Here is a 72,089-nt window from a genome sequence, read left to right on the forward strand (position 1 = left end):
TTTTGGGGACTGTTCTAGATCGAACTAGAACTCGAGCTTTTTGCTAAAGCTCGATAGTTCTAGATACGTTCGAGAACGGTTCTAGCAGCAAAAATACCAGCTAATTCCTAGCTGGCTTTCCGTTGTAATAGTGTAAGTCACTCTGTGACTCACACTATTATGAAATTTCAGTGTATAGTGTGCGGGAACAGCGCATTCAGATCACTGGTGTATGGATAATGGCGATCGCCATTTTTTTTTTTTCCTTGTCTTCCTTCCCTAAGCGCGCGCGTGTAGTGGGGCGGGCCAGCATGTCAGCCAATCCCAGACACACACACAGCTAAGTGGACTTTCAGCCAGAGAAGCAACGGCATGTGTGATAGGATGTCCATGTCACATGTCCCTGCATTATAAAAACGAGTATCTGCCCGTCCGGACGCCATTATCTATTCTGCGTCCTTGGTGTCAGTCACCGCTGGCGCAGCGCCTATCTCAGATACTGCTGTGTACTCTCTATACACAGCGCTGTACAGCATAGAGATAGCACTTTCTATCAGTCATTTTAAGGGCTAATACCGGCAGGGTCAGAGCCATAGGTAACAGGTCCGTGAAAACAGAGTTTAACAGCTACACAAGATGACAGCGTCTGTGTAGCTAAGGTCAGGGATTTCCTTGCTGCATTTCCCAATTAGGAGGGATAGAAAGGCAGGCTTCCTTTCCTCTACCCAGAGACCCACAACCCTGCCACTGTACCCTCCTGCCCTTTGCACACTTAAACTCATTGTTACAAAGCCATTACTAAGCCATTATACTAGCAAACACTGAGTGAACTTAGTGGCATCCAAAACGTGGCTGTTGGACTTCTGTATTGTCCCACTAGTGCAAAGATATTTGCAGCACGTCTGCCTGCATTGCACACTCAAACTCATTGTTTCTAAGCCATTATACTAGCAAACACTGATTGAACTTAGTGGCATCCTACACGTGGCTGTTGGACTTCTGTATTGTCCCACTAGTGCAAAGATATTTGCAGCACGTCTGCCTGCATTGCACACTCAAACTCATTGTTACTAAGCCATTATACTAGCAAACACTAAGTGAACTTATTGGCATCCTAAAAGTGGCTGTTGGACTTCTGTATTGTCCCACTAGTGCAAAGATATTTGCAGCACGTCTGCCTGCATTGCACACTCAAACTCATTGTTACTGAGCCATTATACTAGCAAACACTGAGTGAACTTAGTGGCATCCTCAACGTGGCTGTTGGACTTCTGTATTGTCCCACTAGTGCAAAGATATTTTCAGCACGTCTGCCTGCATTGCACACTCAAACTCATTGTTACTAAGCCATTATACTAGCAATCACTAAGTCAACTTATTGGCATCCTAAAAGTGGCTGTTGGACTTCTGTATTGTCCCACAAGTGCAAAGATATTTGCAGCACGTCTGCCTGCATTGCACACTCAAACTCATTGTTACTGAGCCATTATACTAGCAAACACTGAGTGAACTTAGTGGCATCCTAAAAGTGACTGTTGGACTTCTGTATTGTCCCACTAGTGCAAAGATATTTGCAGCACGTCTGCCTGCATTGCACACTCAAACTCATTGTTACTAAGCCATTATACTAGCAAACACTGAGTGAACTTAGTGGCATCCTAAAAGTGGCTGTTGGACTTCTGTATTGTCCCACTAGTGCAAAGATATTTTCAGCACGTCTGCCTGCATTGCACACTCAAACTCATTGTTACTAAGCCATTATACTAGCAAACACTAAGTGAACTTATTGGCATCCTAAAAGTGGCTGTTGGACTTCTGTATTGTCCCACTAGTGCAAAGATATTTGCAGCACGTCTGCCTGCATTGCACACTCAAACTCATTGTTACTAAGCCATTATACTAGCAAACACTGAGTGAACTTAGTGGCATCCTAAAAGTGGCTGTTGGACTTCTGTATTGTCCCACTAGTGCAAAGATATTTGCAGCACGTCTGCCTGCATTGCACACTCAAACTCATTGTTACTAAGCCATTATACTAGCAAACACTGAGTGAACTTAGTGGCATCCTAAAAGTGGCTGTTGGACTTCTGTATTGTCCCACTAGTGCAAAGATATTTTCAGCACGTCTGCCTGCATTGCACACTCAAACTCATTGTTACTAAGCCATTATACTAGCAAACACTAAGTGAACTTATTGGCATCCTAAAAGTGGCTGTTGGACTTCTGTATTGTCCCACTAGTGCAAAGATATTTGCAGCACGTCTGCCTGCATTGCACACTCAAACTCATTGTTACTAAGCCATTATACTAGCAAACACTGAGTGAACTTAGTGGCATCCTAAAAGTGGCTGTTGGACTTCTGTATTGTCCCACTAGTGCAAAGATATTTGCAGCACGTCTGCCTTCATTGCACACTCAAACTCATTGTTACTAAGCCATTACACTAGCAAACACTGAGTGAACTTAGTGGCATCCTCAACGTGGCTGTTGGACTTCTGTATTGTCCCACTAGTGCAAAGATATTTGCAGCACGTCTGTCTGCATTGCACACTCAAACTCATTGTTACTAAGCCATTATACTAGCAAACACTGAGTGAACTTAGTGGCATCCTAAAAGTGGCTGTTGGACTTCTGTATTGTCCCACTAGTGCAAAGATATTTGCAGCACGTCTGCATTGAACATCCAAGCTCATTGTTACAAAGCTATTATACTAGCAATTTATGCTGCCAGTGTAAGGGCCGTAGTTGCATTTTCAGGGATAATTATTGTTGTTTATTCTGCTGTTAATAAAGCTAGACCACCGCTGCAATCTACACCACCTCTCAATTTTTACTACCACATTTTAAGTGCACAATCTTGTTGCAATCAACATGAGTGGCAAAATGACAGATGCTGGTGGAAAGGGGAAGAGGCGTATTGTAAAAGGAAAAAAAGGGTTTGTCCGTGGGGAAGGTGGCAAAGCTCCATTAACATCTGCTGAAGATAGACCATCTACCAGCAAAAGTAAGATGTCTACTACTTACCGTGGACAATCCGTTGTGCTCCCTTTTTTACGGACACGAACAACAGGAACAAAGGTAGATGATGGCTAAAAAAGGAAAATGCTTGAATGGATCTCAAGTGGTCCAACAAGTGCCCTCTCAGCCACCTCAACTACCGCATCCAAAAAATACCAGTCCTCTGAGTTGTCATCCCAATCAAACTTGCTTTCTCCAAGCTCTGAAGTCTCCATCAGCCTTGCACAGTATGGTGGAACTGAGATGGCTGAGTCTGCAGAGCTGTTCAGTCACACTATAGCCTGGGAATCAGAGGTCTGCTCCCAAGCTACAGTGAGTACAGACCAGGAAATGGTCTGCAGTGATGCCCAGAACCTTTGTGACTCTGATTCAGGCCGTGAGGACCAAGTTTTTGAGCATAATGTTGACCCTTTGTCACAAACTGTAACACCTGTGGTTATAGACAATGAGGAATATACTGATGACGATGAGACGCAAATACCATATTGTTATGACAACTTAAATATTCGGTCAGGGCAAGAAGAGGCTCGGTCTGAGGGTGAGGGGAGTGCAAACACAACAATTGATGATGAAGTTCTAGATCCCACCTACTGTCAACCCACAGTCAGGCACTTGAGGAGGTCAACAGAGGCGGTGGAGGAGGATGCAACCGACGACGAAGTTACCTTGAGCCTTCCTGGACAGAGTCGGAGCACTGGTAGCATGTCTACAACTGCATCATCAGCAACCACTCTGCCTCTGAACACTAGTCGGGGGGGCTCAGCAGGTCGCATGCCCTCTAAGCCTTGCCTAGCCTGGTCCTTTTTTGACATAGAAAAAGATCGCCCATATTATGTGATCTGTAAAATTTGTCATGATTCTGTTAGTAGAGGTCAAAACCTCAGCAGTTTGACAACTTCTTCCATGAATCGTCACATGAATAAATATCATATGTCCCAGTGGGAAGCTCACCGTGCTGCAATGCGGCCTAGCGGAGCAAACCATCCACCGCCTGCCCCTTCCAGTGCATCCGCGCGCTCTTCATCTTTTAGGACTGTGGGGACAGCTGTCACACCTGGTTTTCCACGCACAACTTCCACCACTGTAACCGCAAAAGGCAGTTTGCTTGGTAGGTCGTCAGTTGGTTTGGAAGGGGAAACAAGTGCGTGTGTACAGCTCTCTCAGACATCGATAGAACCAACGTTGAATGAAGGCAACATCATGTCTCCGCCTGCACTTTCCTCACAAACCTGCATTTTTCCACGGACACCCTACTCAACACCGTCTACACACAGCAGCCAGATCTCTGTCCCTCAAATGTGGACAAATAAAAGGTCATTTCCTGCGACCCATGACAAAGCTAAGAGGTTGACTTTATCCCTCTGTAAGCTCTTGGCTACCGAAATGCTGCCTTTCTGCCTGGTGGAAACACAGGATTTTAGAGACCTTATATCTGTCGCTGTGCCCCAGTACCAGATGCCCAGTCGCCACTACTTCTCTAAGAAAGGTGTGCCCGCGCTACACCAGCATGTCGCACACAACATCACCGCTTCCTTGAGAAACTCTGTGTGTGAACGGGTGCATTTCACCACCGATACTTGGACCAGTAAGCATGGACAGGGATGTTACATGTCGCTGACTGGGCACTGGGTAACTATGGTGATAGATGGTGAAGGGTCTGCTGCACAAGTCTTGCCGTCCCCACGACTTGTGTGTCAATCCTCTGTCTGTCCAAGTTCTGCCACTGCTTCTGCCTCCTCCACCTCATCTGTGTCCTCCACCTCCGCCCCAAACCTGCCTGGTCAGGCCACCAGCGTTCACACTGCGCAGAAGGAATCACGCACCCAACATTACTATGCTGGCAGAAGAGCGCAACGGCATCAGGCGGTCTTTATCTTTACATGTCTTGGGAATAAGAGTCACACAGCTGAGGAGTTGTGGTCAGCTCTGCGGTCCGAGTTTAATAAATGGTTGTCTCCACTCAACCTGCAGCCTGGTAAGGCCGTGTGCGACAATGCTGCAAACCTGGGTGCGGCCCTTCGCCTGGGCAAGGTGACACACGTGCCTTGTATGGCTCACATGTTGAACCTTGTTGTCCAGCAATTTTTAACACACTATCCCGGCCTAGATGGCCTTCTGACCAGGGCACGAAAACTGTCTGCTCACTTCCGCCGTTCAACCGCCGCAGCTGAGCAACTTGCATCGCTCCAGAAGTCTTTCGGCCTGCCGGTTCATCGCCTGAAATGCGATGTGCCGACACGCTGGAATTCGACTCTCCACATGTTACAGCGACTGTGGCAGCACCGCCGAGCCCTGGTGCAATACGGCATGACGTATAGCCTGGGCCAACAAGATGCAGAGGTGGGGAAGATCACCCTGATGGAGTGGTCTCAGATCAAGGACCTATGCACCCTTCTGCACAGTTTCGACATGGCGACGAATATGTTTAGCGCTAACAATGCCATTATCAGCATGACAATTCCAGTCATTTACATGCTGGAGCACACGCTAAACACTATTCGGAGTCAGGGGGTGGTGCAACAGGAAAGGGAGGAACTACAGGAGGATTCATATGCGCAAGACACAACAACATCACCAAGGTCCAGACGTTCATCATCACCAAGGCGGCAGGCATGGGACCATGGGGGACAGGGATCAACAAGGGCGCATGGTAGCAGGCGAAATGTTGAGGAAGGTGCAGGAGAACATGAAGAAATGGAGGACGAACTGTCCATGGACATGGAAGACTCAGCGGATGAGGGAGACCTTGGTCAAATTTCAGTTGAAAGAGGTTGGGGGGAGATGTCAGAGGAAGAAAGAACGGTTAGCACCTCTATGCCACAAACACAGCGTGGACTTGGTCCGCATGGCTGCGCAAGACACATGAGTGCTTTCTTGCTGCACTACCTCCAACATGACCCTTGTATTGTCAAAATTAGAAGTGATGATGACTACTGGCTTGCCACACTATTAGATCCCCGGTACAAGTCCAAATTTTGTGACATAATTCCAGCCATAGAAAGGGACGCACGTATGCAGGAGTATCAGCAGAAGCTGTTACTCGATCTTAGCTCGGCTTTTCCACCAAACAACCGTGCAGGTGCAGGGAGTGAATCTCCCAGTTGTAACTTGACAAACATGGGACGGTCTCGTCATCTTCAACAGTCTATCCATACCAGTAGCACCGTATCTGGTGCTGGTAACAGATATTTTATTGAATCTTTTCATAATTTTTTTAGACCATCCTTTGCAAGGCCACCAGAGACAACAAGTCTGACACATAGTCAACGGTTGGAGAGGATGATACAGGAGTATCTCCAAATGAACATCGATGCCATTACTTTGCAAATGGAGCCTTGCTCATTTTGGGCTTTAAATCTTGAAAAATGGCCAGAGCTCTTCACTTACGCCTTGGAGATTTTGTCGTGTCCAGCTGCCAGCGCTGTCTCTGAACGTGTCTTCAGTGCTGCTGGGTGTGTGCTGAAAGATAAGCGCACGCGTCTGTCCAGTGACAATGTGGACAGACTAACGTTCATGAAAATGAACAAGTCATGGATCCACAAGGAATTTACTACCCCTGTGTCATCCTGGGGAGAGTAAATTCTTGTGGATTTTGAATGTGCTTGATGCAAATATAGCTGTGAAGTGTACAACTGGGGCACAAGTGCTGCCACTGAAGGGGTGGGTGTGTGTGTGGCCCAATTTTTGGAAAAAAGAGAGATTCCGCTTGGAGTCACCTTGCAGTGTTTTACATGATTTTAGAAGGGCGTGCCATGCCTATATCTGTGTCTCGTCCTCTTTTTCCTCGTTACGCTCTTTTGTTTTCGCATGAGAATTTGTTCTTGTCACTTTCCCATGTGTTTTTGTTGTGTTGTGAGTTGTTTGTCACCTTTTGGACACCTTTGAGGGTGTTTTCTAGGTGTTTTTATGTGTTTGTGAATGCCTGCCATTGTTTTCTATGCAGTTCGAGTTCAGTTTGTCGAACGTTCGACGAACCGAACTCGATCGGGACCTTCGTTCGGCGAACCGAACTCGAGCCGAACCACGACCGGTTCGCTCATCTCTATTTCTAACCATACTGATTGATTTTCCATTTGTGATAGCTTGTACTCTCCAACTCTTGCAGCCTTACCTCCTATGACCTACGACTATTTTTGTTTATTATAATTACTGGGTATTTGTTTTTAATAACTGGTGGGCTGCATACATAGTGATTTCCTTGCCTTACCCTCGTGACCCATGACTACTATCTTTCAGCCATCTTGAATATTATACTGTCCGGGGTAACCCCATTCTTTTAACCTTTGCAGCCTCACCTCTGTGACCCACAACTACCATACACTCATCCCCCATCTTTTCCTCCACACGACTACGGGGCCCTTCTCTGACCTTGGATCATTGTTTAGGTGTTTTGCTCTACTGCAGCCATTCACAGGAGCCACCTACCTGGTTCATTTACAAACCCCTTTTTTCTACCTTGGCAGGGCTAACAGAGGTGTTGTTTTGGTTTTATTACATTTGTGTTCTTTATTGTACTCACCACTGTTATCGATCTACATCTCTTTTGACCTTGATTTTACTCTTTTTGCAAATCTTTTAACTGTTTTGATACTAATGATTAAATACCTTGATAATATTTTTCAATAAATTTTACCTTTGTTTGCAATTGCTTAAGTGCCAGTTCCTTCTTTGTTCTCTTTGTGTAAAATGCTCCGTTTTGAAGTTGGCACCTCCCCTGTGGGAACCTTTGGAGTGTTTCCCCCAGAGTATTAATTTATCCATGTATTTTTTGTTTACAATCTCATAAAGGGAAGTTTGTTACCTGTTTATATGCATAATCAAAAATTTCGGTACACTTTGTATTTTGTTTTGCAGCCCCGGAGTGCTGTGATTCGCTATGGGGGAATGTGGTGCCCCTGCGGCTTCAGTCGCCATAGAGTATTGCATTTGTTTTAAGTTGTAATTCTCTCCCATTTGAGAAGAGGTTAATCACTGGTTTCTACACTCACACAGAACAGATATCTAGCATGAGTCACCACACACAGGAAACCAGGCTGGGAAATTCTCCCAGCACTGCTAAGGCATTCCTGAGGTGGGGGCTGCTCTCAGAGAGTTAAAAGACAAGCTGTTTTCCTTTTAGTCAGATAACAGCCCAGGACAGAGAACAGAGCAGACAGCCTTGAGGGATCAGCGTTTAACAGGCTGGCCCTGGGATGGGAGACAGGTGGAGATAGTCCCAGGGCCAGAGGCCACAACACCACACTGAGTCTGCAGGAGTTAGACCGAAAGAGGACGAGAGACAGAGGCAGCCGGTGGAGATATTGGGACAAGAGGAGATGATAGCTGAGGTCGAGCCTAACCATTCCCACAGTGCCGGTGCAATTCGGGTGCAGGACCCTTGGTTGGGGACACTGTTAAGATCCGGAACCATGGAAGACCACCATAAACCATTGGTAAAAGGTGACAAGAGCATTGGCAACTAATCTGGCCGCCATCCCCTTACTAATCATCAACACTAGAAGTAGCCGAGGGGTGAACTAACATCCTGTGCACCGCGAACCCAGCCGGAGAACTAGCTATTATAAAGGAAGGAAAGATGAATAACTCTCTGCCTCAGACAATAAATAAAGAATAGCAAGCCCCCCACATTCAAAGACTGCGGTAATATAGGAAAACACAATACACAGATAGATGATAGGATTAGCAAAAGGTGAAGCCCTACTGACTAAGTAGGACAGGATAGGAAAGGGACTGATGGTGGCCAGAGAAAAACCCTACAAAAATCCAAAAACCTAATAGTACAAAAAGCCCTCAGATCACTAGATCTGAACTCTGTCCTATACCAGGCGCTCTTGTCATACCAATAAACTGAAAGCTGGAACAATTACAAAATCAAGAAGCAAAAAACCCATGGACTTATAGGAGCAATACTCCAAACATAGCTGCAGGGAGCTTCCCAGCTAAGCAACTGAGAGGGAAGATTCCTGCATGCAAATAAACTGACAATAACCACAGAAAATGACAAACTCAGATAAGAGCAAAAAGAACCAAACAACAAATAAAGAGCCGAGCACTTATCTGGGGTAGATGTGGTCTGGAGCAGGATGAAGCAGGCTGGTGAACAAAGAACAACTGACATCCAGCATAGCCTGCCAGCAGACCAGGGTTTAAATAGGCAGAGAGTTAGCAATGGAAACGCCCATTGCTCAACACACCTGGTCAACACACCTGGTCTCTGTCCAAACCATTCCTGGCCACAATAGGGAGCCTCACAGCAGCAAAAGCATAACTGACATTCACAACAGGACACCTTCACGGACTCCAACACATCTGCAGGAGATGGGGATTTCATGTCCCATCGTCCACTACCCACTTTCCCGGAGCACAGTGACATATAGGATCCGGTGTCATGGCTACGGTCGGACCCCATGGTGAGGACCCGCATCACCTGCATACGGGCCAGGACACTTAACACTGACAGCGGGGTCCCCAAATTTCTTCAGGCTACAGGGAACCGTGTGTCAGCGCAAGGAGGAAGGTCTCACACATTTCTACAGACACCGGTGATTGCCTCTGATTCACACGAGATAGGCTGGAGTCCATCCATGGAATCAGAGAGTGGCACCTCTGGGGCACCTTAAGAACTGTGAGTAAACAGAACTTTGAACTGCAGCCCCCTGAGTCGTCCTTGTCATTGCTGGCACCGCCGCCCTGCGCTTCGATGCCATTGACCCTCCCCATTGTCCTCATCCTGCCTGGGGCTTGCTTCCCCTGTGGGGAGCTGTACTATTTGGGCTGCATTAACATCAGTCCTGGAGGAGAGCAACATCTCGCAGCGGCGGCTAATCTCTGGCCACACACCACGGGTTGCACTGCAAAACATCCCTCCATTCCCATCCAACACTGCCCCTGGGAGAAGAAAAGTCGCAGGAGGGGTCGGCGGCCAGGACCCCAGTCAACACTATAACCAGTTACGCCTTCCAGGGACTTATCACCCTTCTTCCATCCCCCCATCCCCGTCTACAATGGACAACCTTGAACCCGCCTGTTTGTCTTTACATGTAGCAGAAGGGGCCACAGAGCTGGGTCAGGCCAGTCACAGCAGAACCCCACAAAACCACTGGCCCAGTGACGAGTAACCCTCTTAGGCCCGGTGGGGCACTACACAAGCAGTGTAGCTTCAGAGTGTAGTTAGCAGGCAACCCAACAGAGGGCAGTAGTCATTAAACCAGGTCAGCAGCAGCAGGTCTCGACAATAGTACAGAGATAATCAAATCGTGGTCAGGTGATAGCCGAGGATCTGAAGCCATCGATATAGTAGAAGGGAGAGACAGAGGCCGGAGTCAGGAATGTGGATACAGATCAGAGGCTGGGAAGTCCAAGTACAAACAAGGGAGGAGGACAAACAGGTCAGGACTGGGATAAGACAGATAGGGAAGGGTACACAGTAAACAGGAGCGGGTAGTCAGGGACCGGGACAGACGGACGGAGAGTTTGGGTCAGAACAAGGTAACTGGGAGGCAGAACAGATCAGATCAGGTATCTTACTAAAGCCAGTAACACACGCTGCAGAGCATAAACTATCACTGGCGCTGAACGGGAGGTGCAGCACCGGGATATAGTGTCCCAGAAACCAGAGTTAACCCCTGACATGATTAGGCCAGAGCTGGGTGAAATAATCAAACCACAGCGGCTGATACAGACCTGGATCATGACATCCTGCACACGCAGTTTGATGACCCTACATTATTCCCTACCCTGCAAATTATGATACCTCCACAGTGACCGAGACATAATATGATGGCCCCCATAGTCATCCACACACAGTATGATGACTAGAGATGAGTCACCTCCCTAGTGTTCGAGTTCGGTTCATCGAACGGTGGCTTAGTTCGGCGAACGTTCGATGAACGTTCGACGAACACCTTCGAACCCCATTGAAAACATTGGGAGGGAAACACATACAAACACATTATACATGTACACATACAGTTAATAAACATTGTCATTACACTTACAGGTCCCCATGACGCGTCCTGCATTCTGTCTCCCACCGCTTTCCTTCCGATCATCACTGCGCCCTCCCGGTAACCAGCACTAATGATAGGACCTTCCATGACGTCATCATAGCATGTGACCAGTCACGTGTGTATTATCTCATTTGCTACCGACTGGTCACATGGCTAGACGTCATGCTATTCCCTGTCAGTGCATCTCTCCGGTACGTGGTGCTCGTTTGAGCATCTCCGTGTACCGACGAGATGCTTGGGCACATGCTTGGCTCCTCAGTCCTGCATGTCAGTGATCTTTACAGAGTAAGCCCACATGCAAAGACTGGATGCCACAGCCAGTTACTATAACAACGGTGGCAGCGGTGACGTCACCGCTTACAACCCGCAGCCTCTGCTCCCTCACTGAGTGATTAGACTACACGGGAGCAGCAGCGTCTTCCTCCCATGCAGTGCTGTCTGATGCTGCATGGGTTGAAGGAAAAAGAAGACAGAAGAACAAGATTGTGGAGGGGTGAGAGGGAGTAATAAACATGGAGTCTTTAAGTGTGTCTGTGTAGTTAATTCTATTAAAGTATTTTTTCTCTGTGTGGTGTTTTTTTTTAACCCTTTATTGGAGATTCTTAATGGCCGGGTCAAATTTGCCTGACATTAAGAATATCTGGCTTAATACTAGCTAGTAAAACAAAGCTAGTATTAACCCATTATTACCCAGCGAGCCACCGTCACCAGGGCAGCTGGAAGAGTTGGATACAGCACCAGATGATGGCGCTTCTATGAAAGCGCCATTTTCTGGGGCGGCTGCGGACTGCAATTTGCAGCAGAGGGGCCCAGAAAGCTCGGGCCAACCTGTGCTGCGGATTCCAATCCCCAGCTGCCTAGTTGTACCTAGCTAGACACACATATGGGGCAAAGCCCATGTCGGGTTTTTTTTTAATTATTTCATGAAATTCATGAAATAATTAAAAAAAGGGCTTCCCTATATTTTTAGTTCCCAGCCAGGTACAAATAGGCAGCTGGTGGCTGGAGGCAGATGTACCTGCCTGCTGTACCTTGCTAGCATACAAATATATGGTGAAGCCCACGTCATTTTTTTGGTGGGCAAAAAACTCCTGCATACAGTCCTGGATGGAGTATGCTGAGCCTTGTAGTTCTGCAGCTGCTGTCTGCTCTCCTGCATACACTAGTGAATAGAGCATGCTGAGCCTTGTAGTTCTGAAGCTGCTGTCTGCACTCCTGCATACACTAGTGAATGGAGCATGCTGAGCCTTGTAGTTCTGCTCCCCCTGTCTCTCCCTCCAGCATACAGTCCTGGATGCAGCATGCTGAGCATTGTAGTTCTGCAGCTGTTGTCTGCTCTCCTGCATACACTAGTGGATAAAGTATGCTGAGCCTTGTAATTCTGCTCCCCCTGCCTCTCCCTCCAGCATACAGTCCTGGATGGAGGATGCTGAGCCTCGTAGTTCTGCAGCTGTTGTCTGCTCTCCTCCATTCAGACAGACAGCAGCTACAGAACTACAAGGCTCAGCATACTCCATCCAAAACTGTATGCAGGAGTTTTTGCCCCCCCAAAAAATTATGTGGGCTTCGCCATGTTTTTGTATGCTAGCCAGCTACAGCAGGAAGCTACGGGCTGCCCCCAGCCCCCAGCTGCCTATTTGTACCCGGCTGGGAATCAAAAATATAGGTAACCCCTTTTTTTTTTAATTATTTAATGAATTTCATGAAATAATTAAAAAAAAAATGACATGGGCTTCGCCCAGTTTTTTTTGTCCCGCCAGGTACAACTAGGCAGCTGGGAATTGGAATCCGCAGCGCAGGGTGCCCAAGCTTTCTGAGTACCTCTGCTGTGAATTGCAGTCTGCAGCTGCCCAAGAAAATGGCGCTTTCATAGAAGCACCATCTTCTGGCGCTGTATCCAACTCTTCCAGCTGCCCTGGTGACAGGTGGCTTGCTGGGTATTAATGGGGTTAGGGCTAGCTGTATATTATCAACTGGCCCTAAGCCCAAAATTCATGGTGTCATGCCAATATTAGACATGGCCACCATGAATTTCTAGTACAGATAAAAAAAACCACAACACACAAAAAAATATTTTTATTAGAAATAAAACACAACACAATTAGTGACTCCATCTTTATTGAAATAAAGAACCCCCCTCCGCAGTAATCCTGGGTCAAGGGTCCCGCGCCGTTCAATCCGGATCCAATATCATCTGATCGGTGTGCTGGAAGGCAAAGCGATCAGATGATGTGTCAGGTTCAAGGGCCAAAAAAAAGAAAACAAACTATACAGTTCTGTGCAGACTCCTGTCCGGCAGCAGCACCTGATAGTTTAGCTGGCAAAGCGATTAAAAGCCGGCCTCATCGCTCGATTTAGGGGTACTTTGCACACTACTACATCGCAAGCCGATGCTTGCGATGCCGATCGCGATAGTCCCTAGCTCCGTCGCAGCTGCGATTTTTTTGTGATAGCTGCCGTAGCAAACATTATCGCTACGGCAGCTTCACATGGACTTACCTGCCCTGCGACGTCGCTCTGGCCGGAGACCCGCTTCCTTCTTAAGGGGGCGGGTTGTGCGGCGTCACACGGCAGGCGGCCAATAGAAAGGGAGGGGCGGAGATGAGCGGGACGTAAATATCCCGCCCACCTCCTTGCTTCCACATAGCCCGCGTGAGCCGCAGGACGCAGGTAGGAGATGTTCCTCGCTCCTGCGGCTTCAAGCACAGCGATTTGTGCTGCCGCAGGAACGAGGAACAACATCGTAACATCGGTCCTCCCGAAATTATGAAAATGACCGACGCTATACCGATGATACGATTTCGACGCTTTTGCGCTTGTTAATCGTATCAAAAACGATTTACACACTCCGATATCGACAGTAACGCCGTATGTGCGGCACTTTCGATTTGACCCCACCGACATCGCACCTGCTATGTCGTAGTGGGCAAAGTACCCCTTAGTGTCAGCTGATTCCGTCAGGTGACCGCATCAGCTGATCATCGCCAGGTCTGAGAGAGAGAAAAGAGAGAGAAAGGAGAGAGAAAAGAGAGAGAAAAGAGAAAGAAAAGAGAGAAGAGAGAGAAAAGAGAGAGAAGAGAGAGAAGAGAGAAAGAGGGACAGATAGGGAGATTGAGAGGGGGAGAGAGAGAGTGAATGAGAGAGAGAAAAAAAGAGAAAAGAGAGAGAAAGAGCGAGAGAAAGAGAGAAAAAAGAGAGAGAGAAAGAGAGAGAAAAAGAAAGAGAAAGAGAGAGAGAAAGAGAGAGAGAAAGAGAGAGAAAGAGAGAGACAGAAAATGAGAGAAAAAGAGAGAGAAAAAGAGAAAAAGAGAGAGAGAGAGGAGAGAGAAGAGAGAGAGAGAAGAGAGAGAGGAAAGTGGAGAGAGAGAAAAGAGAGAGGAGAGAGAGGAAAGAGCAATGCAGCCTCATTCCGTAAACTGCTCCCATTTTAGAGGTGTGTCCCGCGGCTCACAGCTGATGTCTGGCTCCTCCCCTGAGTGGATAATTAAATTAAATTAAAGTATAATTATAAATAAATAATAATTATAATTTAAAATTATAAATAAATTAAATTATTTTTATTGACGGCCGGGACTCGAACTCATGAAGTAACTCTCCTTAGACGACAGCTCTATCAATTGAGCCACTGCATGTAATGAAAAATATATGAAGATTTGGTAATCTTGACCTCTGTATTGCAGTAGAGAATCCAGAAGTGGATTATTCAGCTACAAAGAGGAGAGAGAGGGAAAAAGAGAGTAAAAGAGAGAGAGAGAGAAAGAGAGAGAGAAAAAGATAGAGAGAAAGAAAGAGAGAGAGAAAGAGAGAAAAAGAGAGAGAGAGAAAGAGAGAGAGAAAAAGAGAGAGAAAGAGAGAGAGAAAGAGAGAGAGAAAAAGAGAGAGAGAAAAAAGGAGAGAGAGAAAAAGGGAGAGAAAGAAAGATGGAGAGAAAGAGAGAGAGAGAGAAAAAGAGAGAGAAAGAGAGAGAAAGATAGAGAGAGAGAGAAAGAGAGAGAGAAAGAAAAGAGAGAGAAGAGAGAGAGGAGAGAGAGAAGAAAGAGAGAGAAAACAGAGAGGAGAGAGAGGAGAGAGAGGAGAGGGAGATAGAGAGAGGAGAGATAGAGAAGAGAGAGGAGAGAGAGAAGAGAGAGAGAAGAGAGAGAGAAGAAAGAGAGAAGAGAGGAGAGAGAGAGAGGAGAGAAAAGAGAGAGGAGAAAGAGAGAAGAGAGAGAAGAGAGAGAGGAGAGATGGAGTGAGAAGAGAGAAAAGAGAGAAGAGAGAGAGGGGAGAAGAGAGAGAGGGGAGAAGAGAGAACAGAGAGAGAAGAGAGCAATGCAGCCTCATTCCGTGAACTGCTCCGATTTTAGAGGTGTGTCCCGCGGCTCACAGCTGATGTCCGGCTCCTCCCCTCAGAGCATAATTAAATTAAATTATAATTATAAATAAATAATAATTATAATTAAAAATAAAGTAAATTCTTTACCGAGACGGCCGGGACTCGAACTCGTGAACTAATTCTTCGTAGGCAGTTGCTCTATCCATTGAGCCACTGTCTGTAAAGAAAAGCATAGGAAGATTTGGTTAGATTAGCAGAGAATCCAGAAATAGATTATTCAGCTACAAGGATGGAGAGAGGGATGGATGGATGGAGGGAGGAATGAATGGATGGAGGGAGGGATGGAGGGAGGGATGAATGGATGGAGGGAGGGATGAATGAATGGATGGAGAGATGGAGGGAGGGATGGATGGAGGGATGAATGGATGGAGTGAGGGATGGATGGAGGGAGGCATGACTGGATGGAGGGAGGGATGGAGAAATGGATGGATGGAGGGAGGGATGAAGGGAGGGATGAATGGATGGAGAGATGGAGGGAGGAATAGAGGGAGGGATGAATGAATGGATGAAGGGAGGGATGAATGGATGGAGGGCGGGATGGAGAGATGGAGGCAGGGATGGAGGGAGGGATGAATGGATGGAGGGAGGGATGGATGGATGGAGGGAGGGATGGATGGCAGGGCAAACACCGGCACTACCGCACTCATCCTCGCACACACGTAGGTATTATGGCACTCATCATCCTCGCACACACGCGGGCATTACAATCCCCATCATCACCGCACACGCAGGCATTACCTAAGTGACATCCCCACTGACAGCGCGGCTCACGTCAGTTGCTGCATGGATCTGACACAGAGCACTCGTGTTCTACGGCGCTCCCTGTCAGCTTCATGTAGCAGGGCTGGATGTGTTGCGGGATCTCGTGGATTATCCCGGTATGGAGGGGTATTTAAGGATTTTAATAAAATGGTGAAACAGGGTGTTTTTTTGTCTTTTATTCCAAATAAAGGATTTTTCGTTGTGTGTGTTTATTTACTTTCACTTACAGGTTAATCATGGAAGGTATCTCGGGGAGACGCCCGCCATGATTAACCCCTTATTACCCCGATTGCCACCGCACCAGAGCAATTCAGGATGAGCTGGGCAGAGTCCCGGGACTGTCGCATTATAATGGATGTGGAAATTCCGGAAGGCTGCCTGCTGATATTGTTAGGGTGGTGGGCTCCCCATAACGTGGCGCTCTCCATCCTGACAATACCAGCCTCCAGTTGTGTGGCTTTATCCTGGCTGCTATCAAAATTGGGGGGAACCACAGTTTTTTTTTATTATTTATTTATTTATTTTACTGCACGATATAGACCCGCCCGCCGGCGGCTGTGATTGGTTGCAGTGAGACAGCTGTCACTCATTGTGGGGGCGTGTCTGACTGCAACCAATCATGGGCGCGAGTGGGCGGGGAAAGCAGGGAATACCAGATTGAATAATGAAGCGGCAGCCATTTTCAAAAGAGGAAAAGCCGCCGGAGCTGTGTGGCAGCCGTGCAGCACCATGCCCGTGATCGGTGAGTAGGAAAGAGAGAGGGATTGTGCTGGGGATGCAGAACGCATGCAAATACACAATGTGCACACATAGCCTTACTGTGAAAAGCCACGCTTTTGGTGATTGAACCGTTATCGAACGTAACTCGAACAGCCGAACTTGAAGCAAATCGTTCGAGTTCGTCGAATGACTCGAACACCGACCAAAATCACTCGAATTTGAAAGTGGCGAACCGTTCGAATCGAACATCGCTCAACTCTAATGATGACCCCTTCACCTTGTATAATGGCCCACACAAAGCCTAGTAAACTATATAATGGGCTTTACGTACCATTCCAAATAGGATGAAGTCCCTCACATACACTTTAAATTTTACAAAGGGCAAAACACAGGTCTCCAAATAGTATAATGGCCTAAAAAATAACCCTGCAAACTGTATAATGACCTCCACATACAGTGCCTACAAGTAGTATTCAATCCCCTGCAGATTTAGCAGGTTTGATAAGATGCAAATAAGTTAGAGCCTGCAAATGTCAAACAAGAGCAGGATTTATTAACAGATGCATAAATCTTACAAACCAACAAGTTATGTTGCTCAGTTAATTTTTAATACATTTTCAACATAAAAGTGTGGGTCAATTATTATTCAACCCCTAGGTTTAATATTTTGTGGCATAACCCTTGTTTGCAATTACAGCTAATAATCGTCTTTTATAAGACCTGATCAGGCCGGCACAGGTCTCTGGAGTTATCTTGGCCCACTCCTCCATGCAGATCTTCTCCAAGTTATCTAGGTTCTTTGGGTGTCTCATGTGGACTTTAATCTTGAGCTCCTTCCACAAGTTTTAAATTGGGTTAAGGTCAGGAGACTGACTAGGCCACTGCAACACCTTGATTTTTTCCCTCTTGAACCAGGCCTTGGTTTTCTTGGCTGTGTGCTTTGGGTCGCTGTCTTGTTGGAAGATGAAATGAAATGACGACCCATCTTAAGATCCTTGATGGAGGAGCAGAGGTTCTTGGCCAAAATCTCCAAGTAGGCCATGCTATCCATCTTCCCATGGATGCAGAACAGATGGCCAGGCCCCTTGGCTGAGAAACAGCCCCACAGAATGATGCTGCCACCACCATGCTTGACTGTAGGGATGGTATTCTTGGGGTCGTAGACAGTGCCATCCAGTCTCCAAACGTCACGTGTGTGGTTGGCACCAAAGATCTCGATCTTGGTCTCATCAGACCAGAGAACCTTGAACCAGTCTGTCTCAGAGTCCTCCAAGTGATCATGAGCAAACTGTAGACGAGCCTTGACATGACGCTTTGAAAGTAAAGGTACCTTATGGGCTCGTCTGGAACGGAGACCATTGCGGTGGAGTACGTTACTTATGGTATTGACTGAAACCAATGTCCCCACTGCCATGAGATCTTCCCGGAGCTCCTTCCTTCTTGTCCTTGGGTTAGCCTTGACTCTTCGGACAAGCCTGGCCTCGGCACGGGAGGAATCTTTCAAAGACTGTCCAGGCCGTGGAAGGCTAACAATAGTTCCATAAGCCTTCCACTTCCGAATGATGCTGCCAACAGTGAAGACAGGTAGGCCCAACTCCTTGGAAAGGGTTTTGTACCCCTTGCCAGCCTTGTGACCCTTCACGATCTTGTCTCTGATGGCCTTGGAATGCTCCTTTGTCTTTCCCCATGTTGACCATGGTATGAGTGCTGTTCACAAGTTTGGGGAGGGTCTTAATTAGTCAGAAAAGGCTGGAAAAAGAGATAATTAATCCAAACATGTGAAGCTCATTGTTCTTTGTGCCTGAAATACTTCTTAATACTTTAGGGGAACCAAACAGAATTCTGGTGGTTTGAGGGGTTGAATAATAAATGACCCTCTGAATAAACTTATCACAATTTAAAAAAAAAAAAAAAAAAAAAAGAAATAACATTCTTTTTTGCTGCAGTGCATTTCACACTTCCAGGCTGATCTACAGTCCAAATGTCAAAATGCCAAGTTAATTCTGAATGTGTAAACCTGCTAAATCTGCAGGGGGTTGAATACTACTTGTAGGCACTGTAGCCCTCCTAATAGTATAATGGCCCTTACTTAGTCCTGAAAACTGTATAATGACCACCATATAGCCCTCTAAACAGTATAAAGGCCCACATTGATTTAAAAAAAAATTACTCTGTCACCTCTCTCAGTTCCCCCACTGCTCCAGTGTCCACAGCATATGGTTTGGAGCTCTATACCTCTCGGCAGAGTGTGCGTGAGGTAGTGATGTCATTGCCCCTGCTGCTCTAAGACATCAGAGCTCAGACTTGCAGGGAGAATGATGGAGGAGGGATCTGACTGCTCCCTGTTCTAACATTGTTGTCAAATGTATCAGCATTCATGACAATACAGTTAAAAGTTCAATACCAGACGGTGGTGGGGGCGCCGATGGCACTGTGCCCCATGATTTACAGGCCCCTTAGCAGCCACGAAGTCTACTGCTATTGGTGTGACGCCCTGGCCTATCAGGTCGTCACAGGACATTGTGCAATCTGCTCTTCTGCATGGTGTCCATCTCCTCCTTGGTTACGGGTCCCTGGCCTTTGGTGTTGCTAAGAACAAGCTAATCAAAAATCCTAGAAACACTCTGCACCACATCCACTAGACATACCAATGGGTAGCCTGAAGGGAATAGGGCCGCCTACTTGGGGGGTTCGTTAGGGAGGGTCAGGAATAGAGTTGAGCACGGTTCGCGGTTCGAGGTTCTCCAGTTCGCGGCTCGAGTGATTTTGGGGGATGTTCTAGATCGAACTAGAACTCGAGCTTTTTGCTAAAGCTCGATAGTTCTAGATACGTTCGAGAACGGTTCTAGCAGCAAAAAGACAAGCTAATTACTAGCTGGCTTTCCGCTGTAATAGTGTAAGTCACTCTGTGACTCACACTTTTATGAAATTTCAGTGTATAGTGTGCGGGAACAGCGCATTCAGATCACTGCTGTTTGGATAATGGCGATCGCCATTTTTTTTTTTTTTTCCTTGTCTTCCTTCCCTAAGCACGCGCGTGTAGTGGGGCGGGCCAGCATGTCGGCCAATCCCAGACACACACACAGCTAAGTGGACTTTTAGCCAGAGAAGCAACGGCATGTGTGATAGTATGTCCATGTCACATGTCCATGCATTATAAAAACGGACATTTTCCTCCAGCACGCCATTATGTGCCTTCTGCGTCTTGGTGTCAGTCACCGCTGGCGAAGCTCCTGTCTTCGATACTGCTGTCTACGCTCTATACACAGCGCTATACAGAATAGGAATAGAAGTTTCTAATAGTCCTTGTAAGGGCAAATACCAGCAGGGTCAGAGCCATAGGAGACAGTCAGGTCCGGGAAAACAGATTTTAACAGCTACACAAGATGACAGCGTCTGTGTAGTTAAGGTCAGGGATTTCCTCGCTGCATTTCCCCATTAGGAGGGATAGAAAGGGAGGCTTCCTTTCCTCTACCCAGACCCACAAACCTGCCACTGTACCCTCCTGCCCTTTGCACACTCAAGCTCATTGTTACTAAGCCATTATACTAGCAAACACTGAGTAAACTTAGTGGCATCCTAAAAGTGGCTGTTGGACTTCCATTAGTGTCCCACTGGTGCAAATCTATGTGCATCACCTCTGCATTGCACACTCAAACGCATTGTTACTAAGCCATTATACTAGCAAACACTGAGTAAACTTAGTGGCATCCTAAAAGTGGCTGTTGGACTTCCATTAGTGTCCCACTGGTGCAAATCTATGTACAGCACCTCTGCATTGCACACTCAAACTCATTGTTACTAAGCCATTATACTAGCAAACACTGAGTAAACTTAGTGGCATCCTAAAAGTGGCTGTTGGACTTCCATTAGTGTCCCACTGGTGCAAATCTATGTGCATCACCTCTGGATTGCACACTCAAACTCATTGTTACTAAGCCATTATACTAGCAAACACTGAGTAAACTTAGTGGCATCCTAAAAGTGGCTGTTGGACTTCCATTAGTGTCCCACTGGTGCAAATCTATGTGCATCACCTCTGCATTGCACACTCAAACTCATTGTTACTAAGCCATTATACTAGCAAACAATGAGAAAACTTAGTGGCATCCTAAAAGTGGCTGTTGGACTTCCATTAGTGTCCCACTGGTGCAAATCTATGTGCATCACCTCTGCATTGCACACTCAAACTCATTGTTACTAAGCCATTATACTAGCAAACACTAAGTAAACTTAGTGGCATCCTAAAAGTGGCTGTTGGACTTCCATTAGTGTCCCACTGGTGCAAATCTATGTGCAGCACCTCTGCATTGCACACTCAAACTCATTGTTACTAAGCCATTATACTAGCAAACACTGAGTAAACTTAGTGGCATCCTAAAAGTGGCTGTTGGACTTCCATTAGTGTCCCACTGGTGCAAATCTATGTGCATCACCTCTGCATTGCACACTCAAACTCATTGTTACTAAGCCATTATACTAGCAAACACTGAGTAAACTTAGTGGCATCCTAAAAGTGGCTGTTGGACTTCCATTAGTGTCCCACTGGGGCAAATCTATGTGCATCACCTCTGCATTGCACACTCAAACTCATTGTTACTAAGCCATTATATTAGCAAACACTGAGTAAACTTAGTGGCATCCTAAAAGTGGCTGTTGGACTTCCATTAGTGTCCCACTGGTGCAAATCTATGTGCATCACCTCTGCATTGCACACTCAAACTCATTGTTACTAAGCCATTATACTAGCAAACACTGAGTAAACTTAGGGGCATTCTAAAAGTGGCTGTTGGACTTCCATTAGTGTCCCACTGGTGCAAATCTATGTGCAGCACCTCTGCATTGCACACTCAAACTCATTGTTACTAAGCCATTATACTAGCAAACAGTGAGTAAATTTAGTGGCATCCTAAAAGTGGCTGTTGGACTTCCATTAGTGTCCCACTGGGGCAAATCTACCTCTGCATTGCACACTCAAACTCATTGTTACTAAGCCATTGTACTAGCAAACACTGAGTAAACTTAGTGGCATCCTAAAAGTGGCTGTTGGACTTCCATTAGTGTCCCACTGGTGCAAATCTATGTGCATCACCTCTGCATAGCACACTCAAACTCATTGTTACTAAGCCATTATATTAGCAAACACTGAGTAAACTTAGTGGCATCCTAAAAGTGGCTGTTGGACTTCCATTAGTGTCCCATTGGTGCAAATCTATGTGCATCACCTCTGCATTGCACACTCAAACTCATTGTTACTAAGCCATTATACTAGCAAACAGTGAGTAAACTTAGTGGCATCCTAAAAGTGGCTGTTGGACTTCCATTAGTGTCACACTGGTGCAAATCTATGGGCATCACCTCTGCATTGCACACTCAAACTAATTGTTACTAAGCCATTATTCTAGCAAACACTGAGTAAACTTAGTGGCATCCTAAAAGGGGCTGTTGGACTTCCATTAGTGTCCCACTGGTGCAAATCTATGTGTATCACCTCTGCATTGCACACTCAAACTCATTGTTACTAAGCCATTATACTAGCAAACACTGAGTAAACTTAGTGACATCCTAAAAGTGGCTGTTGGACTTCCATTAGTGTCCCACTGGTGCAAATCTATGTGCATCACCTCTGCATTGCACACTCAAACTCATTGTTACTAAGCCATTATACTAGCAAACACTGAGTAAACTTAGTGGCATCCTAAAAGTGGCTGTTGGACTTCCATTAGTGTCCCACTGGTGCAAATCTATGTGCATCACCTCTGCATTGCACACTCAAATGCATTGTTACTAAGCCATTATACTAGCAAACACTGAGTAAACTTAGTGGCATCCTAAAAGTGGCTGTTGGACTTCCATTAGTGTCCCACTGGTGCAAATCTATGTACAGCACCTCTGCATTGCACACTCAAACTCATTGTTACTAAGCCATTATACTAGCAAACACTGAGTAAACTTAGTGGCATCCAAAAAGTGGCTGTTGGACTTCCATTAGTGTCCCACTGGTGCAAATCTATGTGCATCACCTCTGCATTGCACACTCAAACTCATTGTTACTAAGCCATTATACTAGCAAACACTGAGTAAACTTAGTGGCATCCTAAAAGTGGCTGTTGGACTTCCATTAGTGTCCCACTGGTGCAAATCTATGTGCATCACCTCTGCATTGCACACTCAAACTCATTGTTACTAAGCCATTATACTAGCAAACACTGAGTAAACTTAGTGGCATCCTAAAAGTGGCTGTTGGACTTCCATTAGTGTCCCACTGGTGCAAATCTATGTGCATCACCTCTGCATTGCACACTCAAACTCATTGTTACTAAGCCATTATACTAGCAAACACTAAGTAAACTTAGTGGCATCCTAAAAGTGGCTGTTGGACTTCCATTAGTGTCCCACTGGTGCAAATCTATGTGCAGCACCTCTGCATTGCACACTCAAACTCATTGTTACTAAGCCATTATAATAGCAAACACTGAGTAAACTTAGTGGCATCCTAAAAGTGGCTGTTGGACTTCCATTAGTGTCCCACTGGTGCAAATCTATGTGCATCACCTCTGCATTGCACACTCAAACTCATTGTTACTAAGCCATTATACTAGCAAACACTGAGTAAACTTAGTGGCATCCTAAAAGTGGCTGTTGGACTTCCATTAGTGTCCCACTGGTGCAAATCTATGTGCATCACCTCTGCATTGCACACTCAAACTCATTGTTACTAAGCCATTATACTAGCAAACACTGAGTAAACTTAGTGGCATCCTAAAAGTGGCTGTTGGACTTCCATTAGTGTCCCACTGGTGCAAATCTATGTGCATCACCTCTGCATTGCACACTCAAACTCATTGTTACTAAGCCATTATACTAGCAAACACTAAGTAAACTTAGTGGCATCCTAAAAGTGGCTGTTGGACTTCCATTAGTGTCCCACTGGTGCAAATCTATGTGCAGCACCTCTGCATTGCACACTCAAACTCATTGTTACTAAGCCATTATACTAGCAAACACTGAGTAAACTTAGTGGCATCCTAAAAGTGGCTGTTGGACTTCCATTAGTGTCCCACTGGTGCAAATCTATGTGCATCACCTCTGCATTGCACACTCAAACTCATTGTTACTAAGCCATTATACTAGCAAACAGTGAGTAAACTTAGTGGCATCCTAAAAGTGGCTGTTGGACTTCCATTAGTGTCCCACTGGGGCAAATCTATGTGCATCACCTCTGCATTGCACACTCAAACTCATTGTTACTAAGCCATTATATTAGCAAACACTGAGTAAACTTAGTGGCATCCTAAAAGTGGCTGTTGGACTTCCATTAGTGTCCCACTGGTGCAAATCTATGTGCATCACCTCTGCATTGCACACTCAAACTCATTGTTACTAAGCCATTATACTAGCAAACACTGAGTAAACTTAGGGGCATTCTAAAAGTGGCTGTTGGACTTCCATTAGTGTCCCACTGGTGCAAATCTATGTGCAGCACCTCTGCATTGCACACTCAAACTCATTGTTACTAAGCCATTATACTAGCAAACAGTGAATAAATTTAGTGGCATCCTAAAAGTGGCTGTTGGACTTCCATTAGTGTCCCACTGGGGCAAATCTACCTCTGCATTGCACACTCAAACTCATTGTTACTAAGCCATTGTACTAGCAAACACTGAGTAAACTTAGTGGCATCCTAAAAGTGGCTGTTGGACTTCCATTAGTGTCCCACTGGTGCAAATCTATGTGCATCACCTCTGCATAGCACACTCAAACTCATTGTTACTAAGCCATTATATTAGCAAACACTGAGTAAACTTAGTGGCATCCTAAAAGTGGCTGTTGGACTTCCATTAGTGTCCCATTGGTGCAAATCTATGTGCATCACCTCTGCATTGCACACTCAAACTCATTGTTACTAAGCCATTATACTAGCAAACACTGAGTAAACTTAGTGACATCCTAAAAGTGGCTGTTGGACTTCCATTAGTGTCCCACTGGTGCAAATCTATGTGCATCACCTCTGCATTGCACACTCAAACTCATTGTTACTAAGCCATTATACTAGCAAACACTGAGTAAACTTAGTGGCATCCTAAAAGTGGCTGTTGGACTTCCATTAGTGTCCCACTGGTGCAAATCTATGTGCATCACCTCTGCATTGCACACTCAAATGCATTGTTACTAAGCCATTATACTAGCAAACACTGAGTAAACTTAGTGGCATCCTAAAAGTGGCTGTTGGACTTCCATTAGTGTCCCACTGGTGCAAATCTATGTACAGCACCTCTGCATTGCACACTCAAACTCATTGTTACTAAGCCATTATACTAGCAAACACTGAGTAAACTTAGTGGCATCCTAAAAGTGGCTGTTGGACTTCCATTAGTGTCCCACTGGTGCAAATCTATGTGCATCACCTCTGCATTGCACACTCAAACTCATTGTTACTAAGCCATTATACTAGCAAACACTGAGTAAACTTAGTGGCATCCTAAAAGTGGCTGTTGGACTTCCATTAGTGTCCCACTGGTGCAAATCTATGTGCATCACCTCTGCATTGCACACTCAAACTCATTGTTACTAAGCCATTATACTAGCAAACACTGAGTAAACTTAGTGGCATCCTAAAAGTGGCTGTTGGACTTCCATTAGTGTCCCACTGGTGCAAATCTATGTGCATCACCTCTGCATTGCACACTCAAACTCATTGTTACTAAGCCATTATACTAGCAAACACTAAGTAAACTTAGTGGCATCCTAAAAGTGGCTGTTGGACTTCCATTAGTGTCCCACTGGTGCAAATCTATGTGCAGCACCTCTGCATTGCACACTCAAACTCATTGTTACTAAGCCATTATACTAGCAAACACTGAGTAAACTTAGTGGCATCCTAAAAGTGGCTGTTGGACTTCCATTAGTGTCCCACTGGTGCAAATCTATGTGCATCACCTCTGCATTGCACACTCAAACTCATTGTTACTAAGCCATTATACTAGCAAACAGTGAGTAAACTTAGTGGCATCCTAAAAGTGGCTGTTGGACTTCCATTAGTGTCCCACTGGGGCAAATCTATGTGCATCACCTCTGCATTGCACACTCAAACTCATTGTTACTAAGCCATTATATTAGCAAACACTGAGTAAACTTAGTGGCATCCTAAAAGTGGCTGTTGGACTTCCATTAGTGTCCCACTGGTGCAAATCTATGTGCATCACCTCTGCATTGCACACTCAAACTCATTGTTACTAAGCCATTATACTAGCAAACACTGAGTAAACTTAGGGGCATTCTAAAAGTGGCTGTTGGACTTCCATTAGTGTCCCACTGGTGCAAATCTATGTGCAGCACCTCTGCATTGCACACTCAAACTCATTGTTACTAAGCCATTATACTAGCAAACAGTGAATAAATTTAGTGGCATCCTAAAAGTGGCTGTTGGACTTCCATTAGTGTCCCACTGGGGCAAATCTACCTCTGCATTGCACACTCAAACTCATTGTTACTAAGCCATTGTACTAGCAAACACTGAGTAAACTTAGTGGCATCCTAAAAGTGGCTGTTGGACTTCCATTAGTGTCCCACTGGTGCAAATCTATGTGCATCACCTCTGCATAGCACACTCAAACTCATTGTTACTAAGCCATTATATTAGCAAACACTGAGTAAACTTAGTGGCATCCTAAAAGTGGCTGTTGGACTTCCATTAGTGTCCCATTGGTGCAAATCTATGTGCATCACCTCTGCATTGCACACTCAAACTCATTGTTACTAAGCCATTATACTAGCAAACAGTGAGTAAACTTAGTGGCATCCTAAAAGTGGCTGTTGGACTTCCATTAGTGTCACACTGGTGCAAATCTATGGGCATCACCTCTGCATTGCACACTCAAACTCATTGTTACTAAGCCATTATTCTAGCAAACACTGAGTAAACTTAGTGGCATCCTAAAAGGGGCTGTTGGACTTCCATTAGTGTCCCACTGGTGCAAATCTATGTGCATCACCTCTGCATTGCACACTCAAACTCATTGTTACTAAGCCATTATACTAGCAAACACTGAGTAAACTTAGTGACATCCTAAAAGTGGCTGTTGGACTTCCATTAGTGTCCCACTGGTGCAAATCTATGTGCATCACCTCTGCATTGCACACTCAAACTCATTGTTACTAAGCCATTATACTAGCAAACACTGAGTAAACTTAGTGACATCCTAAAAGTGGCTGTTGGACTTCCATTAGTGTCCCACTGGTGCAAATCTATGTGCATCACCTCTGCATTGCACACTGAAACTCATTGTTACTAAGCCATTATACTGGCAAACACTGAGTAAACTTAGTGGCATCCTAAAAGTGGCTGTTGGACTTCCATTAGTGTCCCACTGGTGCAAATCTATGTGCATCACCTCTGCATTGCACACTCAAACTCATTGTTACTAAGCCATTATACTAGCAAACAGTGAGTAAACTTAGTGGAATCCTAAAAGTGGCTGTTGGACTTCCATTAGTGTCCCACTGGGGCAAATCTACCTCTGCATTGCACACTCAAACTCATTGTTACTAAGCCATTGTACTAGCAAACACTGAGTAAACTTAGTGGCATCCTAAAAGTGGCTGTTGGACTTCCATTAGTGTCCCACTGGTGCAAATCTATGTGCATCACCTCTGCATTGCACACTTAAACTCATTGTTACTAATCCATTATATTAGCAAACACTGAGTAAACTTAGTGGCATCCTAAAAGTGGCTGTTGGACTTCCATTAGTGTCCCACTGGTGCAAATCTATGTCCATCACCTCTGCATTGCACACTCAAACTCATTGTTACTAAGCCATTATATTAGCAAACACTGAGTAAACTTATGGGCATCCTAAAAGTGGCTGTTGGACTTCCATTAGTGTCCCACTGGTGCAAATCTATGTGCATCACCTCTGCATTGCACACTCAAACTCATTGTTACTAAGCCATTACACTAGCAGACACTGAGTAAACTTAGTGGCATCCTAAAAGTGGCTGTTGGACTTCCATTAGTGTCCCACTGGTGCAAATCTATGTGCATCACCTCTTCATTGCACACTCAAACTCATTGTTACTAAGCCATTATACTAGCAGACACTGAGTAAACTTAGTGGCATCCTAAAAGTGGCTGTTGGACTTCCATTAGTGTCCCACTGGTGCAAATCTATGTGCATCACCTCTGCATTGCACACTCAAACTCATTGTTACTAAGCCATTATACTAGCAAACAGTGAGTAAACTTAATGGAATCCTAAAAGTGGCTGTTGGACTTCCATTAGTGTCCCACTGGTGCAAATCTATGTGCATCACCTCTGCATTGCACACTCAAACTCATTGTTACTAAGCCATTATACTAGCAAACAGTGAGTAAACTTAGTGGAATCCTAAAAGTGGCTGTTGGACTTCCATTAGTGTCCCACTGGGGCAAATCTACCTCTGCATTGCACACTCAAACTCATTGTTACTAAGCCATTGTACTAGCAAACACTGAGTAAACTTAGTGGCATCCTAAAAGTGGCTGTTGGACTTCCATTAGTGTCCCACTGGTGCAAATCTATGTGCATCACCTCTGCATTGCACACTTAAACTCATTGTTACTAATCCATTATATTAGCAAACACTGAGTAAACTTAGTGGCATCCTAAAAGTGGCTGTTGGACTTCCATTAGTGTCCCACTGGTGCAAATCTATGTCCATCACCTCTGCATTGCACACTCACACTCATTGTTACTAAGCCATTATATTAGCAAACACTGAGTAAACTTATGGGCATCCTAAAAGTGGCTGTTGGACTTCCATTAGTGTCCCACTGGTGCAAATCTATGTGCATCACCTCTGCATTGCACACTCAAACTCATTGTTACTAAGCCATTATACTAGCAGACACTGAGTAAACTTAGTGGCATCCTAAAAGTGGCTGTTGGACTTCCATTAGTGTCCCACTGGTGCAAATCTATGTCCATCACCTCTGCATTGCACACTCAAACTCATTGTTACTAAGCCATTATACTAGCAAACAGTGAGTAAACTTAGTGGAATCCTAAAAGTGGCTGTTGGACTTCCATTAGTGTCCCACTGGTGCAAATCTATGTGCATCACCTCTGCATTGCACACTTAAACTCATTGTTACTAATCCATTATATTAGCAAACACTGAGTAAACTTAGTGGCATCCTAAAAGTGGCTGTTGGACTTCCATTAGTGTCCCACTGGTGCAAATCTATGTCCATCACCTCTGCATTGCACACTCAAACTCATTGTTACTAAGCCATTATATTAGCAAACACTGAGTAAACTTATGGGCATCCTAAAAGTGGCTGTTGGACTTCCATTAGTGTCCCACTGGTGCAAATCTATGTGCATCACCTCTGCATTGCACACTCAAACTCATTGTTACTAAGCCATTATACTAGCAGACACTGAGTAAACTTAGTGGCATCCTAAATGTGGCTGTTGGACTTCCATTAGTGTCCCACTGGTGCAAATCTATGTGCATCACCTCTGCATTGCACACTCAAACTCATTGTTACTAAGCCATTATACTAGCAGACACTGAGTAAACTTAGTGGCATCCTAAAAGTGGCTGTTGGACTTCCATTAGTGTCCCACTGGTGCAAATCTATGTGCATCACCTCTGCATTGCACACTCAAACTCATTGTTACTAAGCCATTATACTAGCAAACAGTGAGTAAACTTAGTGGAATCCTAAAAGTGGCTGTTGGACTTCCATTAGTGTCCCACTGGTGCAAATCTATGTGCATCACCTCTGCATTGCACACTCAAACTCATTGTTACTAAGCCATTATACTAGCAAACAGTGAGTAAACTTAGTGGAATCCTAAAAGTGGCTGTTGGACTTCCATTAGTGTCCCACTGGGGCAAATCTACCTCTGCATTGCACACTCAAACTCATTGTTACTAAGCCATTGTACTAGCAAACACTGAGTAAACTTAGTGGCATCCTAAAAGTGGCTGTTGGACTTCCATTAGTGTCCCACTGGTGCAAATCTATGTGCATCACCTCTGCATTGCACACTTAAACTCATTGTTACTAATCCATTATATTAGCAAACACTGAGTAAACTTAGTGGCATCCTAAAAGTGGCTGTTGGACTTCCATTAGTGTCCCACTGGTGCAAATCTATGTCCATCACCTCTGCATTGCACACGCAAACTCATTGTTACTAAGCCATTATATTAGCAAACACTGAGTAAACTTATGGGCATCCTAAAAGTGGCTGTTGGACTTCCATTAGTGTCCCACTGGTGCAAATCTATGTGCATCACCTCTGCATTGCACACTCAAACTCATTGTTACTAAGCCATTATATTAGCAGACACTGAGTAAACTTAGTGGCATCCTAAAAGTGGCTGTTGGACTTCCATTAGTGTCCCACTGGTGCAAATCTATGTGCAGCACCTCTGCATTGCACACTCAAACTCATTGTTACTAAGCCATTATACTAGCAAACACTGAGTAAACTTAGTGGCATCCTAAAAGTGGCTGTTGGACTTCCATTAGTGTCCCACTGGTGCAAATCTATGTGCATCACCTCTGCATTGCACACTCAAACTCATTGTTACTAAGCCATTATACTAGCAAACAGTGAGTAAACTTAGTGGCATCCTAAAAGTGGCTGTTGGACTTCCATTAGTGTCCCACTGGTGCAAATCTATGTGCATCACCTCTGCATTGCACACTCAAACTCATTGTTACTAAGCCATTATACTAGCAAACACTGAGTAAACTTAGGGGCATTCTAAAAGTGGCTGTTGGACTTCCATTAGTGTCCCACTGGTGCAAATCTATGTGCAGCACCTCTGCATTGCACACTCAAACTCATTGTTACTAAGCCATTATACTAGCAAACAGTGAGTAAATTTAGTGGCATCCTAAAAGTGGCTGTTGGACTTCCATTAGTGTCCCACTGGGGCAAATCTACCTCTGCATTGCACACTCAAACTCATTGTTACTAAGCCATTGTACTAGCAAACACTGAGTAAACTTAGTGGCATCCTAAAAGTGGCTGTTGGACTTCCATTAGTGTCCCACTGGTGCAAATCTATGTGCATCACCTCTGCATTGCACACTCAAACTCATTGTTACTAAGCCATTATATTAGCAAACACTGAGTAAACTTAGTGGCATCCTAAAAGTGGCTGTTGGACTTCCATTAGTGTCCCATTGGTGCAAATCTATGTGCATCACCTCTGCATTGCACACTCAAACTCATTGTTACTAAGCCATTATACTAGCAAACAGTGAGTAAACTTAGTGGCATCCTAAAAGTGGCTGTTGGACTTCCATTAGTGTCCCACTGGTGCAAATCTATGGGCATCACCTCTGCATTGCACACTCAAACTCATTGTTACTAAGCCATTATTCTAGCAAACACTGAGCAAACTTAGTGGCATCCTAAAAGTGGCTGTTGGACTTCCATTAGTGTCCCACTGGTGCAAATCTATGTGCATCACCTCTGCATTGCACACTCAAACTCATTGTTACTAAGCCATTACACTAGCAGACACTGAGTAAACTTAGTGGCATCCTAAAAGTGGCTGTTGGACTTCCATTAGTGTCCCACTGGTGCAAATCTATGTGCATCACCTCTTCATTGCACACTCAAACTCATTGTTACTAAGCCATTATACTAGCAGACACTGAGTAAACTTAGTGGCATCCTAAAAGTGGCTGTTGGACTTCCATTAGTGTCCCACTGGTGCAAATCTATGTGCATCACCTCTGCATTGCACACTCAAACTCATTGTTACTAAGCCATTATACTAGCAAACAGTGAGTAAACTTAATGGAATCCTAAAAGTGGCTGTTGGACTTCCATTAGTGTCCCACTGGTGCAAATCTATGTGCATCACCTCTGCATTGCACACTCAAACTCATTGTTACTAAGCCATTATACTAGCAAACAGTGAGTAAACTTAGTGGAATCCTAAAAGTGGCTGTTGGACTTCCATTAGTGTCCCACTGGGGCAAATCTACCTCTGCATTGCACACTCAAACTCATTGTTACTAAGCCATTGTACTAGCAAACACTGAGTAAACTTAGTGGCATCCTAAAAGTGGCTGTTGGACTTCCATTAGTGTCCCACTGGTGCAAATCTATGTGCATCACCTCTGCATTGCACACTTAAACTCATTGTTACTAATCCATTATATTAGCAAACACTGAGTAAACTTAGTGGCATCCTAAAAGTGGCTGTTGGACTTCCATTAGTGTCCCACTGGTGCAAATCTATGTCCATCACCTCTGCATTGCACACTCACACTCATTGTTACTAAGCCATTATATTAGCAAACACTGAGTAAACTTAGTGGCATCCTAAAAGTGGCTGTTGGACTTCCATTAGTGTCCCATTGGTGCAAATCTATGTGCATCACCTCTGCATTGCACACTCAAACTCATTGTTACTAAGCCATTATACTAGCAAACAGTGAGTAAACTTAGTGGCATCCTAAAAGTGGCTGTTGGACTTCCATTAGTGTCCCACTGGTGCAAATCTATGGGCATCACCTCTGCATTGCACACTCAAACTCATTGTTACTAAGCCATTATTCTAGCAAACACTGAGCAAACTTAGTGGCATCCTAAAAGTGGCTGTTGGACTTCCATTAGTGTCCCACTGGTGCAAATCTATGTGCATCACCTCTGCATTGCACACTCAAACTCATTGTTACTAAGCCATTATACTAGCAGACACTGAGTAAACTTAGTGGCATCCTAAAAGTGGCTGTTGGACTTCCATTAGTGTCCCACTGGTGCAAATCTATGTCCATCACCTCTGCATTGCACACTCAAACTCATTGTTACTAAGCCATTATACTAGCAAACAGTGAGTAAACTTAGTGGAATCCTAAAAGTGGCTGTTGGACTTCCATTAGTGTCCCACTGGGGCAAATCTACCTCTGCATTGCACACTCAAACTCATTGTTACTAAGCCATTGTACTAGCAAACACTGAGTAAACTTAGTGGCATCCTAAAAGTGGCTGTTGGACTTCCATTAGTGTCCCACTGGTGCAAATCTATGTGCATCACCTCTGCATTGCACACTTAAACTCATTGTTACTAATCCATTATATTAGCAAACACTGAGTAAACTTAGTGGCATCCTAAAAGTGGCTGTTGGACTTCCATTAGTGTCCCACTGGTGCAAATCTATGTCCATCACCTCTGCATTGCACACTCAAACTCATTGTTACTAAGCCATTATATTAGCAAACACTGAGTAAACTTATGGGCATCCTAAAAGTGGCTGTTGGACTTCCATTAGTGTCCCACTGGTGCAAATCTATGTGCATCACCTCTGCATTGCACACTCAAACTCATTGTTACTAAGCCATTATACTAGCAGACACTGAGTAAACTTAGTGGCATCCTAAAAGTGGCTGTTGGACTTCCATTAGTGTCCCACTGGTGCAAATCTATGTGCATCACCTCTGCATTGCACACTCAAACTCATTGTTACTAAGCCATTATACTAGCAGACACTGAGTAAACTTAGTGGCATCCTAAAAGTGGCTGTTGGACTTCCATTAGTGTCCCACTGGTGCAAATCTATGTGCATCACCTCTGCATTGCACACTCAAACTCATTGTTACTAAGCCATTATACTAGCAAACAGTGAGTAAACTTAGTGGAATCCTAAAAGTGGCTGTTGGACTTCCATTAGTGTCCCACTGGTGCAAATCTATGTGCATCACCTCTGCATTGCACACTCAAACTCATTGTTACTAAGCCATTATACTAGCAAACAGTGAGTAAACTTAGTGGAATCCTAAAAGTGGCTGTTGGACTTCCATTAGTGTCCCACTGGGGCAAATCTACCTCTGCATTGCACACTCAAACTCATTGTTACTAAGCCATTGTACTAGCAAACACTGAGTAAACTTAGTGGCATCCTAAAAGTGGCTGTTGGACTTCCATTAGTGTCCCACTGGTGCAAATCTATGTGCATCACCTCTGCATTGCACACTTAAACTCATTGTTACTAATCCATTATATTAGCAAACACTGAGTAAACTTAGTGGCATCCTAAAAGTGGCTGTTGGACTTCCATTAGTGTCCCACTGGTGCAAATCTATGTCCATCACCTCTGCATTGCACACGCAAACTCATTGTTACTAAGCCATTATATTAGCAAACACTGAGTAAACTTATGGGCATCCTAAAAGTGGCTGTTGGACTTCCATTAGTGTCCCACTGGTGCAAATCTATGTGCATCACCTCTGCATTGCACACTCAAACTCATTGTTACTAAGCCATTATACTAGCAGACACTGAGTAAACTTAGTGGCATCCTAAAAGTGGCTGTTGGACTTCCATTAGTGTCCCACTGGTGCAAATCTATGTGCAGCACCTCTGCATTGCACACTCAAACTCATTGTTACTAAGCCATTATACTAGCAAACACTGAGTAAACTTAGTGGCATCCTAAAAGTGGCTGTTGGACTTCCATTAGTGTCCCACTGGTGCAAATCTATGTGCATCACCTCTGCATTGCACACTCAAACTCATTGTTACTAAGCCATTATACTAGCAAACAGTGAGTAAACTTAGTGGCATCCTAAAAGTGGCTGTTGGACTTCCATTAGTGTCCCACTGGTGCAAATCTATGTGCATCACCTCTGCATTGCACACTCAAACTCATTGTTACTAAGCCATTATACTAGCAAACACTGAGTAAACTTAGGGGCATTCTAAAAGTGGCTGTTGGACTTCCATTAGTGTCCCACTGGTGCAAATCTATGTGCAGCACCTCTGCATTGCACACTCAAACTCATTGTTACTAAGCCATTATACTAGCAAACAGTGAGTAAATTTAGTGGCATCCTAAAAGTGGCTGTTGGACTTCCATTAGTGTCCCACTGGGGCAAATCTACCTCTGCATTGCACACTCAAACTCATTGTTACTAAGCCATTGTACTAGCAAACACTGAGTAAACTTAGTGGCATCCTAAAAGTGGCTGTTGGACTTCCATTAGTGTCCCACTGGTGCAAATCTATGTGCATCACCTCTGCATTGCACACTCAAACTCATTGTTACTAAGCCATTATATTAGCAAACACTGAGTAAACTTAGTGGCATCCTAAAAGTGGCTGTTGGACTTCCATTAGTGTCCCATTGGTGCAAATCTATGTGCATCACCTCTGCATTGCACACTCAAACTCATTGTTACTAAGCCATTATACTAGCAAACAGTGAGTAAACTTAGTGGCATCCTAAAAGTGGCTGTTGGACTTCCATTAGTGTCCCACTGGTGCAAATCTATGGGCATCACCTCTGCATTGCACACTCAAACTCATTGTTACTAAGCCATTATTCTAGCAAACACTGAGCAAACTTAGTGGCATCCTAAAAGTGGCTGTTGGACTTCCATTAGTGTCCCACTGGAGCAAATCTATGTGCATCACCTCTGCATTACACACTCAAACTCATTGTTACTAAGCCATTATACTAGCAAACACTGAGTAAACTTAGTGACATCCTAAAAGTGGCTGTTGGACTTCCATTAGTGTCCCACTGGTGCAAATCTATGTGCATCACCTCTGCATTGCACACTCAAACTCATTGTTACTAAGCCATTATACTAGCAAACACTGAGTAAACTTAGTGGCATCCTAAAAGTGGCTGTTGGACTTCCATTTGTGTCCCACTGGTGCAAATCTATGTGCATCACCTCTGCATTGCACACTCAAACTCATTGTTACTAAGCCATTATACTAGCAAACACTGAGTAAACTTAGTGGCATCCTAAAAGTGGCTGTTGGACTTCCATTAGTGTCCCACTGGTGCAAATCTATGTGCATCACCTCTGCATTGCACACTCAAACTCATTGTTACTAAGCAATTATACTAGCAAACAGTGAGTAAACTTAGTGGCATCCTAAAAGTGGCTGTTGGACTTCCATTAGTGTCCCACTGGGGCAAATCTACCTCTGCATTGCACACTCAAACTCATTGTTACTAAGCCATTGTACTAGCAAACACTGAGTAAACTTAGTGGCATCCTAAAAGTGGCTGTTGGACTTCCATTAGTGTCCCACTGGTGCAAATCTATGTGCATCACCTCTGCATTGCACACTTAAACTCATTGTTACTAATCCATTATATTAGCAAACACTGAGTAAACTTAGTGGCATCCTAAAAGTGGCTGTTGGACTTCCATTAGTGTCCCACTGGTGCAAATCTATGTCCATCACCTCTGCATTGCACACTCAAACTCATTGTTACTAAGCCATTATATTAGCAAACACTGAGTAAACTTATGGGCATCCTAAAAGTGGCTGTTGGACTTCCATTAGTGTCCCACTGGTGCAAATCTATGTGCATCACCTCTGCATTGCACACTCAAACTCAGTGTTACTAAGCCATTATACTAGCAGACACTGAGTAAACTTAGTGGCATCCTAAAAGTGGCTGTTGGACTTCCATTAGTGTCCCACTGGTGCAAATCTATGTGCAGCACCTCTGCATTGCACACTCAATCTCATTGTTACTAAGCCATTATACTAGCAAACACTGAGTAAACTTAGTGGCATCCTAAAAGTGGCTGTTGGACTTCCATTAGTGTCCCACTGGTGCAAATCTATGTGCATCACCTCTGCATTGCACACTCAAACTCATTGTTACTAAGCCATTATACTAGCAAACAGTGAGTAAACTTAGTGGCATCCTAAAAGTGGCTGTTGGACTTCCATTAGTGTCCCACTGGTGCAAATCTATGTGCATCACCTCTGCATTGCACACTCAAACTCATTGTTACTAAGCCATTATACTAGCAAACACTGAATAAACTTAGGGGCATTCTAAAAGTGGCTGTTGGACTTCCATTAGTGTCCCACTGGTGCAAATCTATGTGCAGCACCTCTGCATTGCACACTCAAACTCATTGTTACTAAGCCATTATACTAGCAAACAGTGAGTAAATTTAGTGGCATCCTAAAAGTGGCTGTTGGACTTCCATTAGTGTCCCACTGGGGCAAATCTACCTCTGCATTGCACACTCAAACTCATTGTTACTAAGCCATTGTACTAGCAAACACTGAGTAAACTTAGTGGCATCCTAAAAGTGGCTGTTGGACTTCCATTAGTGTCCCACTGGTGCAAATCTATGTGCATCACCTCTGCATTGCACACTCAAACTCATTGTTACTAAGCCATTATATTAGCAAACACTGAGTAAACTTAGTGGCATCCTAAAAGTAGCTGTTGGACTTCCATAAGTGTCCCATTGGTGCAAATCTATGTGCATCACCTCTGCATTGCACACTCAAACTCATTGTTACTAAGCCATTATACTAGCAAACAGTGAGTAAACTTAGTGGCATCCTAAAAGTGGCTGTTGGACTTCCATTAGTGTCCCACTGGTGCAAATCTATGGGCATCACCTCTGCATTGCACACTCAAACTCATTGTTACTAAGCCATTATTCTAGCAAACACTGAGTAAACTTAGTGGCATCCTAAAAGTGGCTGTTGGACTTCCATTAGTGTCCCACTGGTGCAAATCTATGTGCATCACCTCTGCATTACACACTCAAACTCATTGTTACTAAGCCATTATACTAGCAAACACTGAGTAAACTTAGTGACATCCTAAAAGTGGCTGTTGGACTTCCATTAGTGTCCCACTGGTGCAAATCTATGTGCATCACCTCTGCATTGCACACTCAAACTCATTGTTACTAAGCCATTATACTAGCAAACACTGAGTAAACTTAGTGGCATCCTAAAAGTGGCTGTTGGACTTCCATTAGTGTCCCACTGGTGCAAATCTATGTGCATCACCTCTGCATTGCACACTCAAACTCATTGTTACTAAGCCATTATACTAGCAAACACTGAGTAAACTTAGTGGCATCCTAAAAGTGGCTGTTGGACTTCCATTAGTGTCCCACTGGTGCAAATCTATGTGCATCACCTCTGCATTGCACACTCAAACTCATTGTTACTAAGCCATTATACTAGCAAACACTGAATAAACTTAGGGGCATTCTAAAAGTGGCTGTTGGACTTCCATTAGTGTCCCACTGGTGCAAATCTATGTGCAGCACCTCTGCATTGCACACTCAAACTCATTGTTACTAAGCCATTATACTATCAAACAGTGAGTAAATTTAGTGGCATCCTAAAAGTGGCTGTTGGACTTCCATTAGTGTCCCACTGGGGCAAATCTACCTCTGCATTGCACACTCAAACTCATTGTTACTAAGCCATTGTACTAGCAAACACTGAGTAAACTTAGTGGCATCCTAAAAGTGGCTGTTGGACTTCCATTAGTGTCCCACTGGTGCAAATCTATGTGCATCACCTCTGCATTGCACACTCAAACTCATTGTTACTAAGCCATTATATTAGCAAACACTGAGTAAACTTAGTGGCATCCTAAAAGTAGCTGTTGGACTTCCATAAGTGTCCCATTGGTGCAAATCTATGTGCATCACCTCTGCATTGCACACTCAAACTCATTGTTACTAAGCCATTATACTAGCAAACAGTGAGTAAACTTAGTGGCATCCTAAAAGTGGCTGTTGGACTTCCATTAGTGTCCCACTGGTGCAAATCTATGGGCATCACCTCTGCATTGCACACTCAAACTCATTGTTACTAAGCCATTATTCTAGCAAACACTGAGTAAACTTAGTGGCATCCTAAAAGTGGCTGTTGGACTTCCATTAGTGTCCCACTGGTGCAAATCTATGTGCATCACCTCTGCATTACACACTCAAACTCATTGTTACTAAGCCATTATACTAGCAAACACTGAGTAAACTTAGTGACATCCTAAAAGTGGCTGTTGGACTTCCATTAGTGTCCCACTGGTGCAAATCTATGTGCATCACCTCTGCATTGCACACTCAAACTCATTGTTACTAAGCCATTATACTAGCAAACACTGAGTAAACTTAGTGGCATCCTAAAAGTGGCTGTTGGACTTCCATTAGTGTCCCACTGGTGCAAATCTATGTGCATCACCTCTGCATTGCACACTCAAACTCATTGTTACTAAGCCATTATACTAGCAAACACTGAGTAAACTTAGTGGCATCCTAAAAGTGGCTGTTGGACTTCCATTAGTGTCCCACTGGTGCAAATCTATGTGCATCACCTCTGCATTGCACACTCAAACTCATTGTTACTAAGCAATTATACTAGCAAACAGTGAGTAAACTTAGTGGCATCCTAAAAGTGGCTGTTGGACTTCCATTAGTGTCCCACTGGGGCAAATCTACCTCTGCATTGCACACTCAAACTCATTGTTACTAAGCAATTATACTAGCAAACAGTGAGTAAACTTAGTGGCATCCTAAAAGTGGCTGTTGGACTTCCATTAGTGTCCCACTGGTGCAAATCTATGTGCATCACCTCTGCATTGCACACTCAAACTCATTGTTACTAAGCCATTATACTAGCAAACACTGAATAAACTTAGGGGCATTCTAAAAGTGGCTGTTGGACTTCCATTAGTGTCCCACTGGTGCAAATCTATGTGCAGCACCTCTGCATTGCACACTCAAACTCATTGTTACTAAGCCATTATACTAGCAAACAGTGAGTAAATTTAGTGGCATCCTAAAAGTGGCTGTTGGACTTCCATTAGTGTCCCACTGGGGCAAATCTACCTCTGCATTGCACACTCAAACTCATTGTTACTAAGCCATTGTACTAGCAAACACTGAGTAAACTTAGTGGCATCCTAAAAGTGGCTGTTGGACTTCCATTAGTGTCCCACTGGTGCAAATCTATGTGCATCACCTCTGCATTGCACACTCAAACTCATTGTTACTAAGCCATTATATTAGCAAACACTGAGTAAACTTAGTGGCATCCTAAAAGTAGCTGTTGGACTTCCATAAGTGTCCCATTGGTGCAAATCTATGTGCATCACCTCTGCATTGCACACTCAAACTCATTGTTACTAAGCCATTATACTAGCAAACAGTGAGTAAACTTAGTGGCATCCTAAAAGTGGCTGTTGGACTTCCATTAGTGTCCCACTGGTGCAAATCTATGGGCATCACCTCTGCATTGCACACTCAAACTCATTGTTACTAAGCCATTATTCTAGCAAACACTGAGTAAACTTAGTGGCATCCTAAAAGTGGCTGTTGGACTTCCATTAGTGTCCCACTGGTGCAAATCTATGTGCATCACCTCTGCATTACACACTCAAACTCATTGTTACTAAGCCATTATACTAGCAAACACTGAGTAAACTTAGTGACATCCTAAAAGTGGCTGTTGGACTTCCATTAGTGTCCCACTGGTGCAAATCTATGTGCATCACCTCTGCATTGCACACTCAAACTCATTGTTACTAAGCCATTATACTAGCAAACACTGAGTAAACTTAGTGGCATCCTAAAAGTGGCTGTTGGACTTCCATTAGTGTCCCACTGGTGCAAATCTATGTGCATCACCTCTGCATTGCACACTCAAACTCATTGTTACTAAGCCATTATACTAGCAAACACTGAGTAAACTTAGTGGCATCCTAAAAGTGGCTGTTGGACTTCCATTAGTGTCCCACTGGTGCAAATCTATGTGCATCACCTCTGCATTGCACACTCAAACTCATTGTTACTAAGCAATTATACTAGCAAACAGTGAGTAAACTTAGTGGCATCCTAAAAGTGGCTGTTGGACTTCCATTAGTGTCCCACTGGGGCAAATCTACCTCTGCATTGCACACTCAAACTCATTGTTACTAAGCCATTGTACTAGCAAACACTGAGTAAACTTTGTGGCATCCTAAAAGTGGCTGATGGACTTCCATTAGTGTCCCACTGGTGCAAATCTATGTGCATCACCTCTGCATTGCACACTCAAACTCATTGTTACTAAGCCATTATATTAGCAAACACTGAGTAAACTTAGTGGCATCCTAAAAGTGGCTGTTGGACTTCCATTAGTGTCCCACTGGTGCAAATCTATGTGCATCACCTCCGCATTGCACACTCAAACTCATTGTTACTAAGCCATTATACTAGCATACACTGAGTAAACTTAGTGGCATCCTAAAAGTGGCTGTTGGACTTCCATTAGTGTCCCACTGGTGCAAATCTATGTGCATCACCTCTGCATTGCACACTCAAACTCATTGTTACTAAGCCATTATACTAGCAAACAGTGAGTAAACTTAGTGGCATCCTAAAAGTGGCTGTTGGACTTCCATTAGTGTCCCACTGGTGCAAATCTATGTGCATCACCTCTGCATTGCACACTCAAACTCATTGTTACTAAGCCATTATACTAGCAAACACTGAGTAAACTTAGTGACATCCGAAAAGTGGCTGTTGGACTTCCATTAGTGTCCCACTGGTGCAAATCTATGTGCATCACCTCTGCATTGCACACTCAAACTCATTGTTACTAAGCCATTATACTAGCAAACACTGAGTAAACTTAGTGGCATCCTAAAAGTGGCTGTTGGACTTCCATTAGTGTCCCACTGGTGCAAATCTATGTGCATCACCTCTGCATTGCACACTCAAACTCATTGTTACTAAGCCATTATACTAGCAAACACTGAGTAAACTTAGTGGCATCCTAAAAGTGGCTGTTGGACTTCCATTAGTGTCCCACTGGTGCAAATCTATGTGCATCACCTCTGCATTGCACACTCAAACTCATTGTTACTAAGCCATTATACTAGCAAACAGTGAGTAAACTTAGTGGCGTCCTAAAAGTGGCTGTTGGACTTCCATTAGTGTCCCACTGGGGCAAATCTACCTCTGCATTGCACACTCAAACTCATTGTTACTAAGCCATTGTACTAGCAAACACTGAGTAAACTTAGTGGCATCCTAAAAGTGGCTGTTGGACTTCCATTAGTGTCCCACTGGTGCAAATCTATGTGCATCACCTCTGCATTGCACACTCAAACTCATTGTTACTAAGCCATTGTACTAGCAAACACTGAGTAAACTTAGTGGCATCCTAAAAGTGGCTGTTGGACTTCCATTAGTGTCCCACTGGTGCAAATCTATGTGCATCACCTCTGCATTGCACACTCAAACTCATTGTTACTAAGCCATTATACTAGCAAACACTGAGTAAACTTAGTGGCATCCTAAAAGTGGCTGTTGGACTTCCATTAGTGTCCCACTGGTGCAAATCTATGTGCATCACCTCTGCATTGCACACTCAAACTCATTGTTACTAAGCCATTATACTAGCAAACAGTGAGTAAACTTAGTGGCATCCTAAAAGTGGCTGTTGGACTTCCATTAGTGTCCCACTGGTGCAAATCTATGTGCATCACCTCTGCATTGCACACTCAAACTCATTGTTACTAAGCCATTATACTAGCAAACACTGAGTAAACTTAGTGGCATCCTAAAAGTGGCTGTTGGACTTCCATTAGTGTCCCACTGGTGCAAATCTATGTGCATCACCTCTGCATTGCACACTCAAACTCATTGTTACTAAGCCATTATACTAGCAAACACTGAGTAAACTTAGTGGCATCCTAAAAGTGGCTGTTGGACTTCCATTAGTGTCCCACTGGTGCAAATCTATGTGCATCACCTCTGCATTGCACACTCAAACTCATTGTTACTAAGCCATTATACTAGCAAACACTGAGTAAACTTAGTGGCATCCTAAAAGTGGCTGTTGGACTTCCATTAGTGTCCCACTGGTGCAAATCTATGTGCATCACCTCTGCATTGCACACTCAAACTCATTGTTACTAAGCCATTATACTAGCAAACAGTGAGTAAACTTAGTGGCGTCCTAAAAGTGGCTGTTGGACTTCCATTAGTGTCCCACTGGGGCAAATCTACCTCTGCATTGCACACTCAAACTCATTGTTACTAAGCCATTGTACTAGCAAACACTGAGTAAACTTAGTGGCATCCTAAAAGTGGCTGTTGGACTTCCATTAGTGTCCCACTGGTGCAAATCTATGTGCATCACCTCTGCATTGCACACTCAAACTCATTGTTACTAAGCCATTGTACTAGCAAACACTGAGTAAACTTAGTGGCATCCTAAAAGTGGCTGTTGGACTTCCATTAGTGTCCCACTGGTGCAAATCTATGTGCATCACCTCTGCATTGCACACTCAAACTCATTGTTACTAAGCCATTATACTAGCAAACACTGAGTAAACTTAGTGGCATCCTAAAAGTGGCTGTTGGACTTCCATTAGTGTCCCACTGGTGCAAATCTATGTGCATCACCTCTGCATTGCACACTCAAACTCATTGTTACTAAGCCATTATACTAGCAAACAGTGAGTAAACTTAGTGGCATCCTAAAAGTGGCTGTTGGACTTCCATTAGTGTCCCACTGGGGCAAATCTACCTCTGCATTGCACACTCAAACTCATTGTTACTAAACCATTGTACTAGCAAACACTGAGTAAACTTAGTGGCATCCTAAAAGTGGCTGTTGGACTTCCATTAGTGTCCCACTGGTGCAAATCTATGTGCATCACCTCTGCATTGCACACTCAAACTCATTGTTACTAAGCCATTATATTAGCAAACACTGAGTAAACTTAGTGGCATCCTAAAAGTGGCTGTTGGACTTCCATTAGTGTCCCACTGGTGCAAATCTATGTGCATCACCTCTGCATTGCACACTCAAACTCATTGTTACTAAGCCATTATACTAGCAAACACTGAGTAAACTTAGTGGCATCCTAAAAGTGGCTGTTGGACTTCCATTAGTGTCCCACTGGTGCAAATCTATGTGCATCACCTCTGCATTGCACACTCAAACTCATTGTTACTAAGCCATTATACTAGCAAACAGTGAGTAAACTTAGTGGCATCCTAAAAGTGGCTGTTGGACTTCCATTAGTGTCCCACTGGGGCAAATCTACCTCTGCATTGCACACTCAAACTCATTGTTACTAAGCCATTGTACTAGCAAACACTGAGTAAACTTAGTGGCATCCTAAAAGTGGCTGTTGGACTTCCATTAGTGTCCCACTGGTGCAAATCTATGTGCATCACCTCTGCATTGCACACTCAAACTCATTGTTACTAAGCCATTATATTAGCAAACACTGAGTAAACTTAGTGGCATCCTAAAAGTGGCTGTTGGACTTCCATTAGTGTCCCACTGGTGCAAATCTAGGTGCATCACCTCTGCATTGCACACTCAAACTCATTGTTACTAAGCCATTATACTAGCATACACTGAGTAAACTTAGTGGCATCCTAAAATTGGCTGTTGGACTTCCATTAGTGTCCCACTGGTGCAAATCTATGTGCATCACCTCTGCATTGCACACTCAAACTCATTGTTACTAAGCCATTATACTAGCAAACACTGAGTAAACTTAGGGGCATCCTAAAAGTGGTTGTTGGACTTCCATTAGTGTCCCACTGGTGCAAATCTATGTGCAGCACCTCTGCATTGCAAACTCAAACTCATTGTTACTAAGCCATTATACTAGCAAACAGTGAGTAAACTTAGTGGCATCCTAAAAGTGGCTGTTGGACTTACATTAGTGTCCCACTGGGGCAAATCTACCTCTGCATTGGACACTCAAACTCATTGTTACTAAGCCATTATACTAGCAAGCACTGAGTAAACTTAGTGGCATCCTAAAAGTGGCTGTTGGACTTCCATTAGTGTCCCACTGGTGCAAATCTATGTGCATCACCTCTGCATTGCACACTCAAACTCATTGTTACTAAGCCATTATATTAGCAAACACTGAGTAAACTTAGTGGCATCCTAAAAGTGGCTGTTGGACTTCCATTAGTGTCCCACTGGTGCAAATCTATGTGCATCACCTCTGCATTGCACACTCAAACTCATTGTTACTAAACCATTATACTAGCAAACACTGAGTAAACTTAGTGGCATCCTAAAAGTGGCTGTTGGACTTCCATTAGTGTCCCACTGGTGCAAATCTATGTGCATCACCTCTGCATTGCACACTCAAACTCATTGTTACTAAGCCATTATACTAGCAAACAGTGAGTAAACTTAGTGGCGTCCTAAAAGTGGCTGTTGGACTTCCATTAGTGTCCCACTGGGGCAAATCTACCTCTGCATTGCACACTCAAACTCATTGTTACTAAGCCATTGTACTAGCAAACACTGAGTAAACTTAGTGGCATCCTAAAAGTGGCTGTTGGACTTCCATTAGTGTCCCACTGGTGCAAATCTATGTGCATCACCTCTGCATTGCACACTCAAACTCATTGTTACTAAGCCATTGTACTAGCAAACACTGAGTAAACTTAGTGGCATCCTAAAAGTGGCTGTTGGACTTCCATTAGTGTCCCACTGGTGCAAATCTATGTGCATCACCTCTGCATTGCACACTCAAACTCATTGTTACTAAGCCATTATACTAGCAAACACTGAGTAAACTTAGTGGCATCCTAAAAGTGGCTGTTGGACTTCCATTAGTGTCCCACTGGTGCAAATCTATGTGCATCACCTCTGCATTGCACACTCAAACTCATTGTTACTAAGCCATTATATTAGCAAACACTGAGTAAACTTAGTGGCATCCTAAAAGTGGCTGTTGGACTTCCATTAGTGTCCCACTGGTGCAAATCTATGTGCATCACCTCTGCATTGCACACTCAAACTCATTGTTACTAAGCCATTATACTAGCAAACACTGAGTAAACTTAGTGGCATCCTAAAAGTGGCTGTTGGACTTCCATTAGTGTCCCACTGGTGCAAATCTATGTGCATCACCTCTGCATTGCACACTCAAACTCATTGTTACTAAGCCATTATACTAGCAAACAGTGAGTAAACTTAGTGGCATCCTAAAAGTGGCTGTTGGACTTCCATTAGTGTCCCACTGGGGCAAATCTACCTCTGCATTGCACACTCAAACTCATTGTTACTAAGCCATTGTACTAGCAAACACTGAGTAAACTTAGTGGCATCCTAAAAGTGGCTGTTGGACTTCCATTAGTGTCCCACTGGTGCAAATCTATGTGCATCACCTCTGCATTGCACACTCAAACTCATTGTTACTAAGCCATTATATTAGCAAACACTGAGTAAACTTAGTGGCATCCTAAAAGTGGCTGTTGGACTTCCATTAGTGTCCCACTGGTGCAAATCTAGGTGCATCACCTCTGCATTGCACACTCAAACTCATTGTTACTAAGCCATTATACTAGCATACACTGAGTAAACTTAGTGGCATCCTAAAATTGGCTGTTGGACTTCCATTAGTGTCCCACTGGTGCAAATCTATGTGCATCACCTCTGCATTGCACACTCAAACTCATTGTTACTAAGCCATTATACTAGCAAACACTGAGTAAACTTAGGGGCATCCTAAAAGTGGTTGTTGGACTTCCATTAGTGTCCCACTGGTGCAAATCTATGTGCAGCACCTCTGCATTGCACACTCAAACTCATTGTTACTAAGCCATTATACTAGCAAACAGTGAGTAAACTTAGTGGCATCCTAAAAGTGGCTGTTGGACTTACATTAGTGTCCCACTGGGGCAAATCTACCTCTGCATTGGACACTCAAACTCATTGTTACTAAGCCATTATACTAGCAAGCACTGAGTAAACTTAGTGGCATCCTAAAAGTGGCTGTTGGACTTCCATTAGTGTCCCACTGGTGCAAATCTATGTGCATCACCTCTGCATTGCACACTCAAACTCATTGTTACTAAGCCATTATATTAGCAAACACTGAGTAAACTTAGTGGCATCCTAAAAGTGGCTGTTGGACTTCCATTAGTGTCCCACTGGTGCAAATCTATGTGCATCACCTCTGCATTGCACACTCAAACTCATTGTTACTAAGCCATTATACTAGCAAACACTGAGTAAACTTAGTGGCATCCTAAAAGTGGCTGTTGGACTTCCATTAGTGTCCCACTGGTGCAAATCTATGTGCATCACCTCTGCATTGCACACTCAAACTCATTGTTACTAAGCCATTATACTAGCAAACTATGCTGCCGGTTTAAGGGCCATTGTTGCATTGTCAGGGATAGTTATTGTTGTTTATTCTGCTGTTAATAAAGATAGACCACCGCTGCAATCTCCACCACCTCTCAATTTTTACTACCACATTTTAAGTGCACAATTTTGTCGCAATCAAAATGAGTGGCAAAATGACAGATGCTGGTGTAAAGGGGAAGAGCTGTGTTGGAAAAGGAAAAAAAAGGGTTTGTCCATGGGGAAGGTGGCAAAGCTCCATTAACATCTGTTGAAGATAGACCATCTTCCAGCAAAAGTAAGATGTCTACTACTTTCCGTGGAGAATCCGATGTGCTCCCTTTTTTACGGACACGAACAACTGGAACAAAGGTAGATGATGGCCAAAAAAGGAAAATGCTTGAATGGATCTCAAGTGGTCCAACAAGAGCCCTCTCCGCCACCTCAAGTACCGCATCCAAAAAACACCAGTCCTGTGAGTTGTCATCCCAATCAAACTTGCTTTCTCCCAGCTCTGAAGTCTCCATCCGCCCTGCACAGTATGGTGGAACTGAGATGGCTGAGTCTGCAGAGCTGTTCAGTCACACTATAGCCTATGAATCAGAGGACTGCTCCCAAGCTACAGTGAGTACAGACCAGGAAATGGTCTGCAGTGATGCCCAGAACCTTTGTGACTCTGATTCAGGCTGTGAGGACCACGTTTCTGAGCATAATGTTGACCCTTTTTCACAAACTGTAACACCTGTTGTTATAGACAATGAGGAACATGCTGATGACGATAAGAAGCAGATACCAGATTGGGATTACAACTTAAATATTCGGTCAGGGCAAGAAGAGGCTCGGTCTGAGGGTGAGGGGAGTGCAAACACAACAATTGATGATGAAGTTCTAGATCCCACCTACTGTCAACCCACAGTCAGGCCCTCGAGGAGGTCAACAGAGACGGTGGAGGAGGATGCAACTGACGACGAAGTTACCTTGCACCTTCCTGGACAGAGTCGGAGTACTGGTAGCACGTCTACAACTGCATCCTCAGCCACCACTGTGCCTCTGAGCACTAGTCGGGGTGGATCAGCAGGTCGCATGCCCTCTAAGCCTTGCCTAGCCTGGTCCTTTTTTGACATAGCAAAAGATTGTCCAAATTATGTGATCTGTAAAATTTGTCGTGATTCTGTTAGTAGAGGGCAAAACCTCAGCAGTTTGACAACTCCTTCCATGAATCGTCACATGAATAAATATCATATGTCCCAGTGGAAAGCTCACCGTGCTGCAATGCGGCCTAGCGGAGCGAACCATCCACCGCCTGCCCCTTCCAGTGCATCCGCGCGCTCTTCATCTTCTAGGACTGTGGGGACAGCTGTCACACCTGGTTTTCCACGCACAACTTCCACCACTGTAACCGCAACAGGCAGTTTGCTTGGTAGGTCGTCAGTTGGTTTGGAAGGGAAAACAAGTGCGTGTGTACAGCTCTCTCAGACATCGATAGCACCAACGTTGGATGAAGGCAACATCATGTCTCCGCCTGCACTTTCCTCACAAACCTGCATTTTTCCAGGGACACCCTACTCAACACTGTCTACACCCAGCAGCCAGATCTCTGTCCCTCAGATGTGGACAAATAAAAGGCCATTTTCTGCAACCCATGACAAAGCTAAGAGGTTGACTTTATCCCTCTGTAAGCTCTTGGCTACGGAAATGCTGCCTTTCCGCCTGGTGGACACACAGGATTTTAGAGACCTTATGTCTGTCGCTGTGCCCCAGTACCAGATGCCCAGTCGCCACTACTTCTCTAAGAAAGGTGTGCCCGCGCTACACCAGCATGTCGCACACAACATCACCGCTTCCTTGAGAAACTCTGTGTGTGAACGGGTGCATTTCACCACCGATACTTGGACCAGTAAGCATGGACAGGGACGTTACATGTCGCTGACTGGGCACTGGGTAACTATGGTGATAGATGGTGAAGGGTCTGCTGCACAAGTCTTGCCGTCCCCACGACTTGTGTGTCAATCCTCTGTCTGTCCAAGTTCCGCTACTGCTTCTGTCTCCTCCACCTCATCTGGGTCCTCCACCTCCGCCCCAAGCCTGCCTGGTCAGGCCACCATCGTTCTAACTGCGCAGAAGGAATCACGCACCCCTCATTACTATGCTGGCAGAAGAGCGCAACGACATCAGGTGGTCTTTAGCTTGAAATGTCTTGGAAATAAGAGTCACACAGCGGCTGAGTTGTGGGCAGCTCTGGAGACTGAGTTTAATAAATGGTTGTCTCCACTCAACCTGCAGCCTGGTAAGGCCGTGTGCGACAATGTTGCAAATCTGGGTGCGTCCCTTCGCCTGGGCAAGGTGACACACGTGCCTTGTATGGCTCAAGTGTTGAACCTTGTTGTCCAGAAATTTTTAACACACTATCCCGGCCTAGATGGCCTTCTGACCAGGGCACGAAAACTGTCTGCTCACTTCCGCCGTTCAACCGCCGCAGCTGAGCGACTTGCATCACTCCAGAAGTCTTTCGGCCTGCCGGTTCATCGCCTGAAATGCGATGTGGCGACACGCTGGAATTCGACTCTCCGCATGTTACAGCGACTGGGGCAGCACTGCCGAGCACTGGTGCAAATTTCAGTTGAAAGAGGTTGGGGGGAGATGTCAGAGGAAGAAAGAACGGTTAGCACATCTATGCCACAAACACAGCGTGGACTTGGTCCGCATGGCTGCGCAAGACACATGAGTGCCTTCTTGCTGCACTACCTCCAACATGACCCTCGTATTGTCAAAATTAGAAGTGATGATGACTACTGGCTTGCCACACTATTAGAGCCCCGGTACAAGTCCAAATTTTGTGACATAATTCCAGCCATAGAAAGGGACACACATATGCAGGAGTATCAGCAGAAGCTGTTACTCGAACTTAGCTCGGCTTTTCCACCAAACAACCGTGCAGGTGCAGGGAGTGAATCTCCCAGTTGTAACTTGACAAACATGGGACGGTCTCGTCATCTTCAACAGTCTACCCGTACCAGTAGCACCGTATCTGGTGCTGGTAACAGCAATTTTATTGAATCTTTTCATAATTTTTTTAGGCCCTCCTTTGCAAGGCCAACAGAGACAACAAGTCTGACACATAGTCAACGGCTGGAGAGGATGATACAGGAGTATCTCCAAATGAACATCAATGCCATGACTTTGCAAATGGAGCCTTGCTCATTTTGGGCTATAAATCTTGAAAAACGGCTAGAGCTCTCCACTTATGCCTTGGAGATTTTGTCGTGTCCAGCTGCCAGCGTTGTCTCTGAACGTGTCTTCAGTGCTGCTGGGTGTGTGCTGACAGATAAGCGCACGCGTCTGTCCAGTGACAATGTGGACAGACTAACGTTCATCAAAATGAACAAGTCATGGATCCACAAGGAATTTACTACCCCTGTGTCACCCTGGGGAGAGTAAATGCTTGTGGATTTGGAATGTGCTTGATGCAAATCAAAACATCCTGTTTGCAACTGGGGCACAAGTGCTGCCACTGAAGGAGTGAGTGTCTGTGTGGCCCAATTTTTGGAAAAAAGGGAGACTCCGCTTGGAGTAACCCTTGCTTACATTGTTTTTAAAAATGATCCTAGATGCACAGAGCTGGGATCAGGAAAGACTTTGCTACCTACCCCGGGGTCATCCTGGGGACGGTTAAGTATGGCGTATTTTTGAATGTGCTTGATGCAAATCTAGCTGTGAAGTGTACAACTGGGGCACAAGTGCTGCCACTGAAGGGGTGAGTGTCTGTGTGGCCCAATTTTTGGAAAAAAGGGAGACTCCGCTTGGAGTAACCCTTGCTTTCATTGTTTTTAAAAATGATCCAAGATGAACAGAGCTGGGATCAGGAAAGACTTTGCTACCTACCCCGGTGTCATCCTGGGGACGGTTAAGTATGGCGTATTTTTGAATGTGCTTGATGCAAATCTAGCTGTGAAGTGTACAACTGGGGCACAAGTGCTGCCACTGAATGGGTGGGTGTGTGTGGGGCCCAATTTTTGGAAAAAAAGGGAGACTCCGCTTGGAGTAACCCTTGCTTACATTGTTTTTAAAAATGATCCAAGATGAACAGAGCTGGAATCAGGAAAGACTTTGCTACCTACCCCAGTGTAATCCTGGGGACGGTTAAGTATGGCGTATTTTAGAATGTGCTTGATGCAAATCTAGCTGTGAAGTGTACAACTGGGGCACAAGTGCTGCCACTGAAGGGGTGGGTGTGTGTGTGGCCCAATTTTTGGAAAAAAGGGAGACTCCGCTTGGAGTAACCCTTGCTTGCTGTGTTTTTTAAAAGGAGCCAAGATGAACAAGTCATGGGTCAGCAAAGACTTTGCTACCTACCCCGGTGTCATCCTGGTGACGGTTAAGTATGGCGTATTTTTGAATGTGCTTGATGCAAATCTAGCTGTGAAGTGTACAACTGGGGCACAAGTGCTGCCACTGAAGGGGTGAGTGTCTGTGTGGCCCAATTTTTGGAAAAAGGGAGACTCCGCTTGGAGTAACCTTTGCTTACATTGTTTTTAAAAATGATCCAAGATGCACAGAGCTGGGATCAGGAAAAACTTTGCTACCTACCCCGGGGTCATCCTGGGGACGGTTAATTATGGCGTATTTTTGAATGTGCTTGATGCAAATCTAGCTGTGAAGTGTACAACTGGGGCACAAGTGCTGCCACTGAAGGGATGGGTGTGTGTGTGGCCCAATTTTTGGAAAAAAGGGAGACTCCGCTTGGAGTAACCCTTGCTTGCTGTGTTTTTTAAAAGGAGCCAAGATGAACAAGTCATGGTTCAGCAAAGACTTTGCTACCTACCCTGGTGCCATCCTGGGGACGGTTAAGTATGGCGTATTTTTGAATGTGCTTGATGCAAATCTAGCTGTGAAGTGTACAACTGGGGCACAAGTGCTGCCACTGAAGGGGTGGGTGTGTGTGTGGCCCAATTTTTGGAAAAAAGACAGATTCCGCTTGGAGTCACCTTGCGGTGTTTTACATGATTTTAGAAGGGCGTGCCATGCCTATATCTGTGTCTCCTCCTCTTTTTCCTTGTCCAGCTCTTTTGTTTTCGCATGAGTATATGTCTTTGTCACTTTCCCATGTGTTTGTTTTGTGTTGGGAGTTGTGTGTCACCCTTTGGACACCTTTGAGGGTGTTTTCTAGGTGTTTTTACGTGTTTGTGATTGCCTCCCATTGTTTACTATGCGGTTCGAGTTCGGTTTGTCAAACGTTCGACGAACCGAACTCGAACGAGACCTCCGTTCGGCGAACCGAGCTCGAGTCGAACTGCGACCAGTTCGCTCATCTCTAGTCAGGAATAGAGATGAGCCACCCCCCTGGAGTTTGAGTTCGGTTCGGTTCGTCAAACGGTGCCCCGTTCGACGAGCCGTTCGACGAGCTGTTCGACGATCCTCTCGAACCCCATTGAAAACAATAGGAGGCAATTACAAACACCTAAAAACACCTGGAAAACACCCTCAAAGGTGTCCAAAAAGTACCAAACAACTCCCAAGACAACACAAACACATAGGAAAGTGACAAGGACAAATACCCATGCGAAAACTAAACAGCTGGACAAGGAAAAAGAGGAGGAGACACAGATATAGGCATGGCATGCCCTTCTAAAATCATGTAAAACACAGCAAGGAGACTCCAAGCAGAGTCTCCCTTTTTTCCCAAAATATGTGCCCCACAGACGCTACTTAAGTGGCATCACTTGTGCCACAGTTGCAAACTAGACAGGTTGATTTGCATCAAGCACATTCCAAAATACGCCAGCCTTAACTGTCCCCAGGATGACACCGGGATAGGTAGCAAAGTCTTTGCTGAACCATGACTTGTTCATTTTGGCTCATTTTTAAAAACACAGCAAGAAATACTCCAAGCGGAGTCTCCCTTTTTTCCAAAAATTGGGCCACAGACACCCCTTCAGTGGCAGCCCTTGTGCCCCAGTTGCAAACTTGACAGGTACATTTGCATCAAGCACATTCCAAATCCACAAGCATTTACTCTCCCCAGAATGACACAGGGGTAGTAAAGTCCTTGCGGATACATGACTTGTTAATTTTGATGAACGTTAGTCTGTCCACATTGTCACTGGACAGACACATGCGCTTATCTGATCTGTCAGCACACACCCAGCAGCACTGAAGACACGTTCAGAGACAACGCTGGCAGCTGGACATGACAAGATCTCCAAGGCGTAAGTGGCGAGTTCAGGCCATTTTTCAAGATTTGAAGCCCAAAATGAGCAAGGCTCCAGTTACAAAGTCATGGCATCGATGTTCATTCGGAGATACTCCTGTATCATCCTCTCCAGCCATTGACTATGTGTCAGACTTCTTGTCTCTGTTGGCCTTGCAAAGGATAGTCTAAAAAAATTATGAAACAATTCAATAACATTGCTGTTACCAGCACCAGATACGGTGCTGTTGGTACGGTTAGACTGTTGATGACGAGACAGTCCCATGTTTGTCAAGTTACAACTGGGAGATTCACTCCGTGCACCACTGGGGTTTGGTGGAAAAGCCGAGCTAAGATTGAGTAACAGCTTTTGCTGATACTCCTGCATACGTGCGTCCCTTTCTATGGCTGGTATTATTTCACAAAATTTGGACTTGTACCGGGGATCTAATAGTGTGGCAACCCAGTAGTCATCATCACTTCTAATTTTGACAATCCGAGGGTCATGTTGTAGGTAGTGCAGGAAGAAGGCGCTCATGTGTCTTGCGCATCCATGCGGACCATGTCATTGCTGTGTTTGTTGCATAGAGGTGCTAACCGTTCTTTCTTCCTCTGACATCTCCCCCCAACCTCTTTCAACTGAAATTTGTCCAAGCTCTCCCTCATCTGCTGAGTCTTCCATGTCCATGGACAGTTCGTCCTCCATTTTTTCATGTTCTCCTGCACCTTCCTCAACATTTTGCCTGCCATGCGCCCTTGTTAATCCCTCTCCCCTATCGTTCCATGCCTGCCGCCTTGGTGATGATGAACGTCTGGACCTTGGTGATGTTGTTATCCCGCATATGAATCCTCATGTACTTCCTCCCCTTCCTGTTGCACCACCCACTGACTCCGAATAGTGTTTAGCGTGTGCTCCAGCATGAAAATGACTGGAATTGTCATGCTGACAACGGCATTGTCAGCGCTAAACATATTCGTCGCCATGTCTAAACTGTGCAGAAGGGTGCATAGGTCCTTGATCTAAGACCACTCCATCAGAGTGATCTGCCCCACCTCTGCATCTCGTTGGCCCAGGCTATACATCATGACATATTGCACCAGTGCTCGGCGGTGCTGTCACAGTCGCTGCAACATGTGGAGAGTCGAATTCCAGCGTGTCGGCACATCACATTTCAGGTGATGAACTGGCAGGCCGAAAGACTTTTGGAGCGATGCAAGTCGCTCAGCTGCGGCGGTTGAACGGCGGAACTGAGCAGACAGTTTTCGTGCCCTAGTCAGAAGGCCATCTAGGCCGGGATAGTGTGTTAAAAATTGCTGGACAACAAGGTTCAACACGTGAGCCATACAAGGCACGTGTGTCACCTTGCCCAGGTGAAGGGTCGCACCAAGGTTTGCAACATTGTCGCACATGGCCTTACTTGGCTGCAGGTTGAGTGGAGTCAACCATTTACTAAACTCGCTCGCAAGAGCGGATCATAACTCCTCGGCTGTGGGACTCTTATTTCCCAGACATTTCAAGGTAAAGACCGCCTGATGCCGTTGAACTCTGCTGCTAGCATAGTAAGGAAGTGTGCGGGATTCCTTGTGCGCAGTTAAAACGCGGGTGGCTTGACCAGGCAGGCTTGGGGCGGAGGTGGAGGACCCAGACGAGGTTGAGGAGGCAGAAGCAGTGGAGGAACTTCCACATACAGAGGATTGACGCACAAGTCGTGGGGACGGCAAGACTTGTACAGCAGACCCTTCTCCATCTCGCACCATAGTTACCCAGTGCCCAGTCAGCGACATGTAATGCCCCTGTCCATGCTTACTGGTCCAAGTATCGGTGGTGAAATGCCCCTGTTCACACACAGAGTTTCTCAAGGAAGCGGTGATGTTGTGTTCGACATGCTGGTGTAGCGCAGTCACACCTTTCTTAGAGAAGTAGTGGTGACTGGGCTTCTGGTACTGGGGCACTGCGACGGACATAGGGTCTCGAAAATCCTGTGTGTCCACCAGGCGGAAAGGCAGCATTTTTGTAGCCAAGAGCTTACAGAGGGATAAAGTCAACCTCTTAGCTTTGTCATGGGTTGTAGGAAATGGCCTTTTAATTGTCCACATCTGAGGGACAGAGATCTAGCTGCTGAGTGGAGATGGTGGTGAGTAGGGTATCCCTGGAAAAATACAGGTTTGTGAGGAAAGTGCAGGCGTAGACATAATGTTGCCTTCATCCAATGTTGGTGCTCTCGATGTCTGAGAGTGCTGTACACACGCACTTGTTTCCCCTTCCAGACCAACTGATGACCAAACAAGCAAACTGCCTGTTGCGGTTACAGTGGTGGAAGGTGTGCGTGGAAAACCAGGTGTGACAGCTGTCCCCCAGTAATAGAGGATGAAGAGCGCGCGGATGCACTGGAAGGGGCAGGCGGTGGTTGGCTCGCTACGCTAGGCCGCATTGCAGCACAGTGAGCTTCCCACTGGGAATTATGCTTGATATTCATGTGACGATTCATGGAAGAAGTTGTCAAACTGCTGAGCTTTTTGCCTCTACTTATAGATTCCTGACAAATTTTATAGATCACATGATTTGGGAGATCTTTTGCAAAGTCAAAAAAGGACCAGGCTAGGCAAGGCTTAGAGGACATGCGACCTGCAGAGCCACCCCAACTTGTGCTCAGAGGTAGAGTGGTGGCTGAGGATGCAGTTGTAGACATGCTACCAGTACTCCGACTCTGTCCAGGAAGGCGCAAGGTAACTTCGTCGTCAGTTGCATCTTCCTCCACCGCCTCTGTTGACCTCCTCAAGTGCCTGACTGTGGGTTGACAGTAAGTGGGATCTAGAACTTCATCATCAAGCGTTGTGTTTGCACTTCCCTCGCCCTTAGACTAGGCTAGGGCCTCTTCTTGCCCTGACCGAATATTTAAGTTGTCATCCCAATCTGGTATCTGCTTCTCATCGTCATCAGTATGTTCCTCATTGTCTATACTAACAGATGTTACAGTTTGTGAATGAGTGACTACATTATGCTCATAAACTTGGTCATCTGGCCTGAATCTGAGTTACAAAGCTTCTGGGCATCACTGCAGACCATTTCCTGGTCTGTACTTACTGTAGCTTGGGAGCAGACCTCTGATTCACAGGCTATAGTGTGACTGAACTGCTCTACAGACTCAGCCATCTCTGGTACACCATACTGTATAGTGCAGGTGGAGACTTGATAGCTGGGAGAAAGCAAGTGTGATTGGGATGACAACTCAGAGGACTGGTTTTTTTTGATGTGGTAGTTGAGGTGGAGGGGAGGGTACTTGTTGGAGCACTTGAGATCCATTCAAGCATGTTCTTTTTTTGTGCATCATCTACCTTTCTTACAGTTGTTCGGGTCCGTAAAAAAGGGAGCACATCGGATTGTCCACGGAAAGTAGTAGACATCTTACTTTTGCTTGAAGATGGCTTATCTTCAGCAGCTGTTAATGTAGCTTTGCCACCTTCCCCACAGACACAAACTTTTTTTCTTTTTCCAACAAGCCTGTTCACCTTTCCACCAGCATCTGTCCTTTTGCCACTCATTTTGTTTGTTACCAGATTGGACACTTCAAATGTCGTAGCAAAAATGGAGAGGTGGTGTAGATTGCAGAGGTGGTCTAGCTTTATTGACAGCTGAAGAACCAACACTACTATCCCTGACAATGCAACTATGGCCCTAAAACTGGCAGCATTGTTTGCTATAACAATAGCGTAGCAAAATGTGCATGAGGGTTGAATGCAGAGGTGCTGGAACTTCCTTGGCACAAGTGGGACACAAAATTAGTATAGCAGCCACTTTTTGGATACCACTTATGTTCAGCACTGTTTGCTTTAAAAATAGCGTAGCAAAATGTGCATGAGGGTTGAATGCAGAGGTGCTGGAAATTGCTTGGCACCAGTGGGACAACAATGGAGTATAGCAGCCACTTTTTGGATGGCACTTATGTTCAGCACTGTTTGCTATAAAAATAGCGTAGCAAAATGTGCATGAGGGTTGAATGCATAGGTGCTGGAAATTGCTTGGCACCAGTGGGACAACAATGGAGTATAGCAGCCACTTTTTAGATGCCACTAAGTTTCAGCACTGTTTGCTATAAAAATAGCGTGGCAAAAGTGGGCAGGTGGGTACAGTGGCCGGGTTCTCTGGGTCAGTGGACATGAAAGGAAACCTCACTTTCTATCCCTCCTAATGGTGAAAAGCAGCAAGGAATTCCTTGAGCTTAGGTACACAGACTCTGTTATCTGAAGCTGTATACAGTGTTTCCACGGACCTGACTGTCACCTATGGCTCTGAGCCCGAGGAAATGAGCCCTGAAAAGGGCTGAAATAAACTTCTGTCCCTAATCTGTAGAGCGCTGTGTGTATAGTGTACACAGTCGGAACGGCGACAGGAGCTGCGTGAGTGGTGACTGTCACCTACACACAGAAAGCAGATAATGGCGCCGTGAGGGAAAATGACCGTATTTATAATGCAAGGACATGTGACATGGACAGCCTATGACACATGCCCTTGCTTGTCTGGCAAAATAGACCACTTAGCTGTGTGTGTGTCTGGAATTGGCTGTCATGCTGGCACGCCCCACTGCACGCGCACTTAGGGGGAAATAAATGGCGATTGCCATTATCCCAGCAGCACTGATCTAAACGCGCCACCCCCGCACACTATTCGCTGAAATTAGATAATAGTGTGAATCACAGAGTGACTCACACTATTACAGTGAAAAGCCAGCTAGTAACTAGCTAGGCTTTTTGCTGATCGAACCGTTCTCGAACGTAACTCGAGCTATCGAGCTTTTAGCATAAAGCTCGCGTTCGAGTTCGATCTTGAGCACCCCCAAAATCACTCGAACATGAAATTGCCGAACCTCGAACATCGCTCACTTCTAGTCAGGAATGTCAGGAGTAGTCAGTTGTGCGGTGACTCTCGACAGGAGAGGTCACAAGTTAGTTGGAGGAGGTTCGGAGCTGGGCTCCTCAGTTACTACGTGGCAGACATTGGTCTGGGCCTGGTAGGAGCTAGATTTACTACTGAAAGCTTGTTCTATCAGTCAGCATGGGGGTTTATTAGCATAAATTTACAATTTGCCTAAGGCAATTAGATCCCCAAACTAAAGACTAATCTATTAATATATAACTTTTAATCAACTTAATAACATAAGGGGACCGCAGAGCACAGTGATCTGTCACATAAGCCATTGTTTTAGCCACAGGGAATTCCCTATTCAGACTTAAGGCTACTTTACACACTGCGATATCGGTCCCGATATCGCTAGTGTGGGTACCCGCCCCCATCTGTTGCGCGACACGGGCATATCGCTGCCCGTGCCGCACAACATCGCCCAGAGCCGTCACACATACTTACCTGTCCGGCGACGTCGCTGTGACGGGCGAACCGCCTCCTTTCTAAGGGGGCGGTCCATGCGGCGTCACAGCGACGTCACTGAAACGTCACTGAACCGCCGCCCAATCGCAGCGGAGGGGCGGAGATGAGTGGGACGTAACATCCCGCCCACCTCCTTCCTTCTGCATAGCGGCCGGGAGGCAGGTAGGGAGAGTTTCCTCGCTCCTGCGGCGTCACATGCAGCGATGTGTGCTGCCGCAGGAACGAGGAACAACCTCGTTAGTGCTGAAGTAACGATAATTGGGAATGGACCCCCGTGTCGCCGATTAGCGATTTTTCACTGTTTTGCAACGATGCAAAATCGCTAATCGATGTCACACGCAACGGCATCGCTAATGCGGCCGGATGTACGTCACGAATTCCGTGACCCCAACGACTCCGCATTAGCGATGTCGTAGCGTGTAAAGCCCGCTTTACTGTTCCTATGGATCTGGCTAGCTAATGTGTAGAGATGAGAGCTGTTCGAGGTTTGAGGTTCGCCAGTTTCATGTTCGAGTGATTTTGGGGGGTGTTCGAGTTGTTCGAGCGATTTGGTACAATTGCGGTAGTTCGAGTTATGTTCGAGAACGGTTCGATCAACAAAAAGCCTAGCTAGTTGCTAGATGGCTTTTCACTGTATTAGTGTGAGTCTCTGTGAATCACGCTATTATCAAAATTCAGCGTATAGTGTGCAGGGAGGACGGAGTTTAGATCAGTGCTGCTGCTGAGTGCTGAAAGAATGCCGATCTCCATTTTTTTTTCCCCTAACCGCGCATACAGTGGGGCGGGCCAGGCTGTCAGCAAATCACAGAGACACACACTGCAAAGCGGATTTTTGCCACACAAGCAAGGGCATGTGTTATAGGCTGTGCATGTCACATGTCTTTGATTTATAAGATCTGGCCATTTTCTCCGTCGCCGACATTATGTCTCTGCTGTGGGTGGGTGACAGTCACCGCTCCCGCTCCCACTGCTGCTGCTGTGTGCGCTATAGCCATACAGTGAAGTCTACACAGCGCTTTAGGGATTAGGGACTACTTGTAATTTCAGCCCTTTTCAGGGCTGCATTACAGCCGTTCATAGGCATTGTTGCTAGGCAGGTCCGTGCAAATGCTGTGCAGGGCTTTAGATAACAGCGTCTGGCTACATCAGCTCTGGCAAGTCCTTGCTGCATTTTTTCATTGGCAGTGATAGAAACTGAGGCTTCCTTTGCTATCCTGCTACCTACAGCACCTGTGCATTCTACCCTCCTGCCCATTTTTGCTATGCTACTTTAATAGCAAACAGTGCTGACACTTAGTGGCATCCAAAAAGTGTCTGCTATACTAACTTAGTGTCCCACTGGTGACAAGCAAGGTACAACACCTCTGCGTTCTACCCTCTTGCCCATTTTTTCTACGCTATTTTATAGCAAACAGTGCTGCCAGTTTTAGGGTCATAGTTGAATTTCCAGGGATAGTCAGTGTTGGTTCTTCAGCTGTCAATAAAGCTAGACCACCTCTGCATTGTACACCACCTCTCCATTTTTGCTACATTTGAAGTGTCCAATCTGGTCACAAACAAAAAGAGTGGTGAAAGGACAGATGCTGGTGGAAAGGGGAACAGGCGTGTTGGAAAGGGAAAAACGTTTGTGTCCATGGGGGAGGTGGTAAAGCTACAGTAACATCTGCTGAAGAAAGGCCATCTTTAAGCAAAAGTAAAATGTCTACTCCCTTTTTTACGGAACAGAACTACTGTAACAAAGGTAGATGATGCACAAAAAAAGAACTGTCATGATTGACTCCTGGCTCAGCTGGAGCTGAGCCTTTTTTTTTAGTTTCACTTCTGATGCAGGTCACATTAGGGGTTAATCTTTCCTGCCTCGTTCTGGAGGTCAGGCTGCTTTATTAGGGCACTGTTTCTCTTGGACTTCGCCAGTGATATTTCTGGCTCTGCTGTGTTCTGCTCTTGAGTGACCTGTTGTCTGCCCTGCCCCCTCCTGACCTCCGTGTTCACCAGACCTGTTAACCTCCTCTGTTGTCTGTTTCCATCAGTGTCTCTCCCGCTGTCTCCCTGTTCGTTCCTTATCTGTTTACCTTTATTCTGTCTTGTCTTCCCATTCCGCCTCGCTTTTAGGCTCTGATTTCCCAGCTACTGACTATTTTCTTCCCTCTGACTACGTTTAGACTTTGCCCTTGTGTATTTACAAGACCTCATGTTGTGACACGGCTTTCTGACGATTCTACTGCCATCTGATGGGCTTGACTAGTATTACCTCTGCTAGGGAATTCCCTGCTCATACGTTTCCTCCACTTTTACGCCCTCTAGTGGTTTACCAGCTAGCTACCTTCTCAGATAGTTTCAGGAATCCTCTCAGTCCCCCATTACTGCGCTGTAATGCTATTGTACATCTTAGAGTACAGCGTGACAAGAACATGCTTGAACGGATCGCAAGTGCTCCAACAAGTGGCCTCTCCTCCACCTCAACTTCAACATCCAAAAAACAACAGTCCTCTGAGTTGTCACCCCACTCGCACTTGCTTTCTCCCAGCTCTCAAGTATCCACCTGCCCTGCAGAGTATGGTGTAACAGAGATGGGTGAGTCTGCAGAGCTGTTAAGTCACACTATAGGCTGGAAATCAGATGTCTTCTCCCAAGCTACAGTGAGTATAGACCAGGAAATGGTCTGCAGTGATGCCCAGAAGCTTTGTGAGTCTGATTCAGGCCCTGATGACCAAGTTTCTGAGCATAATATAGACCTTCATTAGCAAACTGTAACACCTCCTGGAGGAGACAATCAGGAACATACTGATGACGATGAGACTCAGATACCTGATTGGAATGACAACTTAACTATTCAGTCAGGGCAGGAAGAGGTTAGGTCTGAGGGTGAGGAGAGTACAAATACAACGGTTGATGACGAAGTTCTAGATCCCACTTACTGTCAACCCACAGTCAGGCACTCAAGTAGGTCAGCAGAGGTGGTGGAGGAGGATGAGACTGACGACGAGGTTAGCCTGCGCCTTCCTGGACAAAGATGTAGTACTGTCAGCACCTCAACAACTGCATCCTCAGCCACTACTCTGCCTCTGAGCACAAGTCGGGGTGGCTCTGCAGGTCGCATGGGCTCTAATAGTTGCATTGCCTAGTCCTTTTTTGACATTGCAAAGGATCACCCAACTCATGTGATCTGTAGGCTTTGTCGCCAATCTGTAAGTAGAGGCTAAAAACTCACTAGTTTGACCACTTCGTCCATGAACCATCACATGAATAACAAGCATAAGTCCCAGTGGGAAGCTCACTATGCTACAATGCGTCCGAGCGGGGCGGCCCAACAACCGTCTGTCCCTTAAACTGCATCCGCATGCTCTTCATCCTCTATGACTGTGGGGACAGCTGTCACATGTTTTCTATGCAGACCTTCCACCTCTTTAACCACAACAGGCAGTTTGCTTGGCAGGTCATCATCAGTTGTTTTTAGGGGGAGGGACGGGTGCTGTTGTACAGCTCTCTCAGACATCGAGAGCACAAACTTTGGATGAAGGCAATATCATGTCTCCACCTGCACTTTCCTCACAGACCAGCAGTTTTCCAGGGACACCCTACTCCACACCATCTCCACACAGCAGCCAGATCTCTGTCCCTCAGATGTGGACAATTAAAAGGCCATTTCCTCCAAGCCATGACAAAGCTAAGAGGTTGACTTTCACCCTCTGCAAGCTGTTGGCTACAGAAATGCTGCCTTTCCGCCTAGTGGACACAGAGGATTTTTGAGACATTATGTCCATCGCAGTGCCCCAGTACCAGATGCCCAGTCGCCACTACTTCTCTAAGAAAGGTGTGCCAGCGCTACACCAGCATGTCACACACAACATCATCGCTTCCTTGAGAAACGCTGTGTGTGACAGGGTGCATTTCACCACCGATACTTGGACCAGTAAGCATGAACAGGGGCATTACATGTTACTGATGTAACTATGGTGCGAGATGGAGAAGGGTCTGCTGTACAAGTCTTGCCATCCCCACGACTTGTGCGTCAATCCTCTGTATGTGGAAGTTCCTCCACTGCTTCTGCCTCCTCAACCTCGTCTGGGTCCTCCACCTCCGCCCCAAGCCTGCCTGGTCAAGCCACCCGCGTTTTAACTGCGCACAAGGAATCCCGGACACCTCCTTACTATGCTAGCAGCAGAGCTCAACGGCATCAGGCGGTCTTTACCTTGAAATGTCTGGGAAACAAGAGTCCCACAGCTGAGGAGTTGTGATCAGCTCTTGAGAGCGAGTTTAGTAAATGATTGTCTCCACTCAACCTGCAGCCAGGGAAGGCCGCGTGCGACAATGCTGCAAACCTGGGTGCAGACCTACGCCGGGGCAAGGTGACACACGTGCCTTGTATGGCTCACGTGTTGAACCTTGTTGTCCAGCAATTTTTAACCCACTATCCTGGCCTAGATGGGCTTCTGCACAGGGCACGGTCACTCTCTACTCCCACCGTTCAACCGGCGCAGTTGACCGACTTGTATCGCTCCAGATGTCTTTCTGCCTGCCGATTCATCACCTGAAATGCGATGGGCCGACAACCTGGAATTCGACTCTCCACATGTTGCAGCGACTGTGGCAGCACCGCCAAGCCCTGGTGCAATACGTTATGACGTATAGCCTGGGCCACGAGATGCAAAGGTGAAGCAGATCACGCTGCTAGAGTGGTCTCAGATCAAGGACCTATGCACCCTTCTGCACAGTTTCGACATGGCGACGAATATGTTTAGCGCTGACAATGCCATTATCAGCATGACAATTCCAGTCATTTACATGCTGGAGCACACTCCAAACACTATTCGGAGTCAGGGGGTGGGACAAGAGGAAAAGGACGAATTAAAGGAGGATTCATGTGTGCAAGATATACCAACATCTACAAGGTCCAGACGTTCAGCATCAACAAGACGGCAGGCATGGAACGGTGGGGGAGAGGAATTAACAAGGGCACATGGTAGCAGCCAAAATGTTGAGGAAGGTGCAGGAGACCAGGAAGAAATGGAGGACGAACTGTCAATGGGCATGGAAGACTCAGCAGATGAGGGAGACCTTGGTCAAATTTTGGTTGAACGAGGTGGGGGGGAGATGTCAGAGAAAGGAAGCACGGTTATCACCTTGCCGCCACAAACACAGCAAGGACTTGGTGCGCATGGATGCGCAAGACACATGAGCGCCTTCTTGCTGCACTGCCTACAACATGACCCTCGGATTGTCCGAATTAGAAGTAATGATGACTACTGGGTTGCCACACTATTAGATCCCGGTACAAGTCCAAATTTGGCCAAATAATTCCTGCCATAGAACGGGACGCACGTATGCACGAGTATCAGCAGAAGCTGTTACTCAATCTTAGCTCGGCTTTTCCACCAAACACCAGTGGTGCACGGAGTGAAACTCCCAGTTGTAACTTGCCAAGCATGGGACTGTCTCGTCATTATCAGTCAAACCATACCAGCAACACCGGATCTGGTGCTGGTAACAGCAATTTTATAGAATCGTGTCATAATTTTTTTAGGCCCTCCTTTGCAAGGCCAACAGAGACAACAAGTCTGACACATAGTCAACGGCTGGAGAGGATGATACAGGAGTATCTCCAAATGAACATCAATGCCATGACTTTGCAAATGGAGCCTTGCTCATTTTGGGCTTCAAATCTTGAAAAATGGCCTGAGCTCGCCACTTACGCCTTGGAGATCTTGTCGTGTCCCGTAGCCAGCGTTGTCTCTGAACGTGTCTTCAGTGCTGCTGGGTGTGTGCTGACAGATAAGCGCACACGTCTGTCCAGTGACAATGTGCACTTTGCTACCCCGGTGTCATCCTGGGGAGAGTAAAGGCTGGCGTATTTTTTAATGTGCTTGATGCAAATCAACATGTCAAGATTGCAACTGGGGCACAAGTGATGCCACTGAAGTGGTGTGTGTCGCCCAATTTTTGGAAAAATGGGAGACTCTGCTTGAGTCCCCTTGCTGTGTTTTTAAAAATTATCCAAGATGAACAAGTCGTGGTTCAGCAAGAACTTTGCTACCCCGGTATCATCCTGGGGACAGTTAAGGATGGCGTATTTTTGAATGTGCTTGATGCAAATCAACATGTCAAGATTGCAAATGGGGCACAAGTGATGCCATTGAAGTGGTGTGTGTGGCCCAATTTTTGGAAAAAAGGGAGACTCTGCTTGGAGTCCCCTTGCTGTGTTTTACATGATTTTAGAAGGGCACGACATGCCTATATCTGTGTTTCCTCCTCTTTTTCCTTGTCCAGCTCTTTTGTTTTCGCATGAGTATATGTCCTTGTCACTTTCCCACGTGTTTGTGGTGTCTTGGGAGTTGTCTGTCACCTTTTTGACACCTTTGAAGGTGTTTTCTATGTGTTTTTATGTGTTTGCCTCCCATTGTTTTCAATGGGGTTCGAGTGGTTCGTCAAACGGTTTGTCGAACGGTTTGTCGAATGGAGCCTCCGTTTGATGAACCAAACCGAACTCGAACGCCAGGGGGTGGCTCATCTCTATTAATGTGTTGTTCCTATAGTATAAAATCACTGTGATCGCTATTTTAAAACGACATTCAGTAGCCTCCCCAACATGTTTCCCCACACTGGCGTCATCAGGGGTCTAAGGCTAATGCTGAATTACTATGCCTGCACGGACCTTTTAAAGGTTTAGATATGACCTCATATTCTGCTTTGCCAATGAGATTCCTCAATACATGCTCCATTTTAAGCTATATAGCCAATCATTATTAGAGGAGTATATTGCATTTAATTCTTCCTAAATCGCTATTTGTTCTTATGTCCGTCTCTCCTACACTCCTCTACCTCATTGGCCAGACTTACAATCTTCACATTTCCCTCTAAGAAGTTAATATCCAATCAGGATCCATTCAGTCCAGCCAGTGGAATTCCATTCTCTCATCATATTATTATCTCTGTCCGGGTCAAATTCCTCTATGTCATCCCGTTTTTACGTCAGGTTACACTCGCTGCGCTTGCTCACGCTGTGCATCATCAATCCCAGTGTTTTTTCTGAGACAATCGCACCGCGCATGCTCCTGGACTTAGTTTGGGGATCTAATTGCCTTAGACAAATTGTAAATTTATGGTAGGAGCTGGAACCCCGGTCGCAGGGGATCGTGTCAAGGGGCACGGAACAGCCGAGCAGGGCAGCCGGCAGCCTTGAGCTACCTCCGGGCAGGGGCCAGGGCACGGCAGGGTACGTGGACCCTAGGCCAGGAAGTAGCTTCAAGCATCCTGGTAATTTACCCGATGAGGGCGAAGACTTCATGATTCGTCCTCCACCTGCTCCAAAATCGGGGTGCTAGCGCAACGAGGGGGATAGGACTTTCCCAATACACAGTCCAGAAAATTCCAAGCGTGAACCCTGAGAGCAAGCTCACTCCGTTAGCCATACGGGTGAGCGGGACCCGACTAGTTCTATACTACAGGGGCCAACCAGTAAAGAAAGTGCCAAGGAAAAGGTCACAGGCTAACAAGCAACACCATCGGGCACAGGATCCCAGTGTCCTCCCTCCCTGCTACAGCTGTGCTAAGAATTCCGGTTTACAGGTTGTCGGTGTCAGCGTTATTGGATTGAGTGAGTACGCAGTGACCCTTTTCTCCCCAACAGCGCTTCCCCTCTCACCATCACCAAGCCCCGGGGCACTTCCCCCCCTACCCATGGAGGGGTTAAACACCTGGCTGCCATTCCATCGCCACTGGGTGCTCCCAACAGCAGCGGTGGTATCCCACCTTACCACACACCGTGGGTAGCGTCAAGAACTCTAACAACAAAATCCTCTGTAAATACCCCCTTTTATTTCGAGTGTCCGCACGACCCCTCCCGGGTCCAGAGACCCCTCGAGCCACCGCAGATCTGGATCCGAGCAGCAGCCCGGCTGCTGGCGCTGGGGCGGTACATTAGCAGTATGCCACTGATGAAACTACCTGAAAATTATGAAAAATCGGGAAAATAAAAACATCATAAACTATTTTTAGTTTTCAACTGTATTTGTTTCTAAAGTTTATAGTTTCGGAGAAAAACAGAGTCTATTTATGTTTCATGCTGCATGTGTTCTGAGCAGAATGAGTGTCTAGACAGGTTCCCGTTAAGACAATAACAGAAAAGAATAAAGATAAGCATATCTTATTTATTCCTTTTTTTTCTTACATATACAGTATATCTAGGCTATTGGATGCCGTAAGTGAGCTCTAGTAATTTTTAGGTACAGAACAGCTCTTATAATAAATAAGAGTGCATTTATAGGCTTAGCTCTAGATATTCAGTGCATCTTACATTTTGCATATGTTAAGTAAAGACTGTGGAACAAATAGCCCAATAGGGTCTTATTCGATGCAATAGGGTGTAACAAATGTATGGGTACACTCACCTGTCAGGGTTCTGAGAGTCACAATACCTGTGCAGATGTGGTCAAAGGTGAATAGCCGCAGCCTCGCAGAATCAGGAACAATATAGGTGGAGGAGAATGGGTCTAAAGCCGCGCTTATCACCAGTAGAAAGCCAGAAGTTTAATCCATGTCTTTATTCAAGGGTTAAAACCAGGTCTACGTTTCAGGGTACATAGACCCTCAGGACCAAAATGATAAATGACAGGATAATTGATTATCCTGTCATTTATTATTTTGGTCCTGAGGAAGGGGTCTGTGTACCCTGAAACGCGTAGACCTGGTTTTAACCCTTGAATAAAGGCATGGATTAAACTTCTGGTCTTCTACTGGTGATAAGCACGGCTTTAGACCTTTTCTCCTCTACCTATAATATTGTATATGTTGCAATAGAAGTACCCGTATATTGCATATTTTACATTCATATTTTGGTTGGCGTAAAGTCAAACATCTGCAGATTGTTTATTGTGTCATAAAATTAACTCATGGGCCATTTATCTCAAGGCAGAAAACACACGAGCTCCAGCAGACCTCCTGAAAGTGTTCCAAGTATAACCCCAACTGGGCGCAATCTTTACACTCTTGTCTGTTCTGTGGGTATAGGGGCCTGTTGCAGAGCCAGCAGGGTTGTATGCAGTTCATTGCCTTCTGTTAAGAGGCTGTAAACAGGTCTGACTTGCAAAGTGAAATAAAAATTAATTTAATATGAAGCATTTTTAAGACACTGTATTCAGGTATTGGATTGCAGTCCTGTGATCATTTCTGCACAATGTGGATGCTGACTGATTTTCAATAGAAACTAGTATATTTAGGTTAATATCTTTCTCCCAGGATCTGCCACTCTACATATTCTGTCATACCCAGAGAAGTAGATCTGATTAGCAAAGCGCGTTGGCAGGCGAGAAATTAATAATTGCATGCATTGTTCCCAAGCATGACAGCCGTCCTCACCAGGGGCACCGATGCTGGCATTTCTGCGACCGTACAGATGACAACTTCTCATATATGACAACCTGCAGCCATCTGGACTGAAGCGGGTACAGTGTGTTTCTAGGCTGGCATATCGTACAATTACTCTCACTAAATACCACATATTAAATACCATCTGCTTTGGCACTGAGAGGTTGGAGTGAGCCATGAGTAAGTGGTCTTTCCATGGGTCTGCCGAATTAGTTCTTTCTGTTGGTTGTAACTCCTTGCATGCAGTTTTTACAGTAATGAAGGGGAAAAGTCAAATAGGTGATAAACTGCAATGGAATACTTTCTGAGCTTCCTAATGAAGGCGCAGATCTCTGGAGGCTATTTGTGACATATCTTTTGAATATGACCAAATAGAAGCACTTACTGTACCTGAGATTTGTAACAAAATAACGACACGTACTTTAGCAGATGAGATGATTAAACTAAGATATTGTCTGTTTCCATCACCCAGGTCTGCTATGTAAATGTAATACATTTCAATAGACAAATTTTAAATACCTATAGGGAAACTGATTAAGCATTCTCCATTTGCATAATGAGCACCAAAGTGTAGTTAGCATGTTGTGAATGCTTATAATGAATACAGATTCCTTCACTAATACAAGCGCTTTCATTTAGAGTCTTTTTCAACACGACAATTGGGGTGGGTGCAAATGCTCAGTCAATTACACATTTGTAAGACTTCATTTGGTTATCCAGTTACTTAGGATATAGTCCATTATCTGCACATTTTGTAATTTGCGAGGTAGCCTATCCAATAACAATAATTGTTTAAATTACTTCATTTTTTTTTAATGAAAATGCGTTTTATACATTATTGCTTTGTGAGTGGCATGTGTTAGGAATGCATTAATATTAAAGGGGTGAACAGATACCGCCACTATGCAAGGTTATCATGAGCCAATATGAGGACCCATTGCCTTGTGGAAATTTATGCTCACCAGTAGCTAACATTTTGGGAGCTGCATCTATTTAGTTTAAGTTCATCTTTGTAGTGTCTTCTTTCTTGTAGTTACATTTGATAATCCATATTCAAGGTGACTCCTTCCCTAAGGTGCTAAAAATACTGTTTGCAAATCTAGAATTAAGTAGTTTTGTGAAAATCTGCCAAAAATCTTGAAAGTGTGAATTACAGAATACTGTTTCAAAATATTAGCAAGCATTATTCAGCAACAGTAATATTTGAAATTATTAATAATAATAATAATAGTAATTTTATTTTTTTCATAGTAGGGCAGATATTGACGGCTTTTCCAATGAATCTGTTGAATATTTACATTTAGTGGTTGTTAGTATAATCCAACAGACAATAACGATGGAAGTGAAAGGGAACCTGTCAATACAATTTTTACATATGGAAGTAGGGGTATGGCTGTATACGTGCTTATCCCCTAATAAAGAATGATACTCAAGATAAAGTAATTTTTTGAAATTTAAATTTGACACTTTCATCAAATTTTTTAAATAAATTCAATTTGCAGCAAATGGATGTCCCTTAAATTGCGATACTGAAAAGCCTCCAATTGTAGAGAAAATGTGTTAAGTCTGAGTCTCCTCAGACTCTGTTGAACCTCTTTCATGCTCTTTAACACAAACATAACCTTAGCAGTGTTAAAATGCCTTTACCATATAAACAAACGGTAACCCGGAACTAACCACCACTCCATTTAAAAACACTGCACTGATAGACTTTTCATACTTTTTTTTTTTTTCTTTAAAAAGTCCAAAAAGTATCCCTTATTTCTTGTGTGGTTGTTTCTTCTGCATCCAAGACCAAGGCCAGAGTCTCACTTGCCAGTGACTTGCACGAGTCTCACATTGCATCACCCGGCACGGCCTGCCACTCTCCGGACAGAAGTGGGTCAGCTGCATGTATTTTTTATGCAGCAGACCTGCTCCTGTCCGGTGAGCAGCAGGCCGTGCCGGGGGATGTATTGCGAGACTTGCACAAGTCACTCTTAAGTGTGAATCTGGTCTAAGAGTATCACTGGAATTTCCTGTTCAGAGGACTTCGAATAATTTACCTGCCCATGCCTGTGGTTTAATCCAAACCTGGTTGACCAGGGCCGCCATCAGGGCATTACTACTGGGACTCCTGTACTGGGCCCGTTGAGCAGCAGGCAGGAGGGGGGGACCGGACACGCTGACAGGCCCCTCCTCTTTCAATCCTCTGCTCACCGGGCCCCATGGGCAGGGGGTGGGGACGTTGCACTGACAGCACCTGCAGTCGGACAGGGGCCCCAAGCGGGAGCCCCTGAGTACTGGGTACGTCATAGCTCCCTGGTACTTAAGGACCCATGACGTACCGAGTATGTCATGGCGAGATAGCGGCCCTGGTAGCTGTGATCGCTTTGCAAATATCTTAGATTTGGGGAGGAGGGGCCCTCTGCCTGACCTCAGGAGGGGTGGTATCTCCTCCCCAGACCTAAGGAGGCTGTGATTGACTGATGAACGCCGCTCAGCCAATCGCAGCCACTGTAATGTTTCAACCATTGAAAATGGCTGAAACATTAAAATCCAGCCATGTTCAGTGCAGCTGTAGCACCGATCATTGGCTGGAGCTGGGTGACCTCAGTTTCACCTGCCCCCAGGTCTGATTGGAGAGACCGGTCTTGTGACAATCTCTCCAATCACTGTGGATCTGAGGCCGGAGACCACCCCATCAGCTTCCCTCCAATGTCTGTGGAAGGTGAGGAGAGTGATTGGTAAGTTACAGCCACTGCCCACTGTCAGCCGCCGCCATTGCCCCAGCCCCCACTCATCAGCCGCCGGCTGCAACAGTCACTGCCCCTGATCCAGCGTCACTGAACCCATCTGCTGCATCCCCTCCATCTGCCATCACCTCCCCCATAAGCCACTGCCCCCCTTCCTCATCTGCTACCCCTTCTCCCACCTCTCACCTTCCTCCATCTGCTGTGATCTCCCCACCTGCTGTGACCCCCCACCTGCTGTGATCCCCACCACCTGCTGTGATCCCCCACCTGCTGTGACCCCCCATCTGCTGTGATCCCCCCACCTGCTGTGATCCCCCCACCTGCTGTGACCCCCACCCCCACCTGCTGTGATCCCCCACCTGCTGTAATTCCCCCCACCTGCTGTGATCCCCCACCTGCTGTGATCACCCCACCTGCTGTGATCCCCCCACCTGCTGTGATCCCCCCACCTGCTGTGACCCCCCCCCACCTGTTGTAACCCACCCCCACCTGTTGTGACCCCCCACCTGCTGTGACCCCCCTGCTGTGATCCCCCCACCTGCTGTGACCCCCCCACCTGCTGTGATCCCCCCACCTGCTGTGACCTCTGTCCTTCCGTCCCTCTGTCCATCCATCCCTCTGTCCACCTGTCCCACTGTCCATCCGCCCCTCTGTCCATCCGTCCCTCTGTCCATTCGTCCCTCTGGTTATCCGTCCCTCTGGCTATCCGTCTCTCATCTATATGTAGCACCCACAGGGCAGGGGTTAAATGTTACCTTAAGTGAGGTGCAGTACCCTGTGGTGATTGAAGCCTCAGGGGCGCCACATATCAATCTATCTATCTATGATTCTATCTATCTAGCCATCTATCTATCTATCTATCTATCTATCTATCTATCTATCTATCTATCTATCTATCTGCTGAAAGAGCCTTAAAGTGAATCTGTCAGCAGGTTTTTTCTCCCCCATCTGAGAGTGGCATAATGTATAGACAGATACCCTGATTCCAGCGATGTGTCACTTAGGCTGTTTGCTTTCATTGTGATAAAATCAATGTTTTCTGCAGATCTAGCAGTTATACAGAGCTCATGAATATGCTGGACTACCTGCAGCATGACGAGTAGCCCTGTAATGATAATCTCCTGCTGATTAACCAGTGATGTTATCAAAACTATACTAAGCAGCCCAATAAGTGAGAATTGCTGGAATCGGAATCTCTTCCCCTATATTATGCTGCGCTCAGATTAGGTGTTAAAAACCTGGTGACAGATTCCCTTTGAAGGGGTTGTCAGGTCTAAAGCCACAAGTCAGCATTATTACAATTTGGTTTCAATTACTTTAAAAACTGTATGTGACACATTACCTTAAAGAAAAAAAATAGATATACCAAAAAAATAAATATATACCAAAGAAGTTAGATTTAAAAAGAAAAAAAAAAGTTAGAGTAAAGTAGGACCCTGCCAAAAGAGTCTACCTTGTCGTGGTGGCAGGCTTAAAAAAATCTTTTGGCCAAAACAAAATCTGATGGCTGTGTGTGTGATACGGTGTTCAATGTGAAGGGTTAATGTGTGATTGGTGAGGCTGTAGTGCAGAAGTGAAGTTTTTCCAAGAGTGGCGGTGAGACTATGGAAGATTTGCGGGGTGGAGGCGGAGCTGGGGT

Source organism: Anomaloglossus baeobatrachus, chromosome 1 (genome assembly GCF_048569485.1).
Source record: "Anomaloglossus baeobatrachus isolate aAnoBae1 chromosome 1, aAnoBae1.hap1, whole genome shotgun sequence".
Taxonomy (NCBI): Eukaryota; Metazoa; Chordata; class Amphibia; order Anura; family Aromobatidae; genus Anomaloglossus; species Anomaloglossus baeobatrachus.